General features: G+C 38.1%; 6 protein-coding genes and 1 long non-coding RNA gene across 14 annotated transcripts; 1 reads left to right on the top strand and 6 right to left on the bottom strand.

Moving 5' to 3' along the window:
• Positions 1–3492: 3492 nt before the first annotated feature.
• LOC112201627 lies at positions 3493–5117 on the bottom strand. The gene is made up of 6 exons (XM_024342530.2): positions 5050–5117; positions 4643–4967; positions 4450–4562; positions 4225–4325; positions 3933–4101; positions 3493–3852 (listed from the first exon to the last, which is right to left on the bottom strand). Exons 2-6 carry the CDS (start codon positions 4718–4720, stop codon positions 3561–3563), a joined length of 753 nt encoding a protein of 250 aa, XP_024198298.2. The 5' UTR covers positions 4721–4967; positions 5050–5117; the 3' UTR covers positions 3493–3560.
• Positions 5118–8904: 3787 nt separating this feature from the next.
• Positions 8905–10532, top strand: LOC121049100. Its single transcript, XM_040505595.1, has 3 exons — positions 8905–9043; positions 9144–9251; positions 9877–10532. Exons 1-3 carry the CDS (start codon positions 8905–8907, stop codon positions 10359–10361), a joined length of 732 nt encoding a protein of 243 aa, XP_040361529.1. The 3' UTR covers positions 10362–10532.
• A 3680-nt stretch (positions 10533–14212) lies between these two features.
• Positions 14213–15836, bottom strand: LOC112201618 (quinone oxidoreductase PIG3). Its single transcript, XM_040505594.1, has 4 exons — positions 15587–15836; positions 15487–15513; positions 15185–15349; positions 14213–14677 (listed from the first exon to the last, which is right to left on the bottom strand). The coding sequence occupies exons 1-4, from the start codon at positions 15624–15626 to the stop codon at positions 14481–14483; spliced, it is 429 nt and encodes a 142-aa protein (XP_040361528.1). The 5' UTR covers positions 15627–15836; the 3' UTR covers positions 14213–14480.
• A 28138-nt stretch (positions 15837–43974) lies between these two features.
• On the bottom strand, positions 43975–46131 carry LOC112201588 (protein REPRESSOR OF SILENCING 3-like). The gene is made up of 2 exons (XM_024342495.2): positions 46117–46131; positions 43975–45999 (listed from the first exon to the last, which is right to left on the bottom strand). The coding sequence occupies exons 1-2, from the start codon at positions 46129–46131 to the stop codon at positions 44059–44061; spliced, it is 1956 nt and encodes a 651-aa protein (XP_024198263.1). The 3' UTR covers positions 43975–44058.
• A 3347-nt stretch (positions 46132–49478) lies between these two features.
• On the bottom strand, positions 49479–58082 carry LOC121049600. Of its 6 annotated transcripts, none has more exons than XM_040507389.1 (11): positions 57519–58082; positions 57104–57187; positions 56934–57017; positions 56419–56499; positions 56103–56339; positions 55915–56003; positions 51178–51274; positions 51039–51076; positions 50877–50952; positions 49819–50111; positions 49479–49701 (listed from the first exon to the last, which is right to left on the bottom strand). In XM_040507389.1, exons 4-9 carry the CDS (start codon positions 56481–56483, stop codon positions 50900–50902), a joined length of 579 nt encoding a protein of 192 aa, XP_040363323.1. In that variant the 5' UTR covers positions 56484–56499; positions 56934–57017; positions 57104–57187; positions 57519–58082; the 3' UTR covers positions 49479–49701; positions 49819–50111; positions 50877–50899. The 6 variants fall into 6 exon arrangements, with proteins under 6 accessions (XP_040363323.1, XP_040363326.1, XP_040363325.1 ...); XM_040507392.1 differs by lacking the exon at positions 50877–50952 and adding an exon at positions 50223–50322; XM_040507391.1 differs by lacking the exon at positions 50877–50952.
• Positions 58083–62882: 4800 nt separating this feature from the next.
• Positions 62883–64934, bottom strand: LOC112167562. The gene is made up of 4 exons (XR_005800613.1): positions 64786–64934; positions 63939–64023; positions 63646–63765; positions 62883–63482 (listed from the first exon to the last, which is right to left on the bottom strand). It is a non-coding gene; the product is annotated as an uncharacterized LOC112167562 (long non-coding RNA).
• A 332-nt stretch (positions 64935–65266) lies between these two features.
• On the bottom strand, positions 65267–67741 carry LOC112166583 (dynamin-related protein 5A). 3 transcript variants are annotated; one of them, XM_040506879.1, is made up of 6 exons: positions 67216–67741; positions 66843–67057; positions 66020–66070; positions 65790–65851; positions 65558–65648; positions 65267–65456 (listed from the first exon to the last, which is right to left on the bottom strand). In XM_040506879.1, exons 2-6 carry the CDS (start codon positions 66979–66981, stop codon positions 65362–65364), a joined length of 438 nt encoding a protein of 145 aa, XP_040362813.1. In that variant the 5' UTR covers positions 66982–67057; positions 67216–67741; the 3' UTR covers positions 65267–65361. The 3 variants fall into 3 exon arrangements, with proteins under 3 accessions (XP_040362813.1, XP_040362815.1, XP_040362814.1); XM_040506881.1 differs by having other exon boundaries at positions 66843–67049; XM_040506880.1 differs by having other exon boundaries at positions 66843–67046.
• Positions 67742–70563: the final 2822 nt, after the last annotated feature.

Genomic DNA, 70563 nt, shown 5'->3' with positions numbered 1-70563 from the left:
TCGGAGCAAATTTGCTTCTGAACAGTTCTCACTCTGATTGGTGTACAGGTCTCAAAACGACTCCAATATGGCTGAAATTTGGAGTTCAGATAGAAGAGACAGAGATGAACAACTTTGATGAAGAAAGTATTTTTATCAGAGGTTCCCAACAGGACGTTTCGGTGCTTGAAAGCAGACTGATCTGCACAGAAACGAGCGTGCTGCTGTGTTGCAGGGGCAGCAGGCGTGCGGCAATGCTGCAGGGGCACTAGGCAGCACACAGGTGCGCAAGGGCTGCAGGAGCAGCATAGGGCATGGCTAACAAGGGCTAGGAGCTTGCGGCAGTTTTGGTGAGAAGAGTTTTCGGGTTTTTTGTTTTTAGGGCTAGGGTTAGGCCTCGTGTTGATAACGTGTTGTAGAGAAACTGAATTTGAGAGGAATTTGCTGTGTATTCTCATTGATAATAGGGGCCTATTTATATAGAGGATTACAATGCATAGAATCTCAATCATACAAGGAAAGTAATCATACATTGAATAGGAATCTAAATCCTTCTAATTTAACCCTATTACCACTAGAGCAAGTAACATAGAGTTTGGGCCAAACACAAACTAGGATTTTACTTGAACATACCCACATTTTGCATTTTTATTTTTTATTTTTTCTCATGTTACATTTGTATCCTTTGACCTGATAAGTAAAAGGAAAAAAAAATCAAGAATTTAGATAAGAACTTCATAGCAGAGACTGAGGGCGGTCCTGTCATTGTCTTCTAAAAACTTATCACGGTGAGAGTGATGGAGGCATGCAGTATCATTCTGACTAGATCGGGGTCTGTTAATCTCAAGTTTTGCTACTTGGTCGGAAGTTCAGCTTCGACGTGGTCAGAAGGGGGCTTGCTAGTTCTTGGGTTATTGGGTTGGAAGGATGGTGGCGTGATCAAGCTCAATTAGGATGGTCAACGTCTGACACGGCTTAGGCTAGGAGAAGGTTGCTGCGGCTTGTTTGTTCTGCACTGAGTTGTGGTCAGACCTTGCTTTGGTAACGTTGGCGGTGGTGGGATGGTCGTCGAAGGCGCGACAGATGGTGTGGGCATGATGGCGGCTGGTCTGTGGTCTAGGGTTTTTCCTAGGTTCATGGGCTTGTGCCCTATGCAATTGGGCTTAGGTCCATCAGTTTGGGCTCGGGATCTAGTTTTTATTTTCATGTCTTTTATTTTATAGGAATTCCTCTTTCTATGTGGGTGGAATCCATAGGTTCTCTCTGAGATTTGTAGCCATAAATACTTAGAATGTCTCGGCCCTTGATTTTCTAAGACATTTTAGGTTTGATTTCGGCTGAGTTTCATGATCCTTTAAAAAGTTGAATTATTTAGCTAGTGACTCTTTTGACAGCCTTACCAAGGTAGGATCATTGCAATAAATTAACTTCTTTAAAAACAAAAAAAAATTGTTTAAGAAGTTTGTTTTTGTTTTATTTTTTCTTTATCCCGAGCAATAAGAGGATGGTAAAAAAAAAATACCGCGGCCTTTTCTCTCTCGTCCTTTGATTAGGGTTATTTTTGAGAAACTCGTTAAGTGGCGCTCATCGGATGGCTGTCTCCCTTACTTCTATGACATCTCGACTTGCGACCAAATTGTCGCTCAAGGATGGTGAAGAATCGGTGGATCTCGGCAACCTTCGCTGCCCTGATAAAGGGTTTCTTGCTCACTAATTCTTCTTGGTTGGATGGCTGAACAGTGCTCGGGCTGTGATTATGGACTCATTCTTGAGTGCAGTCCGCTTGATGTGTCGGCTCTCTGTGCTGGTGGAGGTGCAGGTTCCTGGAGATAGATTTTCATTCACGTTTGCAAACTAACGTGATCTTGGCCCATGTGAAGAAAGGACGGCCTTAGAGTTTTCAGAGAGCGATGATGTTTCTCAACGACTATGATTGTTTTTCCAATATCGCTGCTATCCCTTTAGATTTTGTATGGATCAGGGTGGAAGTTCTGGGTCTGCCGTCGGGGTTAATGATTGCTCCGATAGTGAAGTTGATTGGAGAAACCATTGGTCCTCTGCTGCAGGTTGATACTCCTGGAATCCGATGAGGTATAGCCAAGGTTCGTGTTTCTCTTCCTCTGAATGATCCAGTGAGATTGGAGGGGCGGGTTGGTGTCTCTTCGGCGGACGTGTTTACCTTACAATTTCTCTATGAGAGATTGTCGGGTCGTTGCAAGGATTGCTCTATGATTAATTATTATGGTGCTCGATGTCCCCATGAGCTAGAGGAGGAAGCAGTGCCTGCACATGGTGGCCTGGAATCACAAGGACCGGCGGCTCCTACCCTAGTCTTTAAGGCCAATGCGTTGCCATCTCTACCACCGACCCTCATACCTAAGTTTCCTCTCCCTAATCTGCTGCACAGGGAGAGAAAAGGGATCACCATCTGTGCCCTACCTGATGGCTCTATGGACCTAATTAGGGTTTCGGGTACCCGCTATCAACGGGAGGACGAAGACGATGCAGATGGAAAGCAGGCCCGGCACAGCCTGGCTTTGGTTCCGACCGCTCTTCAACAAGAGAATATGGGCTTCACAGTGACATCAGAGGGCCTCTTTGAGGTCACTATCTCCTCGGAGAGGAAAGGCACGAAGAAGAGAGGGAGGCCTCGTGGGAGCCGGAATGTATCCAAGTCAGCAGCGACAAGTCAAAGGATGGTGATTCGATGGCAACAACCTCGGTGGTTTCTGATCTTGGTGTGATTATTGATGAAGATGGTGTGCAGGCTGGACTCTCCCAATAGACCTAGTAAAGTATGGTTTACATCATTTCTGTTTTGTTAGGTGGAGAGGTACAACATGAGGGTCACTAGGCCTCAAGCCTTTCATTCCTACTTGCTTTGATTCAGGGTGATGTATTAGCAGTAGTTTTAGATTTCCTTTGGTTTCTTTGGATTTAGTCTTTGCATTTTCTTTCCTAGGAGGTAGTAATGAATAAATTGAGTCGTGGATGTAATTGAATGATCCCGGACCCTTCTTGCTTGACCTAGTACGGTCGTTATGATTTTTATCAATGGAATTATTTCCGTTTCCCTAAAAAAAAAAAACAAAAGAAAAGAGGATTGTTAAATCTTAGAGAAAGCTCACCATTGACTGAGGGGCGGATTCATTAGGTTTGAGGTTGGGCAGCTATCCTACATTCCTACCTAAAATTTTTTGCCAAGTTATGAAAACTTTTGTGTTTGAAGATTTTGCAGAAATTTTCATGAAGAGGGAAAGAGGTTCAGACCAAGAATGAAAAATTGAAAAATTGCGCAAGAGGTTGAAGATGGCTCGTCTTAAAACAAAAACCTAAATGAGAAGGGAAAGAAGAGAAAAAGGGATAGAACAAGAAGTTAGTTTCAAATTAAGATGTTGTAAAGAAGTGATCCTCTACACATAGCTCAAAACAAAAAATATGAATACTATAAACACATCACATAGCTCAAAGGCTTTCATGTCTGAATCAGTGAATCCTATATATGTCTTTGCCAAAAAAAATAAAAAATAAAAATAATAAGAATCCCTACTATGTAGGCATGACCACAACCTTCCAGCTAATTAACTATCAACCATCTTATATAATAACTGACATTCATCGTGTAAAAATTCCAGCAAACCCCTTGAGCTCCAATTCACATAAACTGTAACACTTGGATTCTTATTATCCAAGACCACTTGATCTGGAAACCGTTCTAGGTACGAGGGAGTAGTTCGAACATGAGGAGTTGTAGTTTCATATGCCCTTTTTGCTTCATCTTCAAACTCGAACACAAGGCGGTGGAAGTAGAAGCAATCACCTCCAAATTTACAGAGGGCTACACGATGGGATGCGAGTAAATTTGCATGTGGCCTGTCAAAATTAAAAATAAAACCCAAATTTTATATACATATTCCTATACAAAAGAAAAAAAAAATATGTTGAGTAGTTACTGGAAGTGTTCTATAAGGTCGTTTGCGGAAATAGGTTGGATCCCGGCATCCACAACCAAGAAAAGCGTTTTCCGTTCAAAGCGACTGTGAAGGTCGTAATATCTTGTGTAAGCTTCCAAAGCATTCATGACAGGGAGCTGCTTCCATCCAGATTCATTAATGTGATAAACTAGATAAACACAAAAATAAATAAAAGTAAGAATGTTAACCAAAGAAAAGAGTGGTGATTTTGTGTGTGTGTGTGTAAATATATATATTTATCATTAAAATTAAACAGAAGATAGGTAATTACCTTTCAGTTCTCCACCACTATGCTTATCATAGTAGGTTGCATTAAATAAAGTTTTAAACGCCAAATCAGCAGCATCATCAGTGGACATATTGTAGTCGATACTATAGTATAAACAGTTCAGGTTAGTACAAAGATACTCAATAGTACGCAAGTGTTATTAATTGGTATTTACAGAGAAAATAACAAAACTTGAGCAAACACGATTGAAAAAGCACATATATATACCTTTGAAGCATACGAAGAGCATGACCTTGACCACTTCCTAGCGCTAAAGGCATAGAACCTCTTTGTTTCACAACCTTTTTGTTTTTTATAAAAACGCGATGAAATTCAGGACCCTATAACCAAGAAAATAGTTAGAAGCTAAATCACCATAAACCAATAAAGGAAAAGTCTTAAGTGAAAGGATTTTCATTACCGAATTAGCATCCCATCCAACGATGATAGCTCCACATACTATATCCTTGTCATCCAGACTATTCAGATACTCATACATCGTTTCTACTACACATGAAACTCTAGGTGTATTGCCACGATATTCATCCTGTCAAACAACTGGTTAGTCTATTTCTTTATCCAAATTCAAGTAAAACTGAGAGCGTGGTACGTAATAGGTGCCCTTACCATGTCCGGAAACTTTCTACTTATATACAAGTTCAATTGTGTACAATGAGCCTCTACCCCTTGATATACGTAAATTATGTTGGAAGATATTTCGGCCATTTTGGTTCTGTTGTCTATAACTGAGAGATGGAAAGATATTCAAAGTGAGTATAAAAAATAAAATTAAAAAATAACAAATGAAACGATCAAACTCAATTTTACTTCTAAGCGGATGTAGAAGCTTTTCATATTCATTAGAAGCCCTAGATTCAGCTCCAACCATGATGCCGTCACGGTAAACAAAACCAATCATTGTCGTCCCCTTGAGTTTCTATTTTGAAGCTCCACAACCCATGCTTCGATCTGTCAGAAGTATAAATTTCTTTAACATTAGTGAAGTACTCGAGCTAGATGCATGTAAGTTCCATGCAAAAGCAACGATTGCATAAATTTTAAAACTAAATAGAACTTGCGATGTTTTTTTTTTTTTTTTTTTGAAAGGAATTTGCGACGTATTTTAAATGCAGAAAATCAGGAACAAGGAGAAAACGGAGGGTGAGAGATTGACCTTCTACAAACACCAGAGTATTAGAGAGAATTGTACGGTTTTAGGTGGTGCTACTACTTAGTTTTTTTTGGAAAGGTGGTGCTCACTGCTTAGTTATATAGAGCACTTAATATAGAGAATTGGGAAGGAAAATAAATACATTCCTTGTAGTCTAAGAAAGGAAAGCAAAATAAAGAAAAATATAATCCTAAACCCCTCAAAACTGATACGAGGGGAAAAACCAAAAGAGGAAATTAAACACAAAAGATTTGTCAACAATTGACAACTGCCTGATCGATTATACTTCTATATTATTATTATTATTATTATTATGATCATCATCATCACGATCATCATGATCATCATCATCATCATCATCTTCTATACTTCTATACTATTTTGTTAGCCAAAACAGATGTGAAGAGCTAATAAAATCCTTAGACCTTATATTAATTTTAAATAAATTTTAAAAATTGAGTGGCAGTATGATAAATAACAAATTTAAAAAAAATTTAAAAAGAAAATGTTAAAGGAAAAACATATTGTGTGCCTTCGTTAAAACAACTGACGGAGAGGGAATCAAGGAATCAGTGATTACCATCAATCAGCGCAATTACGGATCAATCAACATTTAGTATCATTAATGTAATCGATATTTCCGTTGTAATTCTATCTCTATATAAAGGGACTATGAAATGAAATGAGTAGACCAATTCTATCTCAATTTTACTTTAACAGAAAATAAATAATTTTTCAAACACTTGACTACCTATGTCTGCAATAACCACCCATAACTCAGTTAAGCTCCCACTTTCTTTTTTCTCAATAAATAACTTTTTTTTTTCTCAATATAATAAATAATAAAAGTTTTACGGATGCACAGAAGAGCATGTGAGCAGTAGATTAGTTATATATATATATATATATATATATATTTAGAAACAAGACTAGCTAGTTGTATTTAAAAGAAGAGTTTTTGTTAGCCAAAACATATGTGAAAAGGCAATAAAATTCTTAGACCTTATATTAATTTTAAATAACTTTTAATAATTGAGTGACAGTATGGTAAATAACAAAATAAAAAAATTATTTAAAAAAGAAAATAAATAATTTTTCAAACACTTAACTACCCATGTCTGCAATAAGGAAAATGCTTGAGATCCCAAAAAATTATACCAAAACTCATTACCAAATGATGTGGCACCTGCTATGTCATCAATTTTGGTTCTAAGATGGTGATGATATGGAAATAATACAATTTCATGCTTCTCCTTAAAAAAAAAAAACTATATAAAAAAAACAAGATAAGGTTAAACCTAGACCATTAATTATCTTCTTCCTTATACATTTGAGTATCCACTCATGCTTCGCTGTTCTTGCATCCACTCTTGCTTCACCCTTCCTAACCAGAGCATGAAAAAGTGCTAGAAATTTTGCCTTTGTTGTCAGATGAATTAATGAATTAATTAAAAGTCATCCAAACTTACCAAAGTTCATTTCTCCTTCTTTTACTCCCTCTCTTTTCATGATTTTCTCGAGACATTTGAACTTTAAAAATTTGAATTAAAGAATCAATTAGAGATTGGGCTATATTCAATGCCAACAATTGGGGATCGTGTTATGTCTGCAGTTAATTGTGACTTATTGGCTATTGGCCTGACCATATTTGTTGATGGAAGATCCTTGTTGCTTTGTCATCTAGAATCTGGGGGTACCCAAGGAGTGTTGATTAATAGGCCCCAATAGTCTTATTGGAAGAAAAAGGTCCCCCAAAAATATCATGCAAGACAGGTGAATAAGGTGAGTGAAATGAGTGAAACATTGAAAATGGAGAAAAAAGCCTCACCCAACCAACTAGATCTACATCTGATGGTAGATGATCTCCTCTCGATGAGGATGGCGGCCATATATGGGACTTTGCAATGGTTTTAGGTTTTCTTGATTTTTAATTTTTTGATAAAGAAAAAATTAGTAGAGAAAGTCTATGTTAGCAATTTCTTTGATGAGTTGGCACCTGCCACATCATTCGGTATATGAATTTGGTATAAATATTTGGTGTCTCTAGCACTACTCCTGCAATAAACACCCATAACTCAGTTTTTTTTTTCACCCATAACTCAGTTAACCTCCCACTTTCTTTGTTCTCAACTAACTTTATTTTTTTCACAATATAATAAATAATAAAAGTTTTACACATGCAAAGCATGTGAGCAGAAGACTAGTTATTATTATTATCTATCTTTGAGAAGAGGATTTGTTAGCCAAAATCAAAAATTTTAACAGAAATGACCTTAAGAGATTAAAATACTTTGAGAATTAATTAAATCACAAGGGCTATTACGACAATTACAAATTATATTTTTATTAATTAAAAAAACAAAATAAATCCCACAACCCACTAACTTCTCTCTGCAATAACCGTTTTCTTCCGTTATCTTTTCTTTTTTATTTTCTGAAAAAAAAAAAAAATTTACTTGCACATGCAGAGCATGTGTGGAGCAAGGCTAGTACTATTATTAAGAGAAGAGGCTTTGTTAGCCAGAGTGGACGTGAAAAGACGACTAAATCCTTAAACCATGGAGTATCTAAAAATATCTTTTAATAAATAGAGGACATAATCGTAATAAGCAAAATAACAAAATAAAATTTAAATTTATTTTCCCCTAAAATCTCTATCTATAACTAACTGCCTAATTCCACAGCAAAAAAGGTAAAAAAAAAAATTCCAAAACTCCCCACATCTTCTCTAATGATTATTTTTTTATTTTTTATTTTTCAAAATTAAACTCACACACAGAGTGTGTGTTTTGGTCTAGTTATTATTAAAGGAAAGCAAAATATAACGAGAAATCTTAAATAATTTACTCTCAACATACGAGGAGAGGAAAGAACAATTCTCAGGTTCACCCTTATGCATTCACCCTCTTTTGTGGTTAACGCATAATAACATTATAATTTTCTAATCCAGCCATTCATGTTGTATAATGTAATACAAAGATTACCTCTGTAAAAAATCAATCAAATTGAAGACCTTTTATTTATTCATTTTTATGAAATACATGGACGGTTCATCATAATAACAGTAAGTGTTGTTAGAACCGTCCATTTGTTTGATTCAATTAGATAATTAAATGATTTCCGATTCAATTGATTTTTTACGAAGATGATCTTTAAAGGCTAATTTAAGATATGGACTATTGGATTATAAATTTATTAAGTAAAATTGAGTTAATCGACAATGGGGGTGAATATGCTTGTTCACCCCTAAGAATTGTTCGAGAGGAAAACCAGTATAATTTCTTAAACACGAAAGATTGATACTATGATAATTCCCTGATTCCCTGATTCCTAGTCTCATTAAATTGATAGAATACTGTCTAAAAGGGGAAAATAATAAACAAGAAATTTGTAGTGTGGTTCAGTTTCCATCTCCTAATTGGATAGTCTTTTTCTAGCAAATATATCTAAGAACCTACCTCTCCAATACAGCGTAAATTCAGACTCTTTCTTTCACACAAACACCAAGAGCCATGAGTAGTTTCTGCGAGATTATCCGCAACCTCCGGAACCCCAAGGCTCCCAGTAAACTTTCGACTTTTATTTCAGGGTTCGTGAGGAAGATTATCTCCAAATTCCATGGGGCTCTCCTTGTGTTCAGACGAAGCAAAGGTTTTATTTCTTTATTTTTTTATTTTTAATTTACGCTCTCCTTCTCAACAATAAGCCCAAGTTCTAACCTAAAACCCCATGATTCTCTTTTTCCACACAGCCACGGTTCCCATGAGTACCAATCCAGTTGACGAGGACCTGAACCTTGGACTCCTCCATGAAGCTGACCACAAGGAAGAACAGTATGAAGCATCTACATCTCCTATTCGTATGTTTTCATCCAAAAACTCTTTTTTTGCTTGTTTCTTGAAGCATAGATCTTATGTCTCGTGTTATATTTTTTCTTTTTGCGTTTTGAACCAATAAGAAGTGAATTTCTGTTCATCCAAGTTTTGGAAAAATATATTTTCCTTTTAGTCTATTTAATGGACTGGATACTTGAGTAAAGGAAAAATATGTTTTATTGTTTGAATGTAGGGAAAAAAAAGTCAAAAAACTGAAATTTATTATTGGACAATTGCCATCCATGTGTATGGTCGTAATATGAGCCTAATTATGTGAGCTATTTGTTGCCCTGATATGTCATTCGTCCCACATAAACATAAGTGAAATTCATAGAACAACCCAGAAAATCTGTGTGCTTCATTGTAAGTGAAATCCTTGATGAGATTTGGAGTTGAAGATGATTTTCATGTGTCTATTTGGATCGTGGAGATTTAATGAAGACATGCTAAAAAAAATTAGTGATATATAAAAGGTTTTTATTTGATAATTTATAATTGGAAGTTTTTTATTTGGATTGGAATATAAATATATATATATATATAATATTTTATTAATTAAATGGGCAGATATTGACATGAATGGTGATTTTCTTTTTCTTTTGTATTCAGCAATGAAGCAGCAAAAAGGTACCAAGGCAGAAGTAACTCCAATCTGCCCTAATACACAAGCACTTGTGGTAGAACAAGTCAAAAAAGATGACTATTGTCAGCATTGTTCTAAGATCGGTGACCATAAAACTGCAATGTGCCCCAATAAACCGAAGAGAGGTTTAATGTTTTGTACCGTTTGCCGCCACATCTATCCCAAATTCTGTAAAAAACCGGAAGAGCACGGCAACAAAGCAGAGGACTATATTTTCTGTCGACATTGTTATACAATTGGTGACCATGAAACTGCAATGTGCCCCAATAAACCGAAGAAACGTGTAATGGTTTGCAGCGTTTGCAGCGACCTCTATCCGTGTAAAAATCAGGAAGAGCATGGCAACAAAGGAGTTGAAGTAAACAATTTTTGTTCTCAATGTAGTAAGAAGGGCCACTTGCCTCAAGAGTGCACAGAGGAGTATGATCCAACTTTAACCTTGAACGACTGAATAATGCAGTTGTAACTTTGATGCACATGAACTCCTTGGCTCATAGGCCATCAGAGTCAACACTACACCTCGATTGTTTTGGATTTCATAGTTAGTTCGTATGGAACTTCCCAGTGTAGTTTTCTTTAATTTCAAGTCTGCAATTTATTTTTGGTTTTCTAGTTTGTTAAGTTGTTCGACTACTTTTTTTTATAATGAAAATTGAGTTGTTTGTGTTGAATAGACATGCATAAATATACTAAATGGTGATTTAATCATTAAATCACTACATCGATGGAGTTTCTGGACTGTTACTTTGCTAGCTAGCTAGCTGCTTAAAGATGACACTATAGACAAATATAAATTCGACAATGATTTGTAGTAATAGATCCACTCATGCATTTCAAACTTTCCAATAGAGAGATTCCGGTAGATAGTTCCACGATGATTATTTCAAAATTTACAGAAACAGGTCTTTGGGAAGTAAATTGAGAGGTTCAAGAATACTGGAACAGAACTTGCTAGATAGCGCAAACTTGGTATGCAAAGCCATTCACACATTCCTTTAGAAAATAAAAAGCCATTCCACATTGAAATTAAAATTCCGGGACAACGTACTGTGCAGCTGCAATTCGATATCTGAATTCTGTTTTTGATCATAATTCCGGAGCACGTTGATCGATCCCGGTCCAGGCAATCTCGACACCAGTGAGGCAGTGGGTGATAGCACAACAGTTACATGACATGAAAGCATGGTCTTGCCCAGTAGCCATTAATATCCACGCCCATTGCACAAGAAAAAGTTTGGTAAAGGACAAGGCCGGCCCACCACGTGGCATTGCACTATTACAACCGACCATGGAAACATCATATACCCCGTCTTTTATGGATCTCACTATATCTACGTTCTCTCAACGCCGAAACGAAAAACCTAAACCCAACTTGTCCAGTCTCGATCTGTAACTGAAAAACTTCTCAGAGAAAGAGACTGCTTTTACATACAAATCGAATCAGCTATAAGTATCTGGATGATCTGCAAAGAGGTGTACCATAAGGCTCCTGGTATGCTTTTTGTTTCAGGGTTCCTGAAGAAAATTATTCACCACTTTCTTGGACTGCTCCGAGTGTTTCGAGGAGAACAAGGTTTGTTTTCTGTTTTCTTATTTATTTAAGTTCTCGTCTGAATGCCAAGTACTAAGTTTTAACCTAAATCCAACTCTCTCTCTTTCACAGATACAGCCGCCAGCGCAAGTGGTCAGCACCAGAAGCAGGCTCAGCCGGCGAAGCTTCATGATCCTCGACCGGGAGAACTCGAGGAGATTCTCATCGCTACTGGTATGCTTTGATTTATTTTCCTTTTTTTTTTCTTCAGGATTTTGTTTTTCAATTGAATGAGAATGGTTGGAATTTTATTGGCTTCCCAAAAAATAAAAATCTGCTTTGCTTCTTTTTGTGAATATAATTTATTTTTATCAATGTTGTGTCTGTAGGTTTTCACTTTTCAATATTTGAAAATACTAAAAGACTGCGAGATTACTATCTTATATTAATTAGTGTATTTCGACCACCAGATGTTTTCCTATAAAAATTAGTTTTCGAGAGTTTAATGTTGGTAGAGCATACAGCTTGTTCTCACCTGTCCTTTCTTGGAGTAAATATTATACCAAATTTTTTTGGATCAATTTCTTCTTAGTCCCCATCTTGGTTTGTGCATCATGCATGTGGGATGTTATGCTGTCACAGTAGTACTGAGTTTTTGGTTTTATCCTGATCAAACAATGGAAGTGCAAACAGGTAGCAAGGTAGAAGAACGAGACCCTTCTGATGACAGGCATTGTAGGATTTGCGATACAAGTGGTGATCATAGTACTGAAACGTGCCCCAAAAGATCCAAGGCATATGTAGTGCTTTGTGGGATTTGTGATGATGGCCCATGCCAAAATGAGGCTGACCACAAGGAAGAACATTACGAAGAACTCCTTTTTTGTTATATTTGTAACAAGGTTGGTGAGCACTGGACTGAAAATTGCCCTGACAACGATTGCGACTTTGATCCTCCCAATGGCTGGGACCTTACAGAGAATAAACGGATAGATTTGTTCCCTCCGTTATAGGCCAAAAGTGCCAATATCATCCTCAAATATTTTTAAATTTACCATATTAGATAGATTGACCTAATTTCGAAAGGCTTTTACAGACCATCTATACACTGCATTGGATCATCAAGGAATCACAACTTTCAGGGATGATCCTGAACTTCACAAAGGGGAAGCTATTTCTCCAGCACTTTTTGCTGCAATTGAAGAATCAAGATTTGCTCTCATTGTTCTCTCACAAAATTATGCATCGTCAACATGGTGCTTGGATGAATTTGTAAGAATTCTTGAATGCATGAAAGCAAGAGAAACAGTGCTGCCAATTTTCTATGAAGTTGATCCTTCTAATTGATGTACGAAAGCAAACAGGGAGTTTTGGAGAAGCCTTTGCTAATCATGAAGAAAGGTTTAGGGATGACAAAGAGAAAGTGCGAAGGTGGAGATATGCTTTAACTGAAGTGGCAACTTTCCCTGGGTGGAATTCAAAGGAATGGTATACATTTACTCTTTTCTTTTTTGTCTCTTTCCATTGCATTAATTTACGAATAATTAATTTTTGCGTGAAAAAAATTGTTAGTTAGTATTATTTTGTTCTAGTTCATGTGACTCATGTTTGATTCTATGTCATAGTAGTTGATGAAGGGAGAAAATAGAGGAGGAAAAAAAAAAGTAAAAAGAAATTAGAAGGCATGGGGTTGATGGTGTGCTAGATGGTCTCAACAATATTTTTTTTAAAAAAGGCTGGTTGGTACTTAGGGTCAACTTCTCTTTCTGAAACCTAGTTTATTATTAGTGTGCGCGGCCTCCCTTTTGATGAGTCTTTTTTTTTTTCATGTTGTTTAATAAGGAGCACCAACTAATTAGAATCTATCCAAATTATAAAGAAACCTGGGGGATAACTCAAGGATTCCTTTTTGATTGAAGGGTAAGAAAAAAAGTGGAATTTTGAGCTTACGATCTCTTTATCGGTAGTACTGAATTTATGTATGCCATGATCATTAGGGTTTGCTAGATCTGATTATTTTGGTTTTGCAATGTAGTTAATTGTGAAGATCTTTCTTTCCATTGTGTTCAATTATTGGCTTGCTTTTTTTTTTTTTTTTTTTCAGATTTATTCTTCGGCCCTACGGGCGGGCGGGCTTAGGGCCGAAGGGCTAAATGACGAGGCCTAAGTTGGTCTATCCTCTGTATCACTGTGGCTTCTCCACGAATTCTTGTCTGGCCATTGTTATGTGTCAGCGGATTGGTATGTAATGACATTCTTAGCATGAGATATTATTATCAATAGAATTCCATTATTTCAAAAAAAAAAAAAATATATAGATTCCACAATGATTATTTCAAACTATGCAGAAACACGTCTTTGAAAAGTTAGAGAGGTTCCAGTATATATATACAGAACTAGCTAGATAGCGAATGGATGAGGTGTGCAGATGTAGTGAGGTATGGAGGTCTTGATAGAGAATTACTCGGTTATAAAAGTTTGTCACAATCAGCATATGGTATAACGTACTCAAAAACGATATATTTATATCGATACTATACTATAAAAGCCAATCGCTAATGTAATGCCATGGGTTTCACCAAAATATAAACTGATGTAAAAGCTTTTTATACTTCAAAAATTAAGAGCCAATTTGGTGTCACAAGCGTCACCGAGATATAAATTATCTAAAAATACGCCTTTCGTCTAGAAGAAGCACGTAATTATGAATTAGAAGGAAAAAAAATCAAAAAATTTGTTGACTACTGAAGGGCCTTCACTAATCAAGGCTAGTGTCTATGAAGAGATGCGCAATTATATATAAGCACTGACATGTAACTCCTAACCACAACGCTTTAATCAAAGCACCAGTAAGTGACCTTAATTACTATTTAAGAAAACATCATTTCATGCATACAGAAACCATGTCCAATTCCTATTCCCATGTTATCAGATCATATCTTGACATAGCTAGTCAACAGGACTGTATTTAAAGAATCCTCGTTAATACTACTAAACTAACAGCTGGATAACAAAATCTTTGAAGAGTTTCTTGGTCCATCAAGGGTGAAGCAATATCTTTCCGATATGATTGCCACTTTTCTTGAGTTTGTGTGCCTCAGCTGCTTCTTCGAATGTAAAAACCTTGTGAATCACAAGTTTCACGTCGCCATTCTCAATTGCAGGCATCACTTTCCCCTGAACCTCCTCAACAATGGAGGTCTTCATCTCTGGAGTTCTGTATACCAAGGCAGCCACTGCATGCACAAACACCACATCAACAACTCTTTGTAAACTGACAGTACTGGTAGGATACAAAAGACACAAGTTGATAATTTTAACAGAAGACATATATATATATATACATATATATATATACACACGCGCGCGCGCGCGCACACACACACACACACATATATATATATATATATATATATATATATATATATGCAGCAATACAATTCTATAGTCTATATTTACTTCTGATGATCTGAAAAACAGATAAATGGAAAGACAACATCTGAAAATGCATGGTAGGAACAGTCGAAGCGTACTGGTGAAATTCCTTAAATTATGGATCACTTTCAGATTGGGTTTGTGCATATCCAATTGCATGATAAAGTAACCAATATAATCCACAACTTGTATAAGAGAAAAAGAGAAGAAGAAAAAGAAATAATATGATGGGAAATCTTGAATGAGAAACCAAGTTCACCAAATCATAAACATGTGATACTATAGAATATTTCCAGTTTACTACTTACCATCAATGCATTTGAAATTTGAAAAGAGCTTTTGTACTTTTCCATAAGAATCGTATTGTGTCATCCAGCAGCCACCTATTTGAACAAGTCTCCCACCTTCCTTCAGGCATTCAAGATTTCTCTGAAAATACTTAAACCCAACGCAATCCAAGATAACATCAACGCCTGCCATGGCACAATATATAATTATATATATATATATATATATATATTTCATCTACAACAATGACTAAAATTAATGGTACAATGTAAAATGATCATTCTTAAGTTATATTGGTAGGTGATGCTACAAGAGAACAAACCTTGGCCTTTAGTGCTGTCCCTTATCACTTCAACAAAGTCATTTTTGTTATAGTTGATGCATAGGTCAGCTCCAAGACGTTTACATTCAGCTATCTTTACCTGCTGTTGCAAATACAATGGCTCCCTGGTGCTTAGCCATCTGAATCGCAAATATGCCAATTCCACTGCAGCCTCCATGAATCTGAATTTAAACAATCAGGAGATGTATGAAAGCTATGCATCAGTGCAAAAGAAAAACAAAAGAAGTAATTGACTTTAAGCAATTTATTTAATACCTAGAGACTGTTCTATCAGCAAAAGTTTAATAAAACAATTCCTAATTAAACGTTTATAGTATTAGTCAAAATGAAGTCCAACCCGAATCCACTGCCACTGCACCCAACATCAAAGAGAAAGGGAAAGGCCAATGCTTCAAGCACTTCCAATAGCTTCTGATAGCTTTTCAGATTATCCTCATCGTACAAACTAGCCTTGACTGTAAACTTAGGCTCAATACATTGGAGCTGTTAAACTCCTTGGGGTACTCAAGTACTAGCTTTGCCCAAGTATTTCCAAAAGACCCATTTGTGCTTGAGAGTAGTGATGCACGAAATTGTGGTTGTTTTTTTTAGAATTCATGGTTTCAGTGAAGAGGATATAGTTTTACTAATCTCGACTATGATCGAAGCTTCCTACATTGGTGATAAACCATGCATAGAAGATATTCAAGCAAAAAAGGACTGTTTTCAAATCAGTAGGATTTTCAGAACTTCAAATTGCAAGGGTTTTACCCAGTGAGCCTTAGGGTCTAAGAAGGACCCATGAAAACTAAAACATTTGGAGTGTTACAATAATATAATTATCGAATATGTATTCAACCAGCATTTAAATTGCAACCAATGTTTATGATTAATTACTTCGGTGAAGAAGCTCCAGAAAATGATGAATTTCCTAGGGACTGAAAATGATGAATTTCCTAGGGACTAAATTAATTTGAAGCGCTCTACTATTTCAGAATCCCAATCTTGGAGTAGACAATTATTCCTAGGTGTCAGTATGTTCTCCTACTTCTGTTATCACAGGGCTGATAAAAGTAGATATATATTAAACTAGTTTATGTGCTGAAAATGACTAAGAAGACAGAACAAGTATTATTTCCAATGTCAAGTCATACAACGGTGTCCAAGTTCTAAAGGCCTTAAGATCAATTCAGTTTAGGACTAGATATTTAAACAAAAGTTGTTTTGGATGAACAGCTAGTGACTTTCAGCTCTTAGTACTCTTACTCTGATCTTTCTCATTGCTCTTACTCTCTTTCCCTCTCTTGGAAGACTGGGATTTCCCACCACCTCCGAGCTTCTTGAGCATTTTTACACTCGATCACCTCGATCTGTAGGTTCGATCTGTGAGATCTTAATAATATGAAAAGTTTAATGTGGTGTGAGAGCTGGAAGAGGAAGGAGATGTTTGGGAGTTGAAAAAGATAGGGGTGGGCGTCCGGACCCGAAAAACCGAGAACCCGACCCGAACCGAGGGAAAAAGCCCGATTCGGTTCGGTTTTAGAATTGAAATTTTCGGTTCGGTCTAAAGCCCGACCCGAATTCATGTAATCGGTTCGGTCTCGGGTTTCATATTTTTAGGGCCCGAAAGCCCGAACCGACCCGATACTGTAGCAGATGCCACATGTCAGTCCATGATTGGGTGTTATAATAATAAGTTAAATATTAAAAAAAAAAATTAAACAACCCTAAAGGAGTAAAGGGACTAAAGGCTACACTCCTCCAGTCGACTAACTCGACCTCAGCCGCCCTCTCTTTGCTTGTCGATACTCGATACTTCGATAGTATCGAACTATCGATACCATCTCACTATCTCCGAGCCCTCCACCACCTTCTGAACTTAGAATGATTAATCAAAGGCGTTGCTTCAAGGGGCTCTCTGGGACGAATTCTATATCTGGTACTTCTTCCTAATCCTCCGATCTCCACTCCGCTTTCAACATCCGCGAAGCCGAACTCCGAGCCTTCTTCGTTGAATTCTCCAGCTCCGGCGCCGACCCCCTTGGGGTTCTCCGAGCCCTCCACCACCTCAACCAGGTTCGAAGTTGGATCCTCGCCTTTGGGGTTTACCCTATGCCTTCAAGGTTGTCTGTCGAAACAAGAACACGATCCGTGCGCTGTTACAGCTCCCGATTTCGCCGTCGCCGACTTGGCGCAAGTCCGAGCCGCTCCAAGATCCGATAGGCCTTTGCTTCGTCTTCAATAATCCGATCAACTCTTCCGATCAGGTAAGCATATAATGCACAGAAGATGTTTGATTTATTGTCTCTGAGAGTTCTGAACTATTATGACATGTCTGATCTGTAGCTATTTATTGATGTAAGACTCTATGAGTCAATGGGAACCAAAGTAATATCAGAGTTTAGGCTTGGACGAACTGAATTTGTTGAGAGTTGAAGGACAATATTTTACTGTGAATCTGTTGAGAATCAAAGTAATATCAGAGTTTGGGCTATGATAAACTGAATTTGTTAAGGATTGAAGAACAATATTTTATTTTGATTGAGCTGATGTAGAGTTAAGTAACTTATGTAGAACATTGAGGTGCCTTGTTGAGCCGCGTGGGATTGCAGGATCTGGATTAGCTCTTCGAAACTCAATCGGAGGGGGTTGGGTCACATCTACACTGGATGACCACCGTCATTTGCTAGCAACTGTCTCTCAGTTCATTTTCTTATGTATGTTTGATTCAGAAACAATTACTTGCTATAAATTTATAAAAGGGCTAGTACTTCTTCAACAGTTGACAGCATTATAATTTGATATGCATTCCAGTCTTCCAGGTACCAAAACTGACAAAATGGGCAAAACAGGTAAAACAGACATTTTAGGCCCGAAAACCGAACCGGCCCGAATGGGTTCGGGTTCTGTCGGTTTTCAGTTTACAAAAAGCCCGAACCGAAAGTTTCGGGTTCGGTCTCGGTCTCACTGATTTTCGGGCCCGGCCCGACCCGAGCCCAGCCCTAGAAAAAGATGTAGATCTGGGTTGGGTTAGGTTATGTCACAGTTAATGAGGAGTACGGAGATGTTAGCTGTGGTTGTTGTGCGCATTAATGCTGGTTAATCAGCTAGTAATTAGCTTATTCGGTTTTTTCATTCACCCTCAACGCCTCTGATGAGCACCTGTATTAAGGGAGACCTGGATGCTGTATGCTGTTGTGCGACTGGTCAATCTTGCACGTGTTATTGTTATATATCTCCCCGCTTAGAGCATCTCCAACAAGAGATGTCAACAATTTTTGTCAAATTTAAATTTGACAGCTGACTTGGCAAAAAACAGTTTGTGGACTTCTTCTCCAACCCATCTGCCAAATCCAACCCAACCCAACCCCTTCTTGTTTTTTTAATTTCCCCTACTTGCTGTAGCTTTTTGCATCAAACAAAAGCCAATAATTGAGTCAATCTCTCCTTCTCACTTCAGCAACCTGCCGCAACTAAAATCAAGCTCTTCTTCATTTATCTGCCAACAACTCCTCTTCATCTTTTCCATCTTCACTTTCCCTGTTTCATATTCAGATCATGAACAAGTTTTTTAGTTTGAGTTTTTGGGAAATAGATTGAGATTAGACAGATCGGCATGGTTGGTGAGTTCTTGTTCATTTATTTTCCAACAATTCTTTTCCATCTTCTCTTCCTTATCTATCTCAATTATCTGCAGTTTAATGTTTCTTTGAGATCGACATATAACATCGATGTCGAGAAGAGAGGGAATTTCAAATACATATCAACATGTGGGATTTTAGATCGACATCGAGAGAGAGAATTTCAGATCGAAATCGAGAGAAAGCTCTGGATCTTGTCATGATAATAACGAATCTGGCCATCTGGGATTTCAAATCAAGATCGTGAAGAAGTTTTCGGGTTTGGATTTTTGGGAACAGACCAATTTCTTTGTGATTCTGGCAAAAAAGCAATCTTTGAAGACGATGAAGATGAGCTATTGAGGCATTTGACAGTTTTGAGAGATCTGTCAAATTTGACAGATTGGGTTCATATGTCAAATACACGTAGGATTTGACAGATTTGTTGGAGTTGATTTCACAGGCCTTATGTTACCGTTGGAGCTCCACGGTGGATTTTGACACCACCGTTGGAGATGGTCTTAATTATGCAATGGGTGTACGTACTTGTGCGCCATAAACACTGCACATCCTCGATAAGAAAAATAACAGTAACAATAAAAAAGACTTCCATGCATGTCACTTGTCAAATTGCCACTGGTCACATGCATATACCACTCGTAACACTCATAAGCTATGTATTTTGAAGAGGTTTAATGCCCCTTGTAGGCAGCGGATCGAAGACTCCTTGCATCATTGAAGTTAATTGGCATTCTCCGCTATTTGATTGGATCAAGACAAACATAGATGGAGCACGGAAAAGTGATTTGGGGAAAGCAGGTTATGGTGGCTTGTTTCGGGACTGTATATAAAGGTGTTGTTTGGGTGTTTTTTGCTCCAATTTGGATATGCCTAGTTTTGTTGCAGCGGAGGTCATGACAATTATTAAAACAATAGAATTAGCATGGGTCCGATATTGGAAATTCACATGGTTGGAAGTGGACTCTACACTTGTTCTCAATTTTCTTCAATCTCCTCATCTTGTACCTTGGCAACTTCATGTGGAATGGGGTAATTGTTTACTCGTATTGCTCAAATGCAATTTCATTCTACTCATATATTTTGTGAATGGAATCAAGCCGCAGACACACTAACAAATTTTAGAACTACTTCCTCAGGTTTAGTTTGGTGGGATTTGGCTCCGCCTATCATTCATAGTTTTTGTAATCGGGACCGAATGAGTCTTCCTAATTTCTGTTGATGTTATCGAGAGATTTGATATAATTTCCCCTCTATGTATTTATTTTTTGGGCAAAATACTAGTTAGTACCCTGTAGTTTAGAACCAAAATCAATTCAGTCCCTGGACTTCTAATTTCATCAAAAACACCCCTGCACTTTCAATTTTGATCTAATAGGTCCAATTCGTTAATATTCTGTTATGGGTTCAAGTTATAGTTGGATTATTTGTTGAAAAACTATTTATTTTTAATAGTAGAACTCACTCCTAAATTGACTATGCAGACCACCTCAACACCACATCATAAAACATAGGCCATATATGAGCCACATTAACAAGTTAAATAACTCAATTGTCAGAAAACTAACAAATTGGACCTATTAGATCAAAATTCAAAGTGTATGGGGGGTTTTTGATGAAATTAGAAGTTCAGGGACTGAATTGATTTTGGACCTAAACCACAGGGTAGTAATTTGTATTTAGCCCTTATTTTTTATTCAATAAATTATCCTCATTTCGTCGAGGTTCATCAGAAAGAAATAAAGAAAGAAAGAAGAAAAACAAACTTCTTCCATGCATGTGATACTTCATTTATACCATTATTAAAGCATTAACCCTGATCCCATATCATACTTCATCCAAACCCTAAGTTACTGCAGCAGTACGTCATAGCTTGAGGAAGCTAACATCTTATTATCATAGATCGAAGAGTGCTGCATATAATTAAACCTCAACTCCAATGTATCAAAACAAAAAGAACATGAGGAGTTTTGGTTAAGCTCGAGGAGAAAATCAAGTGGCTGACTGTTTAGCTAATTATGGAATGGATCATGAGGGGTATTATTGGTGGGACCCTTGCTCTTGTTGTGCTTCGACTGCCTTTGTTCACAATCTGCAAGATTTATAGAATTTCTGTATTAGCTAATTCTGATATGCTTGAAATTAAAGGTGGCTTGAGTTATGGTGGTTTCTACTGTATGGTAGTTGATGCACTATATGTGGTTGTTGCGTGGTCTATTTGTTGGGGACATCATTGAGTAGAAAAATATGTGCAAAAATGATATCTCCTACTCCCAAGTATAGGAGGTCAAGTTTTAGTAAAGGGGAAAAGTAAGAATATCGTACCCAAGGGATTGAGTAACTCTACCCTAACTAGATCACCGTGAAAAGAAACCTAGAAAAACACATGTGAGTCTACCTTTTTACAAATTAATAGTCTCGGCCCTTTGGAAGCCAAAACTATCAATAATGATATTTACAATGGTAAAGTGGTGAATCGGCTTTGTTGATTTTAATTTCTATAAAGTAAAATAAGTTGCAAAAAAAAATAAACTAAGCTAATAAAAATAAAATAAAATAGAGAGTTTGATCAATGAGATAAATAAGAGCATAGGTTTTTGCACCTGGCCTCCCTCATGCATATAATGTAACCCATTTTCTAATAACAACATGCTTTGATAAATTTCCCCTCGGTTTTCGCTAGAGAAACCAAGATACCAACTAATCATGCAACCTAACCATGTCGCTAGAGCAAAGCTAGATCACACAACCTTAGTCCTATTTACATTCACTAAAACATAAAAGGGCTTTGGTGTCGTAAAGCCTAAGGCCTCTCGACTCTTAAACTCATGGCACCAAGCATTAATTTTAAGGTAAGGACCCAAGCAATCTAGTTCTTCTTGTAAGAATAAGCTAGACCACCACCCTATTAGCTACACATGCTTCTCGGTTACAACAGATTTTCAAGCTTAAGTTTCCGATTTCATTAATTCCTACAACATGCTTCTAGGTGACAAATCCAAAAACATATGTAAGAAAGCATTAAGGTAAAGTAGCTAAAGGATTCAAAACATGCATATTCATCAAAAGTATGGCATCGCACTATTTTATACATGAGTTTGGCTAGGGCTAAGGCCTAGTCCCAAATTTATTCTACTCACAACACATGTTATTACAAATACAAGCCATGAACATCAAATTAAAGAGAGAAGGAAGAGAAAAGAGAAGAACTACCCAACCTCCCACCTAGCTCTCAAAGATGTCAAATGATGAGAGAATTGCTTCAAGGTATGGGATTTTCGGTTTTACAACCCAAAACATCATACACATCCACAAAACTCAAGAACAAGGGCTTGAATATGTGAAAACAAGTGTTGTGATTGATTTAGAGTGTGTAGTAACTTTGGTTTTGGTGAAACCCAAGTGCCTACACACCTATTTCTCACACAAACTCAAAGAACTATGTACAAGGTATGAAAAACTAACCTAAATCTAAAGAAAAGAGAGATTTTGATGCTCCAAAATGAGGGAGCCAAGGGGATGCACGGTTGTGGAAAAGAGAAGAGAGTATTTAAAGGCCAAGGCAATCCAAATCAATGGTGGAGATCAAAAGGAATGAAGGGCTAGATGTGGTTGACAAATGTGTAAGCACAAAATGTGGATCTAGTTTTTGACTCCACATAAAAATGACCTAGAAAGCCCATAGATATTTTGGTGGAGGAGAAAAAGTAAGGGTATAATGGTCATTATGTAGGGGAACAAGGTAATAAATGGGAGACAAAGGTGTAAGGTGTAAGAATTAGATCACTTGTCATCTTTCAACTTTTGAATTTCAAAATAACCTATACCTAAAGTCTCTAACCCTAATCAGCTCTTTCCTGTCCTCCACACATGTTCTTGGCCGGCCAACTCAGCCGAAAAAGTCCGGAATCCGACGTTGACCACCGTTGACCTATTTCTTTGTCCGTTTGTGCATTTTCTTCTCATTTCTTCCTTCAATTGAATCTCTACCGAGAGTTCCGAATTGGCCTTTGACTTCTTCATAACAAATGTTCCTCTATGAGTATAGATCATCCAGATAAAATTTTAGAGCTTAGTTCACCGTGGTTTGGCCGGAAATGCTGCCGGAATCCTTATAGCTCCTGTTTTGCAGTTTTCATCTTTTAGTCAGAAATTTGTGCCTATCGTTTGAAGGTCTTCCACTCCTAACTAGCTCTTGAACTCTTCATACGAAATGATCCTTAGGATGTCTATAATGGATCTGGAAAGTTTCAACTCATTTGAAGTTCATTTGGTCAGTCTGCCGCTCCTCTTTCCTTGCCTAGCTCGGTTTCTCCTAGCCGGAGTAGGAAAATGTGCTAAAGTTGACTTTTTAGTGCATTTCCAAGCTTCTCCATCATTTCCTAGCATGATAAGGAAAACATAATAAATATATATAAATAAACACAAAGGTTAAGCAAAAGTGTAAGAGTAGGGGAATAATTAGTAGGTAATTATGGACCTAACACTATTCATCAATTTGTAACTATTTTAGCTTAGTGCTCACTTTGAGTATTTTACTGAGGTTTTAGCTTAGTGCTCACTTTGAGTATTTGTAACTATTTTAGCTTAGTGCTCGCTTTTTGTACTTTCTTTTCTTTTGTTAATAAAATAAAATAGAGGAACATGCGGTGGGTTCCCAGTTGCGATGAATCATTTTCTTTTGACAATGTGGTTGGGTGCTAGTCACCCCAAATCAAACGGTGGCAAAGGAAATACCTCTATTTAAATTATTTTTTTTTAAGATAGAGAAACAGCTTAATAGAGAAAATCATCAAATCTTTTCTTTAATAACTCTCAAATATTAAATAACAACGTACTTTAGAGCTAAAATGAAAATGTTACTGCTTTGGGACAAAAATGGCCCAACATAATAAAACAATTAATAAAAATAAATACAAAACTACCTCTAACTATCAAAGGCCTAAGCCTATCAAAAAAAGAAATGCTCTCAAAGGCCGAGTGCTCCGGTCATTTGTGTCATCTCTGTTGACAAATATCCATCAAATTGGGTGCGTATGAACTCGAGCAAATCTTTTGAGCTCCGATTCAAATAGAGTTCAACACTTGGCTCCACAGTTTTCAACAACAATTTTCTTTGAAACGCAGTTTTCAGCAATAATTGATTTGGAAACTTTTCTACAAGTTGAGAATCAGTTTCACCATGAGCAGCTGTGAGTGCATATGCATTTGAAGCCTCAACTCCATAGTTGAATATAAGGCGGTGGAAGGATAACCGCTGCTTCTTCAATACACCATTGGCTACACAATGCTGCTCCAATACACGATGGGCTACACAATGGGCTGCTGTTACCGTAATACCTTTCTGCCTATAAACATTTAAACAAAAATAAAAATTATACAACATGACAAATATTTTACTCCCTTTTATATGTTTTCCTATTTTAAAAAAAATATAATAAAGAAATATGCTCTTCAAACGGAAAAATGTTGATTTATACCTGAAGTGTCGTATAAGCTTATGGGCAGGGATAGGGGGGATTTTTGAAGGAGAAGAAACAACTAAGAAAAGCGTTTTCTCTTCTTCATAATGTTCGTAATATATCGAGTAGGCTTTTAAAGGATCTTGGACAATTTCGGGGCGCCATCCAAATTTATCCACGTGAAAAACTGGATAAAAAAACAGAAGATAAAAGTGAGAAGGACAAAAGTACACGTAATGTTGTGTATTGTATTAATTTAAAGAGATTACCTCTCAAAAGTCCACCACTGAACCTATCATGGACGGTTGCATTAAATAAAGCTTCTAGGGCCAACTTAGTACCATCGTCGGTGGACATGTCATAGTTGGAAGTTGGAACTAGCAAAAGCACCTCAGATTAGTAGTACGAAACCATCAAATGCAAATGTTATTGTTGTATAAACAGTAAATGAGAAATTAGAGCGTGTACGTAGAAGTACATACCACCGGTTGTCACTTTTAAGACTAGTAGCAGCATATACAGCCCCAGATCCTAGTACTCCGAATGATGGGGAAGTTACTTTTCGTCTCACAACAACATCATCTCTAATAAAGAGACAATAAATTTGATCGTGACCCTGCAATAACCAAAAGTTAGAAGCTAAATGAGTAAAAGAAAAATTAACGACAATTTTCAAGTGACGAAGTGTATTTTCATTACCTCTGCATCCCATCCCGCGATGAGGATTCCAAACCTTTTATTCTCGCCACGAAGACCATTTAGATACTTATAAATTGTTTCTGCTACATCTGGAACTCTAGGTTCATTGCCAGCATATTCATCCTTCTCGTGATATGTCAAGCAAGTGGTTAAGCTATATATATTTTTCCAAATTCAAATCAAACTTTAGATCATTGTTATATATAGGTGCCTTACCCAGCACGGAAACTTCTTTAGTATATGAATGCGCAACAGTCGACAGTCACTACGTCGCCCCACAAATAAGGAAATTATTTTAGGAGATATTCGAGACATCTTGACTTCGTCGTCTACAACTGAAAATATCAATCATTAGGAATAAAAATTAAATTAATTACAAACTCATTGGGCGAATCTAAACTCAAGAAAGATTACTCTCAATCTCTTTTTCAAGCTCATCCTCTTCGTTCGAAGCCCTGGAGTCAACTGCAACTACAATGCCCTCTTTGTGGAAAAAAGCAAGAGCGGTTGTCCCCTTGAGCGACAAGTTCGAAGAATGTTTTGAAACCTTGCAACCCATGTTTCTGTCAAAAGATAAAGTTTATCTACCGTCAAAGTTTGCGAGATAAAGCATAAAAAATAAGCAAGTAGTCTCTTGTAAATTTTTGTCATCTTTGTAAATTTTTGTGAGTGAAATTTACGATTTAAGAAAACTTTTTCTCTTTGTTTTTGTTGTTTCTAGTACAATCGAATCCATTTTGTTTACGTATACATATATACTGTTTAACTTATGACTACAACATAGTAAGAAAAACAACTGATGCTGATATTTTTTGATCAAGATGGAACAAAAAAAGAAAAAAAAAAAAGGAAGAAAAGAAAATACTTTTCAAAATAATGCAGATAAGGTAGGAAAAATTGTTGAAGACAAAACTCGGAGAATGTTATTTAGAATAAAACAGTTGATAAGCTAGCAGAGGTCCCAACTCCCAAGCAACACTACAAAGTATAAGAATATTCTTAGCTACTACGTGCTTTGCGCACAGAAATAAAGGATGCCTGAGAGAATGAACTATCAAACTTAGAGTCCACCAAAGTATATATGAGAGATACACGAAAGCCTACTGAATTATACAAGAGATAATTACCCCTGAAGTATACAAAGGGATAATTCTCGAACGTACTGATTATTGAGAGAACGTTATGATTTAAGGTGGTGCCTAGTTTATATAGAGCAGTAAACTCCAATGTAATGGGAATAGGAATAATATTCCTAGAGAAAGAAAATAAAAACGAATATTTGTAGTCTGAGACAAGAAAGCATAAAAATTAAATAGGGAAATCAAAACAGGAAATTAAAAAGACTTGTCAATTTTGTTAAGGTGAATCGTCAAGATTTTCTTCTGATTCCTAGTGTACGTACTACTAATCGATTAGATAAAAAAATATTTCAAAAGAAAAAAGGAATCCAAGTTTGATTAGGTTTCCTACTAATTTGATTAGTTATTATTATTAATTGGCTTACAAGAACAAGCGATGACAAACACCTATATATAACAAACCTAACGCTCTCATCCCAACGCTCAAACCCTAACTGTTGCCTTTCAGACGTTCAGACACACAGCCATGAGTACTATCAGGAATATTATCCGCAACCTCATGCGCCATGAGGGTCTTGGTAAGCTTTCGATTTTCGTTTCAGGGTTCGTGAGAAAGATTATCAGCAATTTTCTGGGGCTGATCCGTTTGTTCCGAAGGAAAAAAGGTTTGTTTTCATTTTGTTAGAATTATTGTTAGGATTGTTTACGCTTTCTTCAATGTCATGCCCTAAGTACTAACCTAAAGTCCTTTCTTTCTTTCACACAGAAACGATCACGGTGTGTGCTTGTTCGATTGATCAGGATCTGAACCTAGGGCTCCTTAGTGAGGCTGACCACAAGAAAGAACATTATGAAGCATCTAGCTCCTTTATTCGTATGTCTCATCCAATCCAAAATCAATTTTGTCATGTTTCTTACACACAGACACACACACACACACACATAATAACCGATCTTAATTTCATCATTCTTTTTCCCTGAATTTAGCTATGGAACTGCAAAGAGGTACTAAGGCAGAAGAACCGGAAGCTGCTGGAAACCCTTTGATTCAACCTGTAGTCAAAAGAGAACACATTTTCTGTCGATACTGTTTGAGCGTTGGAGATCATAAAACTTCAGTTTGCCCGAAGAAACATTACATATGTACAGACTGTGGTACCCTATTTCCCTGCGAGAAGAAGGACGCCCATGGCGAAGAACATAAAGTATTAAATTATTGCCTTGGTTGTAACAAATGGGGCCACTTGTTAGAAATGTGCCCTGACCTTGATGATTCGGATGTAAACTATGACCCTCCGGACTGGCCGTGACATGATACGTTTCCGGCGATTCATGGAGCCTTAATTTCTGATACATATTCAATCCTCGAATGTTTTGAATTTTACAGTTAGAACATACTATATACGTTTCCAAACTATTAATTCTGATCAACTGTAGTTTTTCTTCATTTTAAAATTTGCAATTAATTTGTGTTTTTTTTGTTCGTCTTGAATGCAAATGAAGAGTCCTCAAGCCCTTTGCACTTTCATGGCGTGAAAGAATGGGTTTAATTAAGCGGCAAACAAACATACGATGGGCATTCTCCAAGAACTATTATTACTTTTGAGTTTTGAGATGCCAAATGAAAGGCTTTAAGGCTCTACAAGCGTACAATACTATCACCACCATAGCTCCTCCCCTACGTCATAACGCTATAGAAGATTATTTCCAAGACAATTTTAAACGTTCTGGCAGCCAAACGAAAAGCCTGTTTATTTTGGATGGAGCTCATAGAACTTGATGCAACGCATCTGTAACATGAAGCATGCTAGTACTAGGCTTTGCTCATGTTTGCTGCCTGATTTGCGTCCTACTCCTGACCCTCGATTAGGAGATTTAAGACTATATCCTACTAGGGAGTACAAAAGGATGTATGCTATTATGAGAAAAGCTAGCTCCACTTGGTTTTTGATCGTTTAAATTTAAAAAATCGGCTTGATAAAATTCAAGTTCATACTTTACTAGCTATTACAATTTCAGATCGGACATAACTCTGATTGGCAAGAAAAAATAAATGTTAATGACATTGTGTGTTCCTCTTACAAAAGACATGTTTATGTTTGAACACACAGTGCGTCATGACTAAAATAAGCTCTTTTTTTTTGTTTTTTGTTAGAATACTATAAGAAGAGTGAAATTCACATTCTCCATTTTACAATCCACATTCCATGTTTCCGTTTTTAGTATATTAAGTTTTGTCTTTTTATTGTGTAGATTGTAAAACATGAGATGTTAAAAAATGAAACATGGAGTGTGGATTTCATTATCAAATGAGCTGAATGACATATAGAAGTATAGAACACAATAATCCTTTAGATAGAAACAAGAAATGAATTACTTTACGAAATAGCAAAGATGAAAGGGAAACAGAACAAGTAAACATGTTTCTATCAACTATTCTACCTTACCACTTTACCAGTCGATCGAAAACAGAAGTAACTCAGCAAACTTAGGACCCTTGAGGGCAGCTCCTTTATGATCCTTGTTTTTCTGTTTGGCAAATTCTTGTCCTTCTTTGCTTTGTTTCCATCCCTGCTCTTAATCCTTCACTTCTGTTCTCAACGTGCGTAAAATTTTGATATTGAGACGACAGATTTCGTTGGCAACAAGGTTAATTACTGTGAGCATTGGGTGAGACTAGGCTGTCTACATAGCCGATATAAGCAGGATAATATGTTCTAACTTCATCATCAGTTGCAAAATACCTTACCGACTTTTTGTTTGGATTCTAGGAAGCCGGTTTCCCACGTACATTCAATAAAATTTCCCATTTTCCACCAACCATGTCATTGGTTTTAACCTAAAAATAAAAATTCTGCCCAACATTTATACATGGGATTTTAACCGTTTTCGTCCAAGATTCTGGCACCCCATATACGATCGTCTTCGCCAGTAAGCAAGCATAAGCACCCTCTTGAAGCCCCCACTTCTTGCAATTCAGAAGTCCCAAAATCAGGTAGTGGCACTTCGCCACCCTTGACCACGATCAACTAGGGTTATAGAAAATTTAGTGATGGATGTTACTATTGTCAATTAGTTGAGTGTACTTATTCAAAAACAATATCAACTTTTTTTGTTTTACTTTGTTTATTAATGGTACAATTTTCTGAGACTTGTAATTAACTAATCACAAGCAAACAAATAAAGGCGGTGCATATGCTTCACTGTTCTACACTTCTACATGTCGAGCAAGGTAACCAAAATATATAAAAGATGGATAGGGATAGAGCTTATTTTGTAATGAAAAACAAAGGAATATGTCCCCAAATTCTAAACTCATGTATGCAAACTTGTTGCTTTCAGTGTCCGATTGATTGTAGGTTTGTTCTACAAATCACAATTTTCATCAAATATAAAACAAAACAACAGTGAACGTCGGAGGTCTAACCGATGGTGTCACTTATGCAACACAATGACAGCGGCAATTCGGGCAATTCATCAATTTTTATTGGGCCGGGCTTTTGTGTTTTCTCGGCCCGAAACCAGATGCTTTGTAGTACGCCTACAATGAAATGGGTTTAGGTCATGTTATGGGCCAGCACGTGGCCCTATATCGCAAGCTCTATGTTGAAGAAAAATATCAGATTCGAATTTCAGCTTTGATCTTTGGAGTTTGAACCGTGCTGTGGAGGCCCACAATATCAGATGCTGCACGGCTGCACCTAACTTAGTCATAGATTATAATCTTTTAATAATTTTCACAGAAATCGACAACATATAGAAAACTGTAATATCAACACTTGGATTCTTGGACCCATGAAAATACTGAATAGCCTATGTTTTCACCCCAGTTTGTCAACTGCTTTCCAACTCTCCTTCCAAGCTTTGTATTACCGAATAATTTTAAAGTTGGTGTGAGAGAGGAAAGAAGGTAAATTTAGATCATACAAATCAGTTATCCAACTCATGCAATGTATTAATCAAGATTTATAGTGTTAGGGATTATTCGATAGGCTAATGTCTGATTTTTACAACTCGTCTCACGAACCACGATCATCTTATGATCCTAATAATTAAACTCTACATGTTTTTTTTTTAAAGTAAATTATTATCTTTAAAATAAAAAAAATGTAGTTATTCAAATGATTTAATTACTCTAAAAATTTTAATTACATGTCCATTTTTTAATCAGATAACATTATTCTCTTATCCAATAAAAAAAACCAAACACGAAGAATTGAGTAAGGACTTACAAAGGTATGCGTGTACAACCCAGTTGATTTTCAAAGCAAAGTTGCTCCATTAGTCGGTAAAATGAATGATTGTATTATATATGTTTAAAGAATAGCTAGCCATTCTGGTTAACATTTTATTATTCGATTGTGTTTGTGTGCATCCTTTTAAAGGATTCATCACTTTGTTCTTATGGTGAATGTTTTCAAATTTGTTGCAATAATGCTAACAGGTTGAAGCTTGGATTGTTGTTCTTACGATTCTGTGAATGGTCAAAGAGAACTATACTACATTAGGTATGAACAACCATTGTACTGCATTTCGAATGACTATATTTAATTTGAGAAGCCATGTATTCATATAGATCACTAAAATAAGGTAAGAGTAAGACTCAAGCGAGATAAAGAACTTAGAATGTGGAACCGTACTTTGAAGTTTCTGACTTTGAGCTTGCTGACGTTACAATTTAATTATGATCGCAGGAGATTCAGTAAAAGATGACATGTTTGATAAAGTAATATGGGGTTCACATCCAAAACCAATTGGCAATGGATGGAGTGACCCAAACCCTTATAAACCCACTAGCAAGGTCCAATTTTTCCCATGTGGAATATATATATACGTACTCTCAACACGCTCCCGCACGTGTGGCGAATTTTCAAGCCATACACGTGGACAACTTTGGGTGACGTACGTGGAGCTCGTGTGGCCGTGAGGCATGCACACTTAGAATAACCTGGCTCTGATTTATTCGCATCCAAAACCAATTGGCAATGGATAGAGTGACCCAAACCCTTATAAACCCACTAGCAAGGTCTCATTTTTCCCATGTGGGATGTATATATACTCTCAACAATGTTAATCATGGTAGGAGTCCGTGATGAGGTCAACAGCTCACAATTTAGAGGTCAAATATGCAATAGCCAAGCTTCTATTGGATGAATTGGGGCTCGAGGTTCTTCCAACAGGACCTAAAGTTGCAGTTGATACTACAATATAATCCAGTATAGATTCAGATCAAAATTTGGAAGAAAAGCCAGTAAGGAATGAATTGCAGCCAGAGTTGATTTATTCCACTAGAAGACCCATGGTTCTGGAAAGGCCATAGGTATCCAGGAAATCATTGCAACAATGGCTGCGAAAAAGAAGTTCCCTTAGGAGTTGATCAATTTAGATGTAAGAAAGCAGAAATTCGTACATGCTATTCACAGAACAAATCAACGATAGCTATTCATCCCAAAAAAGAAACGAAAAAGTGAGAACAATAATTACCTATCCTCATAGATTTAATTTATAAACGAGGAGTGAGTAATGGACCACTAGACCAGAACTTGCCTTGTGTGCAACCCATCATGCCTGTTGTGTTGATCCATATCAGATGTAGAGTATGTATGACGGCAAATGTAATTTGTAAAAGCAAAGAAGCAGATTCTTTTAGTTTCGGATCATGTTTTTAGAAACTCGCTAAACCGGAAAACCAGCATTGGGTCTTGTCTAACCACTAGTTCTTCCAATTATTGCAGTTTATTGCAGTAAATTTTAGTATCTATGGCATGATAGCAATCACATAAAGAAGTTAATTTTGAAACATATTTGCTTTCCTGCGGATGAGGTAAAAACAAGTCAATACTATGATATCATAAAATTGGATTGCTGATGGAATAATTGTTGTAGGAGAATTGTAATTGTGTATATTATTAATAATAGGAGCCCTTTAAATAAGGAGTTACAAGGTATACAAAAGGTAATAGAATCCGAATACAATTGAATACCTAGAACACTTTCCTATTACAACTATAAACCCTAGTCTGTAGAGGCACACATTATGTCATCATCCTTTGACACTCCCCCTTGTGCCGCTCAAATTTGGCGATGACGCTTTGATTGTTGCCTCGTTAAAAACCTTGCCAGGTAAAAAAAACCCTGTGGGACAAAAATAACCCTGGTCGAAGGACAAAAAGAGCACAACATGTCCTTCACTCTTCGAGATCTAACATGTAGACATCATACCACCCCCTGATGTCCATATCTCCCCCTGATTGCTACAATCATGGGAGTTCGGATAACTTCCTTAATCTGATGCTCTTCATATGTTTCTCGAAGATGGATTTTGGTAACGACTTAGTAAATAAGTCCGCTACATTATTCTCAGATCGGATTTGGTTCACTTCAATATTTAGAAGTGCCTGTTGTTGCTGATTGAAAAAGAACTTGGGCGATATATGCTTGGTGTTGTCGCCCTTGATGAAACCTAATTTCATTTGTTCAATACAAGCTGCATTATCCTCATAAATGCATGTAGGTTCATCTGTAGTAGACTTCAAACCACAAGTTCCTCGAATATGTCTAACTATAGACCTTAGCCATATGCATTCTCGTACAGCTTCATGTAGAGCAATAATCTCTGCATGATTTGAGGAAGTAGCAACAATGGTCTGTTTAGTAGACCTCCAAGATATCACAGTGCTTCCCATGGTAAAGACATTGTAATGCCCCGTACCTACTAGTTACTTTTTACCGTGGTTGACCGAGGAGTGACTTTTTCTTTAGTCCGATAAATTAGGAAATTTCTTTGAGAATGTCGTAGAATACGTAAAATCGAGTTTGTGGACACGAAGTTTGTTTTAATAGGAGTTTCTACGGAAAAATTATGATCAAAAAACAGAAATTTACTATTCATAGCTTGGTTATTTTAAAAGGGTGAGTATTATTTGTGGAAAAGAGAGGTTAAAAACAGATGGGAAGAGAGAGAAAGTAGAGAATAAAAAAAAAACGGGACAAGCCCGAGTTTTTTTCTCTCCCCCCCCCTCTCCTCCGTTGCCGCTGCACTTCCTCCAACGATTTCGTCGCCGTTCGGCCACCCCAGGACGAACCATTTGGCACGGCATGATCCTCTCTTCCTTCTCCTTCTAGCTATGTAAGTTTTTCACCTTGGGTAGCCTTGGTTTTGGAGATTTGAAGAGAATTGCAAAAAGGGGAAAAATCGGGGTTTGGCTCCGATTTGGGTTTTCCAACGATTTTCGCCGGATTTCTTTGGAGTTTTGGGTTGCTGGGGTGATGTTGATGATCATATCTAACTTTTGCAGCTTGTGTTGGCCGGTGGAGGAAGAATTGAGGGTGTTTGGAGACGTGAACAGTGCTGCTGAGTTCTTGATATTTTTGGGTTTAAATTCGGCTATTTCTGCTTGTTTTTGGTGGCTGCTGCAGTATAGAAATGGTTGTGTGGGTTATGAAGTTGATTTTGGAATAGATAGGTTGATTGGAATTGAATTTAATCTTTGAGTTTTGTGTTAAACTTGAGATTTGTTGGATATTGAGTTTTCTTTGGATTTTGATGTTGAGCATGGTTGTTTGAATTGTCATGTTTGTAGTGTTTGGGTGAAATCTCTTAGTGAAGGGCTATTGTTGAATTATTTGTTAGGAAGTAGAGAGAATTTGAGATTGTTGGAGTTGAAATTGTGAATTTGAAAAGGAGAAAAATTAAGAAAGAATGTGGAAATTTTGGAAAATGATTTATATTATAATTTGGTGGTAAATTGTGATGAAGGAAGTGAATTAAAAATTTGTTAAGTTATCGAACGGTCCTTGTGAAGGTTTAGATTAAGCGAGGTCATTGAATGGTTGAGGAATCGAATTAAAAATCGGTTGAGTTGTTATGAGTTGGAGGGCATTGAGATTGTAAGAAATTATAGAATTTAATCCCGATTTGAAGTGTGGGAGTTTTATAACAATTTATGATTAACGGATGCTTATTCCGAGGGGAATGAGTTGAGTTTGAAAGTATTTCCTTATTATGGTTAATTATATCCTATGCAATTGTGACAGGACGTACTGAGCCCTCGAGTGAGGAGGACACAGGCAGGCAGCAGGAGTAGCTGCGGGACTTACTTGTGAGTGGACTTTTATTTTGTTTAAATAATACATGCAGCATGGTATTTAGTTTTCAGTTGGAATATTATTTGAGTAAATGTGACTTTGTGGAAAATAAAGGATTTAAAAAGAAAGCAGTTGACAAGGAGGCCAGTTTTGGCGCATGCGTATCTTACCTAGTTGGTAGTCCCTTCTAGGTAATAGTCTGGTTGGTAGTCCCTTCCAGACTACAGCTCTGTTGGCAGTCCCTTCCGATGCGTCATCTGGTTGGCAGTCTCTTCCAGATGACTTGAGGTAGTTAGTCGGCAGTCCCGTCTACTACCTGTGGCTAGTTGGCAGTCCCAACTAATCACCGCCTCCTATTCCGGTTGGCAGTCCCTTCCGATGCATCATCGGGTGGCAGTCCCTCCCCGATGGCATGAGATGCCTAGGAAGCAGTCCTTCCTAGTCATCAAATGAGTTTCTTGGAAAAAGATTGAGTTGGAAATTTTTATGAAGTCTCGCTGCATGTTTGTTTTGTTGAAAAGAGAAATTGGGAAGCATACCATAAATTGTTTTGATTCTCGTTTCGGTTTTGTCCACTCACTCTAATGGATATTATATGTTTTCCCCTGGGCCCTTCGTTTTCAAATGCCCAGATTTCAGATTAGCCGAGATCGCGTCCAGGCTCAAAGGACTTTGGAAATCAGCGCTTCCGTTTTTGTCCGTAGGTTATTACTTAACCTATCTTGTATGATATCGGCTTAGTTTTAGTGTTGCTCTGATAACCCTTTTCTTATAAGTTTGATGGATGTTGTTGCTTACAGAGGTTATGTTGGGATTTGAACTTTTCGGATGTAATATATGTGCTTGGGTTGTAAATATGATATTGTAGGTTGAGTAGAAGTTAAAGTTGTAATCATGTCCAGGTTTGTGAAATTTTGGGTAGCCCATATTTAGGGGAGGTTCTGCCGAATTTTCGGTAGGATTTCGCTTAACGTGGGCCCCGCAGGCTCATATCCAGGTAATTGGGGTGATTCCTGGGTCGGGTCCTATCAGACATAACCCGTTTGGGAGCAACCTTTGTGGGGGTCAGAGAGATACCTTGCATCAGCAAAGCCCATCAAGACATCGTTGTCATTTTGATGGAGGGGAGGAGGAGCACAGAATGTGGGGTTTTGCCTTGTGGAGTCCGATCCCACACTTCCGTTATTTCTTTTCTCTCTGTAGGGATAAAACAAACTCATATCAATTGTACCTCTCAAGTATCGAAAGATTGTCTTTACATCAATCCAATGGCGGCGTGTTGGTGCAAAACTGTGTCGAGCTAACAAGTTCACTGCAAATGAGATATCCGGTCTTGTGCATTGAGCTAAGTACAATAATGCACCTATTGGACTTAGATAGGGCATTTCAGCCTCTAATAAGTCTTCATCCTCATCCCTTGGATGAAATGGATCTTTTTCGGGCTCAAGACTACGGCCGATCATGGGAGTACTCACAGGCTTTGCTTTATCTTCATTAAAGCGCCTTAGTAATTTTTGAGTATATGCTGACTGATGGATCATAATCCCTTCACTATGGTGCTCGAGCTCTAGTCTGAGACAAAACCGTGTTTTCCCAAGATCTTTCATCTCAAATTCAGATTTCAAGTATTTAGCAGTTTCCTTTAACTCATCTAGAGTTCCAATTAGGTTCATGTCATCGACATAAACTGCTACAATTGCAAATCCGGAACTTGTCCTTTTTATAAACACGCATGGACATATTTCATTGTTGACATATCCATTCTCAATCAAGTAGTCACTTAGACGGTTATACCACATCCGTCCGGATTGTTTCAATCCATATAGTGAGCGTCTCAATCTTATTGAAAATGCGCTCCGTGGTTTAGAGCCACTTGACTTGGGTAATTGAAATCCATCTGGAACCTTCATATATATTTCTGAATTTAGATCCCCATAGAGATATGTTGTAACCACATCCATAAGCTGCATGTCAAGTTTTTCGGAAACTACCAAACTGACAAGGTAGCGGAACGTTATAACGTCTATTACGGGAGAATATGTCTCCTCGTAGTAGATTCCAGGGCGTTGTGAGAAACTTTGCGCCACAAGGTGGGCTTTGTATCTAACAACCTCATCTTTCTCATTACGCTTTCTAACAAAGACCCATTTATGGCCAACAGGCTTTATATTTGAGAGTGTTAGCGTTATAAGCCCAAATACCTGTCTCTTTGTTAGTGAATCCAATTCAACCTAGATCGCATCTTTCCATTTAGGCCAATCTGCTCTTCGTTGACATTCTTCAACGGAGCGAGGTTCGATATCATCGTGTTCTATAATTCCTTGAGCAATAGAATATAAAAATACATCATCAAGGATAATAGAATCTCGATTCAACGTCTCATGTACACTAGTGTAATTCATGGAGATCTCCCTATTCCTTGGAATTGGTTCTAACATTGGAGCGTCCCCTAATGATGTCTCTTGGACATAACCATAATCCGGAATATCTTCATGAGACGGGTTATTTATGTCGATGATTAATGGATCTCTTTGTGCCAAACTCGCTTTCTTTCTTGGGCGAGAATCCATCGAACATTTGGGCTTCCCACGTTTCCTTGCTAAGAACCCGGCCTGGGCCACATTTCCATCACCATTAGTGGTGGCAGCGCCATGCCCAATACCTCTAGGGGTGGCACCATGTCCATGATTTTTAGGGACATCAATCCTTGCAGGCACGTTTGCAGCAGGTATATGTGATTTTGTCACTTTAGCGATATCAGAAAACGCATCAGGCATAGAGTCTGCTACGTTCTGAAGATCGAGAATTCTCCGCACTTCAATTTTAGACTGTGCGGTTCGGGGATCAAGATGAGACAAAGTGAGGACAGACCACGACAATTCCTATTGTTCCTGTTGAACATTATTGTTCTTATCTCTCCCTAACGACGGGAAGACTGTCTCATCAAAGTGACAATCCGCAAATCTAGTGGTAAATAGATCGCCTGTCAAGGGTTCTAAGTAGCGGATAATAGTTGGAGAGTCATATCCAACATAAATGCCTAATCGTCTTTGAGGACCCATTTTGGTGCGCTGTGTGGCGGCGCAATTGGCACATAAACTACACACCCAAATATGCGTTAAGTGTGAGACGTCAGGCTCATATCCAGTAACCAACTGGGACGCAGAAAAGGGTTGAGTGGCAGCAAGCCTCAGACGAATAAGCACAGCTGCATGCAATACTGCATATCCCCAAGCAGAAACAGGGAGATTGGTACGCATAATCAATGCTCTAGCAACAATTTGAAGTCTTTTAATGGCAGCTTCTGCTAGACTATTTTGGGTGTGAACATGAGGAACAGGGTGTTGAACCTCAATCCCAATGGACATGCAATAGTCATCAAAAGTTTTTGATGTAAACTCTCCAGCATTGTCAAGACGAATTGACTTAATGGGATGATCTGGGTGTGAGCCCTTAACTTAATGATTTGTGCTAGGAGTTTAGCAAATGCAGCATTTCGTGTGGACAAAAGCATGACATGTGACCAGCGTGTCGATGCATCAACCAACACCATAAAATATCTAAATGGTCCGCAAGTTGGTTGGATAGGTCCACAAATATCACCTTGGATTCTTTGTAAGAATGATATATTTTCTTTGGTGTCCTTTGCATAGGATGGTTTAGATCCTAACTTTGCTAATGAGCAGGCTTTGCAAAATGAATGATGGGCTTTGGAAGCAACCAAGGAAGAATTTGGTTGTACCACGAAGTCACAATTGACTTTAGAAGTAGAAAAAGGAACTAAGGAGGCATTAGTGGTGTCAATGCCACTTCTGGGCCGCAGGGGGTAGGCTGCTTTGGCTCTACCTTGGACCAAATTTTGGTTTTGACTTCTTTTCGTTTTGAAAAATGGATGTCCGTGTGAAGTCTTTAGTATACAGATCATCATATCACGACCTGGGTGTCCCAGACGATCGTGCCAAAGCCTATATGTGTCAGAATCCCATAAGTCATCTCTCATGACATGGTTTGATTCAACGACTCGAATAGTGGTTGCATACAACCCACTAGAGCGACACATAAGTTTCTCTAATACTCGTTTATGTCCGTAGTCATTAGAGGTGATGCAAAAGAACTCTTGTCCATTCTCACAATGTGTTTCCACATGAAAACCATTGGCTTTTATATCTTTAAAACTCAATAGGGTTCTTCCAGCCCTAGGAGCATATAGAGCTTCGGTGACATTAATACTTGTGCCATTTGGCAACATAAATTGAGCTGGCCCTCGACCATGGATCAATTGTGATGGTCCAGCCATCGTAGTCATAGAAGATCGACTAGGAGTCATCCATAGAAATAGTTGCATATGTCGCAATATAGTATGTGTGGTGCCACTATCAACAAGGCATTCCAACTCTCCAAGAAACATACTGAAAAATAATAAAGTTCGGAATTAAAACATGTCCATGACATTGAATAATAATACGATACTTTATTAATAAAAATAGCCAATGATTATATCAAAGGTTCCAAAAAATCTAATCCAAAATAAAGAAAATCAAACTAAGACACATTGTAGTCACTCTATCCGTTTGGAAACTCCAATCAAATATGACCAGGAAAGTAGAGAGAGATGTTGGTGGAGCGAGGCTCGCTTAAGTACCAATTATCTTAATGACTTTCCTAGATATCATATTTTATTGGGTGCGCCACATAAGAAAGAGTTGATACAATATTGTCATTTATTGACTAAGGCTTATTTGCCATTACAAAAATTCTTGGAAAATAAAAGGACTATTCTAATCAAAGTCTGCAGCATCCTTGTGCACTTCATCTTCAGCTTTAAAGCCCTCTATGGTGAGGTTGACATCTCCACCATCTTCTTCTCCTTCTTTTGCAAGGTGCACTTCTTGCTCCCTCAGGTCCCTATATGTCCTGTATCTTGCAGCTAGTTGCTCGCTTGCCTTGCATTGCTTGAACCAATGCTCACTTGACCCACATCGATGACACATGTCATTGTGGTTACCTCCCCTCAATTGAGGTGCAAGTTGTGGTCGTTCCCTAGGAGGGTTGGCGCCACCACCACGGGCTATGGCTCTACCACCACGGCTAGGGTTGCCACGACCCCCTCTCACACGTGGTGTCCACGTGTGGCATTGCCACCACGTGTATCCGCTCCAAACTTGCGGTTTCCTTCCTGAATAGGGCGGTTATATGGACCCATACGTCCTTCATATCCCTTATTCTAGGGTTCCGCTCCTTGCGCCCTCCTTTGGGTACATTATAATTCGCCTCATGAACGCTCTTAGTTCCAATGGGCCTTGAATTATAATTCCTCACGAGTATGTTATCATGTTTCTCAGCTACAAATATAATATTGATAAGCTGATGAAACCTCGTGATCCATCCAGCATTGACTTCAGTACGGTATTGCTTTGATATCACAATGGCTGAAACGGGGAAGGTGGAGAGAGTCTTCTCAATTAGCTCTTGCTCTGTGATAGGTTTTCCACAAAATCTCAACATGGATTGTATGCGAAGAGCTTCTGAATTATATTCTGCAATGGACTTGAAGTCAGCAAAGCGCAGATTGTTCCATTGAACCTTCAAGTCAGGGAGGAAGGAATCTTGGACATTGCCAAAGCGCTCTTCTAGCGCTACCCATCTATTGAATGTTGGTGCTTGTAACTTAATCTCAATTAATTACGTTTGCTTGTAACTTAATCTCAATTAATTATGTTTGCTTGTAACTTAATCTCAATTAATTATGTAGGAAAAATATAGACAAATGTTGTGAACCATGCCGCCCAAATTAAATCAATTCTCCAATCATCTTAAACTCGAAATATATGATCTCAATACAGCTTATTTAGTTCACTTCAATACATTACAAGTGTAAAATAACAAAAAATGTTAAATACTAAGCATAGCAAGAACATTAAATCCTCTAGCTTGAACCACCACCAGTGTCTTCCATCACCTCAAAGCACCTTCTAATAATGCCTAAATAAAAGTGGCTTGTTTAAACACTGTTTTAAATTCCTTAACCTCACGAACTTTGTCAAGAAACCTTCTACCGACGCTATTTTCCGTCGGACAAAGTTGTCCTTACATTTTTTTTTTTTTTAATATATTTTTTTCTGGTTAAAACTAGGAAGAGTGATCACAGAAGGCACTAAAACGCAACGCTTTGAAAGGCTCAACATCATCTTCATCGACCCCCCATTCCCTCCGAGCGACGAACTGAACACACACCGGGTCGGATTATCGGGTGCACAATTTTTCGGGTCCTCGTCCTTACCCATCTAAACCTAACCCACCCCACACCATCGTTCTCTTAACATTTTGGGTCCTGGAATTACAATCTGAACCGCCCAAGTCCAGGTTTCTCACCTGAATTCAACACATGGCGTCGTAATCTGAAACAGGTGCGGCCTTCGCTGTAATCAACATAATCCTCTATGATTTGTCACATAAAGTTTTGATCTTTGCTCAATTTGATAAAGTCTTAGTCTTTTTGGGAATGTGGTTAATCTAGGTTGAAGAATTTAAGTGAATAGTTACTGCATTGAGATGAGTTTTTGAGAATTTGAGATACCCATTTGGCCAATTGTTTGTATGAATTGACTGTGGATCACTGATAGATGTATTGTTTGTTATGTTCTGTTATGGTTCAGGTGGAAATTAGGGCTTTTTGATTGTCAATGTTGGTGGTTTTTGGGCATTGTATGAGTTTTGGATTCAGTTGAATAGTTGAGGATCCTATGTTAAGGATCCACTGCATGATAGGCTAGTTATATCGAAAATGTCTTTGTGTTCGAATGAGCAGTCAATCGGAGTTGGGTGTATTAGTGGTCAGAAGGTTGCTGTGGATAGGGAGAACTTGAATGGACATGATGAGAGTGTTTTGAGATGCGAGGAGGAAGAGGATGAGGATGAGGATGAGGAGGAAGATGTGGATTTCAATCCTTTTCTTAAAGGAGCTGTTTCGCCAGAGGCTTCTTCGAGTCTGAGCTCCGAAGTGGAGGGTATAGATGGTGAAGTTGATGACGTCGGTGGAAACGATGGCGTTGACTCGTTGAATGTAGGTTGTGAGGGGGAGACGCGTGCTGCTGAAGATTCTGAGCATGGGGAGCAAGAAATGGTGATGCAAACTGCTGCTGCTTCTTCTGAAGATGTGTCGGAAAATGAATTAGGGAACTTTGATTCCGGAATTGAACATGTGGAAGAAAAGGATGATGGCTCAAGTTTGGGACCTGATGTTAATCATGTTACTGAAGGTCAGTTGAGTAACAAACAAAGCAGACACCAGGACGTCCACAATAGATCTAGATGATGAGGCTGAAGATGCTATCTGTAAACGCACGCGGGCCCGCTATTCCTTAGCAAGTTTCACTCTTGATGAACTTGAAACTTTTCTTCAAGAAACAGACGATGATGACAACCTCCAAAATGTTGATGATGAAGAAGAGTACAGGAAATTTCTCACCGCTGTTTTACATGGTGGAGAAGGTGATAACTGATAACCAGTTGACTAAAGAAAATGAAAATGCTGCTGATGATGAAGATGAGGAGAATGATGCAGACTTTGAATTAGGACTAGAAGAGCTTCTTGATAGTGATGTGGATGAAAATACAAGGGGTAAAAGTATAGTGTATGAGGGAGCTGGAAGGCGACCAAAGACTTGACAGAATAGAAAGTTCCCTGCTGGGTCTAAGAAGAGTTTAGGACAGACAAAGAGGTCATTGCGTCCCCTTTTACCAGTTTTGCCACATGGACCAATTTCCACTTTTTATACTCATGACACGAGAACTTTAATACCTGGGATTGCTTCAAGCTGTATGTCTTCTACAATGGATGATCGTTCTAAAAGTGGATTCACTGCTCACCAGATAGGCCAGTTGTACCATTTGGTCCATGAACGTGTGCAGCTGCTTATTCAAGTATTTTCTCTGTGTACTTGATAACTCCAGGCAACATGTTGCCTCTCAGGTTCGGAGATTGATCTGTGAGATGCTCCACAAACGTGATGAAGTACTGGCATGGAAAAATGTACCATATCCAAATATTTGCTTTTGCCCATCAATGCCAACTGAAACACCTCAATCCTACCCGATACAAAGCACTTTAGTGTCATCCCACACATCTGATGCGCATGCAGCGTCTTCTCCTTCCAATAAGCAGATGTTAGTTTCCCCAAATGTCTCTCCTTTCTGGGTGCCTTCTGTAAATGGCCCTGTGCTATCTGTCCTGGATGTAGCTCCACTTAGCTTGATTGGGAGATACATGGATGATATTGATACTGGTATGTTAAAGAATGTCTCTGGTTTTTTTTTAAAAAATTTTTTCCCTCCATGCTTTTGCTGTTTATCCTTATAATATCTACCATCAATTTGTTTTGACAGCTGTCCAGGGGAATCGATGGCGTTTCAAGGAAACTATTTCTGATATTTGCCTTGAAAAAGAGCCTTTGTTTCCCCTTCCTAACTTCCCATCATGTGCTCAAGCCTGTGAAGTTGTAAGTGGGATGGGTTCCTCAGCTGTCAATGTGGTTCCATCTTCACCTAGTCAACCACCAAAGAAGTCACTGGCTACAGCAATTGTTGAAAGTACCAAGAAGCAATCAAGTGCTTTAGTCCCAAGGGAAATCGCAAACTTGGCCCAGAGATTTTATCCTCTGTTCAATCCAGCATTATATCCCCATAAGCCACCCCGCGCCCCCCTGCAGCTGTCACATCGGGTGCTTTACACTGATGCAGAAGATGAGTGAGTTGCATGCTTTCTTCCTTATTGAGTTGGGGGCTTACGCTGAGTTGTTTTATGTGTGTGAATTGAGTTTATCTGTTGGGGTGCATTACAGTTTAAAGTTGTATAAGAAGACAACTTGAATTTGAATCTTGAAATCAAAGTTAAATAGTTCAGTCTAGATACTAGTAATTCTTAAAGCTTTGAATCAGATCATATGCTATTTGAATAAGGATCATTTGAAGTATATTTTACAAAGGGTTGTGTTGGTCATTTATGTAGTCTGGATGGTTTTTGCATTCGTATCTGTGACTGCATTTTGCTTCTTATCATATGAGTTACAATTGCGATTAATACTCAACAACAATCTACAGTCTTTATTTATTTTTGTTTACGGGGCACCTTTATGATGATTCATTTTTTTATTTGGAAATACAATGCAGGTTATTAGCATTGGGGTTAATGGAATATAATACTGATTGGAAGGCAATCCAACAACGTTTTCTTCCTTGCAAATCTAAGCACCAGGTAATCTTTTTCTACACTCTTAGTGGACACAATATTTTCTGGTAACTTTTAAGCTGCTGATGCTTCATTACTTCCTCTGCTAATGAACAGTTGAACCACATGTTTTGGTAAAGAAAACGCTATAGTCAAAGCATTTACACTATCCTTTGCATTCTTATTTTTTTGAAAACAATAACTCATATGTGGCTACCTAGGTCATTAAACTTTCAATAGAATTACATACAACTCTGCCAATCCGGAGCAAGTGCCCAACTAAAAAGCAAATAAGTCCAAAATCTTAGGCTGTTCCTATGTGAACTTGGATTGGAGAGAGTGTCATGCCACAGAGAATCAATTTTGTGTGCTCAAAACATCTACGTATTGCTGTTCTTTCTTTTTCGTGACCCAGTCAGGGCAGCCTTAGCTTTCGCCCATTCATTTAATGAAGCAGGACTTCTCACAAATAAGCAGGTTTTACCTTTGTTAACAGTGCCTGTAGATGCTTGCTTTGGTGTCAAATCACATATTTTCCCCAGATCTGGAGCATTGTCATTGCCAGCAATAATCTGTTGATTCTCTTTAGGAGTACTCCGTGGTAAACCATCCCCCTCCTTTCCATTTATCCCCAAAGAAGAGGATTCACCTCTAGTAAGTTTATTCTTATCTTGCTTTACTGTTTCCTTGCGCTTGCTGCCAAAAGAGCTCATGACATCTACACCTCTGGGCTTTTGGAACCCTTGTTGCTTGAAAGAGATACCAGCTGGTAGAACTTGTGTTATGCTGAAAGAGCTTCCAGTATTGTCATTAATCAATTGTGTCCAGGATGATTTCTGGCGCCATGAAGCTCCTCTACCTGACTTAGTTGAGTTTGATAGTGCATTTTGAGGTTGATGATCCGCATTCTCCTCCACCGGTTCCATCTCACAGAGCTGGCCTTCCAAGTTTCCATCCCTTGCCAAGTCCTGGTTTTTGCTGTCAGAATGGGGCACTTCAAAAGCACCAGAACCAGAGTTTGGCTGGGTCTGTTCAGTTACACTCCCAGTATTCTCATCAGTCAATTGTGTCGGAGATAATTCCTGATGCCATGAAGGAACTCTACCCGACTCATATGAGTCAGATACCGACTTGGTAGGTTTATGCTCTGATCTTCCCTTAAGTGGTTCCATCTCAAACAGCAGTTCTTCTGAGTTTCCGTCACTTGCCAGGTCCTCAGACTGGTGCACATCGGAACTGCCAGATTTGGGCTCGATTTGGTCACTAGAAGAAGATCTGCCTGTCAGTATATGTGAGACACTGAACCCACTGTTGTCCCTATGACCGACAAGTTTTCTCCATGAACATTTCTGAGACCATGAAACCGGGGCAGTGGATTGTTGGACACCCAGCTCTGGTTTATCTGGTTGAGATTTAGAATCGGTCTTTGAGCCAGGGATATCAGGCTCCAATTCTATTTCATTGTAATTCTTGTTGAGAAGGGATTTCCTCTTTTTGTTAGGAGGTCCATTAATCTTACTGCACACCTGTGTTCCGCTGGATCTCAATTCCTCCAAGGCCGATACTATGTTTTCTTCATGTTTACTTGACACAATATTAATTATGAGGTCGTCTTCCTCAGCTTCCGCTTCAGTAGGAAGATGAAGCTCACGATGTTGTTGACTAGGCAGAGGGGAGGCGGTAGTATTGTGATCAGCATCATCAGAAACATGTTCCAATTCCTTTTGTAAGAGCTTGTCCATTACTTTATTCATTATGCTAAGCTCTTTGTCATTGATAACATGGTCAGGTAATTGGTTTTGTTGATCAGGAGAAGGGTCAGAAACAGCATGCTCTTCACAGTCACAGAAATGAAGGGGGAGAGAAGGAACTTGAACACGTTGGAAACTGTATTTGTGCTTGCCAGTTCCACTAAAGGGCAAAGCTTTCACGGTTCTTAGAGCAGGAAAGAATAAGCGAAGCTGCTTGGTGCTGTGTTGTGAAGCAGTTTTAGCTTCTTGGGTGGTGTGCTGCTTAATTTCAGCAGCAAGTTGAGCATTTTCTTGTTCAGCCCATTCTCGTCTCAAACGAACAAGATAATGTTCTTTAGCCTTGTGGAGCTTCAGCTTCATGCCCTTCCAAACGCACCCATTATACGTGGCGAAGAGCTTGGAGAGGGACTTGTCTGAGCAAGGCAGAAAGTCGACGTAAGTAAAGCTATGGCCTTTGGTTCTGATTATATCGATTCCGTCGACGCTTCCTCCAACTCCGGTGAACAGGCTTTGCAGATCGTCTTCCGTCACGCTCTCTCCCAAACCCCCCAACGAATAGTCGCTCTCTTCCTTGTTGTTTCACTTCCATTTCAACAGATTCTTTCTCACGAGTCACTTCTCTCCTCTCTTGCATTCTTATTACCACATGCTAAGTTCCTAACTATTCAAGATGCAGAAGTATTATACATTGTAGCCTTCCATTCCGCAGGTTTCTAGGCTATGTGATGCAAGTCAGAACTGCAGCTTGTTCTTGCTGTTTGTCTCTGCATTGCTCATTCTTGTTTTTGCTAACACATAGAGAAGCCACATATTTTTGCCAAAATGAAGTTAAAATACTGGAGTTTATTATGTTTAACCGTAAAATGCTGGAGTACTTAGTAGTAGTTACTTCGTTGTTGTGAATTGGATTATCTGCTTGTTTGTTTATTATCATGAATGTTTGTGAATTTATGTGTAGGACATGGCTCAATTTGGAATTTTTTCGTTGTTTACATTACTCTAGCTGATGGAGTTTTCATGTGGTCAATGTGATTACAACTCACGATTATTTAGCATCCATTGCTCTTTTTTGTGGTTCTGTCTTATTTCTATTTGTATATGGTGGCATGAATCGTGCTATGGTTTGGCATCAGTGTGGTGGTTCAGCAAGAATGACCTATTGTATCTGACATGAAAGGTGCTTCTGTTACAGATTTTTGTCAGGCAGAAAAATCGTTGCTCATCAAGGACACCAGAAACCTTTATATGAAGGATTTATTATTTTTCTTTCCGTTGGTGATTCATATTAGGTAGATGGTTATCATATCTGGAATGAATAAATATGTTCTCACCTTCCACATGTTTCTCTAAACATTTAGAATGGAGAATTTATTATTTTTCTTTCCGTTGTGAGCACATGGCAGCCTAAAGCTCTTCTTAGCTCCTGGCCGGAATGTCTTCTTAAGGACTTCCATCGAACACATGGCCGGTGAACTACTTACATGTACATGCAATTCAAGTTCATATCGGAAGAGGCTAGGCCTATAAGACATTGTTTCTTGGACAACAATGATCGTTCTCCTCCTTGGTCCAAGCTCAGAAGTGGAGTCCCGTATAGCTTTGATATGATATCTAGTTTGTCTATAACTCGATCTGTATAATGTCATATTTCTTCCACAGTACATAGTGTTCGACAAAGGAGGGTAGGTTTGGTTGAACTATTATATAATATAACAAAAGCATAATGGTTACACTGATACCGTCCCAGTCCTCTAAGATGATATGTAAGTCTGTAAGAACTTAAAGCACAATAGAACAACCAGAAAGTTCATGGAGCTGCATGCACAGCTTGCAATATCACAGTTTCTACTTGCAGATGGTGCCATCCAAGTCAAGGAATCATTCAAGTCGGAAATATCTTCTGCCTTTGTTGGAGGATTTGACAATAGGATCATCATGAGCTCTCTGATCTTACACAATGGTGACGAGAAGGTCTCTCTTAAACTTTGGGGACAAATTAGAACCTTAGAATCATGAACATAGAGAGTTATATTGTCGGAGCCATCAAATGCTTTAAAGAATCTCTCAATGTTAGAAAATGTGATTCTCCATAAAAAAAGGTCCCAAAGTAAGTGACGGTTGTCCTTAATTATGGACATTTCAAAGACACTTTGGATTTTAGAAAACCATGAAACTTCAAATGAAGAAGATATAGATAGTGGCCTTCAGACTCTCATGGCATCCATGCAAGTTTTTCGAGGTGCTGAGCATGGATGTTGATATATTTCAAGTTGAAGCATTCATTCAAAATCATACTCTTGAGCTGGAATTTTGACGAAAATGTAAAGTATTCAAGATACACAGCTTCGTCCACCTTAATAAGATGAGCATTGCAATTCGTAGCTTTCAAAGATTGGAGACTAGAACTTGAAAAATGAAATGCCAAGTCTTCAAAGTAACATGAAGTTAATGACAGACATTCGATGGAAGGGCACTCCCAAATTAAGCCCAGAAGAGCCCGGTAGTTGAAGTATACATTTTTCAGGGACATGTTTCTCAAAGAAGGAAGAACTCTTGTATCTGTAAGCTCAGGACTGTACATGTTTTGTATTCTCACAAACTCCAAATTCAAAGTAGTTATGGATTTTGCATTAAGAAAACTATTTGCGATATGCAATAGTAAAATTCCAACCGTTTATGCCAAGCAATTTCAAGGCTAAGATCTACCTCCTTGACGCTTCTCTCAAATGCAAAACTCAACCACTTATCTACGATAGAAGAATCTCTAAATAAGTATCTCCTCATGTGAAGTTTGAACTTATCCAAAACTGGTCCTGTCTTTCTCACGGAATTCCAAATACGTTTGCAAAATGTGGATGAAGTTTTTGGGTTGAACTAGTTGATGAAAAATCACGTCGTCGTCATCGGTCTTTCCAGACCCATCGAAATCTATTTCAGGGCTCAAGGACCATACACCTTCCCATTGCTTGGAAAGAAAGCTCATTCGGACAGCGGCTTTAGTGGGAAGCAATTCGAGTATTCAATGAATAACAAGGTGAGGCAAAGAAGGCCTCATTGTGTTGACGTCAAAGACGGCCTTTATTTCGTCTTGCTTTGAGGAGCTCTTCATCCGTTTCCGGCTTGTTTCTCCTTGTGACATGACCACGTTAAACATGTTTGTTAAACTTTTATGTCAATGTTAATTATTTGAAGGCTTGGCAGGAGTCGTATTTATATAGATCAACTGTACTCACAGTTCTTTAAGGACTAGAAAACCTCAACTCACTGAGATTTGTGCCATGCTCCTCTTCTTGTTCGTTTAGGGTTTATCATCTCCCCTCTTAATTTGGAGGACAATTCCTCCACATTCACCCTTTCTCCAATTTGTCAAACATTAATGACACGAGTATTACTAAAAAAAAAAAAAACGCTTAGCTTTAGTTTTGGAAGTTAACTTACCTCATCCACCATTATTCTCATCCGTTCTACCAGACCTACAATTCTTCACCCAACCTTGTAACTTCTCAAATATGAGCTCTCGGTAGGCCGCACAATGGGTAATTCTAACGACAGAGCTTGGAGTAGACGTAATTTTCTCAAATCCTATGATCATTGTCTACTTTGGCTTACGATTAAAATTTTGCATTCGTTGGCAACTGGGATGAATGTCATGGTTGTAAACGGATAAACATCAAAGCACAAGGAATTGGAATTGATTGAAACTTTGCATTCACTTGGAACTGGGAAAATGCTAAGGCCAACATCTAGAGTAGTGGATAAAGGAAGCGAAAGATTTGGGTCAGAGGAAATGCAATTGGATTGTTGGTGCAGAGAAGAAAGGGTTGGAGACTTGGAGCAAATAGGAGGATATCGATCTCTCATCAGACCTAATATCAAATGGGAATCATGAGACAGGTGGATGACGTCAGTTGGGTACTCATCAATATGAGAATTTCCATTGAAATTTTTTTTTTTTTTTTTTTTTGAAGGGACGACCAAAAGTTGGTCAATTTGCTAATGTTGACCAATGGAAATTATCTTATTTGCTTTGGGTTATTCAATAGTAGAGAGAATTTGAGCAAAAAAAAAAAAACAATAGTAGAGGCAATGAAATGTGTGACCCAGGTACAGATGGACCGCAAGGCATGCATAGCAAGTTCACCGTTAATACCCGTATGTGAACTTGTGATTTTTGTCATGCTCGCACTATTTGGAAGCCAGAATCGTGTAATACTTGTTAAACAGTTTCTCCTCCAAACAGCACTCCACAAGAACTTGCATTGTTTCTCTGTCCTGTACATGGAACACAGACAGATAAGTTTTGCAAGACAAGAGACAATGCCAGGAAAGAGAGAAAGAAAGAAAGAAAGAAAGAAAAGCTACATCATAATGAAATTAGGTGGCATCTACCTGCTTTCCATGTAAATCCAATCCCAAAAGCTTCTCAAATGCATCAATGTAATCCTCCCCGCTCATAATTATACAAAACATTGCCTTTCTAGCATCTGTGTTCATTCTCTGTGCAGCAGCGAGTTGCAAAAGTTTTCTGGGCTTCAAGAACTTCTTTGTCCATGTGTTGGCAACCTCTTCGACATTGTCTACTGTTGAAGCAATATCCCCAGATAACCACACTGGCCCTTCTTATTAGGATCAAGAAGTTTGCTCCAATTGAGTCCTCTTATTAAAATGTCTTCTACCCGTAACTGAAAATAAATCATCAAGAAACATACAGTCTATGAAAACCTGACAACAGACTATAAGACTAAAGGTTTGATGCTTGTTTTTAAAAATGGATTGGTTGTGAAAAATGGTACTGTATCTGTTCTTGCTTAGTATTCTGAAGCATCTCCTTTCCTGATGACTAAGATGGAACAGAGAGATACTATGCAGCCTCTCAACTTGCAGAGTATAAATCTACAATCAGCATGCGCTTACATTAGTACTTCTAACTAATTGAAACGACCTATTTCCTAATGAAGCTATGTGGCAGATTGCTGCAATATTAGACTGTCAGACAGGAAATACTCTAATGTGTTGGTGCCCTTTCTATCATCTGTCTAAGAGTAAGTTCTGGACTAAACCCCATTAGATAAAAGCTAATTTGCTCGTATATTGTTGTAACATCAACTTTATGTTGGTGAGCATTCTCAGCAGATATTCCGATATGCTAACATAATCAATGGACGGAGAGTTTGTTCCTCTTTAATCAGACCTCATGAAACCAACACTTAAATTGCAAGTATTTTAGAACCACAAATCCTGTCAAGCAGACAAACCCAAATTTTCAAAACAATATAGTACCATTGAACACAAATCAAGTTTGGCTAGAATTAAGCTGTTTCCAATGTCAAACACATCAAATTTAGAAATCATAAACGGTATTTCAGCTCAAATTTTCATTAATCAAAATATGTAGACCTGTCAATTTAATAGGATCAAGGAAAAGATGGATAGAAAAAGAAAGAGACATGTCAACATTAATGCCTGGGCATCACAATGCCTGCATAAACAACAGTGAAGCCAAATATTGAATCCGACAGCCCCCTGATTACAGTCATGAAGTGAATATCAGTTGATTGATTAAATTCTGACCCAAATGCAGGTGCAAACAAAGGAGAATTGGTGCATACCTTTCAAGGCCAAGCGTTGTTGCAGTGGCCACCATTGCCTACATACAGAGAAAAACAGCAACAAAAGCAATTATCGGCATGAGGGTATGACCAATCATTTACATAATTGGATTGGATTACAAAATTAAGAATAGCTTACAGAGGAATGCGAAGGGTTGACTTGAATTCAAACTCTTTGCCATACAGAATTACATTAGTGGAAGGCTTGGAACACCAGGTGCAGCTGCAACCAAAACCTTCATAAAAACAAACAGATGCCCAAGATTTGTTTCAGTTACCATATATACCATCAATACAAGCCTAACAACAATGGAATTTTTTTTTTTTTTTTTTTGACTGGAGAAATTCATTAAGGGACAAGCCCAAAGATCCCAAGAAACAAGGCCCAAAGTACAAACTAACATAACAAAGGGTAGTAGTTCGACACTGAACCAGGAAACAGAGAGAGCAACAGACAAAAGCTTAAATAGAAACCCAGCAGAGCTAGGAGGAAGCTGTGACGGTGGGCAAGGGAGGCCATCAGTCTTCAGAACTCGAAGCAAGGATGGTGGTACGGGATGTGAACAAAAGTTCGATATTTTAACCAAGTATGCCGTACGCATTGAACAGAAAGTGGTCTTCTCAATTTTCATGTAACCTTCCGATTCCATCCAAATTTTTTCTGTTTGAAATATGCGACAACAATCATGGAACTGAATTTGGATCGAAACCGTATATTTACTCCGCACTATATTAGATTTATTGCTTGATTGGTCTGCATGTTGGTTTTTACTGTAAATCAAACTACCCCTGATTGTTCTGCATCACTATAACCGGGCTGTTCTGCATTTTCAGCTAAAAGCCGACTCTTGCCATGAGGAGTCTCTTAAACTTCGTTGCACTAGGTGCATGGTTTTCAAGATGTAGATAGACGCATGTATGTATAACTTTGAGCAATACAAGATCTGCTATTTCTATCAAGTTAAAACAACTGTCTTTTATGATCTTCACTAAGCCAAACTACTGTTTCATACTATCCCAAATATATATAGAGCAAATCCAGGTTAAGATGAAGTGGTCATCGAGTTCCCTCTGTAATTTCTGCAGATAAACTATGCAAATAATTTGGTTGTGAATTTTCAGTTTCTGTCTGCCTCACTTTCTTTTTTTGAATGATTTGTTTTGCAGTGGTACATGCTACTCATTAATAAATAAATAAAATTGAGGTCTGTGATAATTGACCAGCTCAAACGGTCTGTGATGATAGGTTAAGTTTGATAAACCACAAACGGTTGGAACTGAACTGTCGTTATTATTTTGATTTTGTATTCTTAGGTTGTTTACTTTAGTATCATCATATTTGTTTGCTGTAGTTTATTTTCCCCATTTCTCAGCCATCAGATTTCAAAAATCCTATGAGTACTTTCCAGGCCTGAAAAATCCTTGCTGAGATCCTATTTTTGTTTCATATCATTATCTAATTCAATGGTTATAGGAAATGAATTCCAATCTCGCATCTTTAATTACTGATAAAACTAGATTGCCTAAAATTTTTGCTTCTATATTCATCAGATCCCTACAATCTTTCTCACCATTTCATCTTTTCCACAAATTTTCCTATATGAATGATATAATTTGCTTTGCATTTATTTTGTATTTGGAGCAATCACACCTTTATAGCTTATGACTTCATAATAAATTATATGGCATTTTCAGGTTATTTATAGCCTTATTCCAGGTCTTCAGAATGCCTTCTTAATTGTACTGGTAACAGCTCTTGGCTGCCTATTGTATCTGTATAAGCACATATTCTAATCGCATGTGTGTGTTTGTGTCTGTATGTATATGTTCTGCTTTTTTTTACTTGACAGAGATGTTCCTATCCTTTGGTTTTGAATCATGTCTGTATCATATCTACTCAGTTAAGATTGTGAGTTACTAACTATTTTTGTATCAATGTCCTAGCTTCTGGAGAGACATCTTGCACAAAGAACCAGTGCGATTTTCTTTTTGATAGTGAATCTACAAGACTCTGCTCATTTTGATACCAGTTGTCACACTAATTGAGTCTTATTACTTTGTTTCAGGTGCAGTAGCAGGAAATGGAGAAGTTTCTGGTAATGATGATTTATCAGTTTTTGGTACGTAAGAAACTTTCTTGGTAACAGCTCTGATCCATGGTAGTGCATGTAAAATGATTGCAGATAGATACAAACCTTGCATTCGCCCGGATGAACATGATGTGCGTGTATTCACACTCGATTGAACATTTGATAAGGATTCTTCACAAACCTTGCATTTGGGAAGACTAAAATATGATACCTTTTCGTTTGAGCATTCATTATGTATTCTTTTTCTGAGTCATGTTTGTCCTATGTATAAGTTTATTGAAATTTTATATGAAGCTGTGTGAACACTTTCATGAGTCACAATATTTGTTCAAATTTGTCCTATTTATAAGTTTACTGAGATCTTATCAAGTTACACAAAGATAATGTATGAATAAGAGCATCATTTGATGTTATAATGTTATAGTTCTAAGATATTAGAGAAAATTAAATGATTGATGAGGAATCCTCACAAATCTTGCATTTGAGAACCTTCTCGTTTTTTTTTTCCACAAAATGTACCTCCTCGTTTGAGCATTCATTGTGTATTTTTTCATGAGTCATATTTGTTCTGTTTATAACTTTATTGAAATTTTAGATGAAGTTGATCGAACCTACACATTAGATGGAAAAACAATCATCATTGAAACTCGACGTATTTGCTCATACACAAACTGAAAAAACTGTTCATCTTCCCTAAAACGGTAAAACCTCCTCACTTCTCTAAAAGAAGCAAAAACAAATCCTCCATGCTTTGTTGTCCTGAGCCCTAAACCCGAACCCTCAAGTAACATAAATTGAAATCTTATTTTCCTCGCAGGTTAGTAATATTCCTTCTTCTTATTTACATTGTTCTGAAAATTGGTACTGTAAAATTGGGGAAAGAATGGTTCTTGATTTGGTTGAGCTTTAGTTTCTTAGTTCATTCATATCCTGCTTTATCTATAATCTCATTGTGTATCAAATTTTGTGTCGAATTTGTTGAGCTGACTGCCCTCTTATGTCGGTGACTGATGCCCTAGTACAAGTCAATTTTCTGTGTAGACATGGTGGTGTGCATATGAATATATAAGAGTTTTGATTGGCATTGGGATCAATTGTTAGTTGCTAAGCGGTTTTTTCAATCTAAAATGCTTAATGCCTGGGGAATGCTAAATCAAATGATTGATATGAAAATTGAAGAGGAGAAAAATTGTAGGCACCTTTTGTTTCTCTAGACATGGACTTGTTTGTAACTTTCACTGATCAAAAGGCTGTAATTTAAGTGGAACGCACAAAGTTGCGAGTGGTCTTTTGACACCTTTTGAAGGGTTGTGTTTTCTCGGAATTAGGTGTATAGGTTCATACACTCGTTTTGTAAATGGAATTAGGTGTCGAATTTGTTATAGCAATTAGCCAATTTTATGACTAGCTCTTGTCTTTATCATGAAATTCATTTTCCATGAATGAACATGTGCCAAAATTATATTGTTAACATCTTCCAAATGTTTAAAAACTCCAGCACTTTACCTCCTTGCAACAATTTCCTTGTCTACACATAAATGAAACTGCTTGTATTTAAAAGTTTCATTGTTGTTTTTAGATGGTGCGCAAAGGGACAACCAATTTTGGTTTTATATATGAGTGAGGTGTAGTACTAGGAGGGGATTCCAGAATCAGCGTTTATCATACAGGTAACAACGTTGTATACGATTACGCCGGTAAGAGAATTATCAGGAGTTTATGATTTTTTGTTTTGTTTAATTTGATTGAGTTTATGATCTTATATGTTATTAACTGTATATACAGATCGAGATGACTTCAACAAAATCAGAAGGATTAGAGGTAACTTTCAAGGAAGGATTTACTGTACGCTCTCCAGTTCAGTTGACCCATGGCTTGGTTTGTACCACCACTTGAATCAAACGGTAAAAAGCAAACTATATGTATATCATGTATATATGTTGATTAATTTAGTCTCACATAAAAATCTATTTAGAAAACAAATGTGACCTCAATTAAAGATGTGTTGGACCAATGCATGAGGATGAATAGAGGGCAATTAGAATACATGAAGAACGTCTTGCAAACGGAGGAAGCATTCGGAATGTTGATTAAATTTTGTTTAGAAAACAAATGTGACTTCAATTAAAGATGTGTTGGACAAAGCTTTCGCTTTTCTACACCAATGCATGAGGATGAATAGAGGGCAATTAGAATATATGAAGAACGTCTTGCAAACGGAGGAAGCATTCAGAATGTTGATTAAATTCTGTTTAGAAAACAAATGTGACCTCAATTAAAAATGTGTTGGACAAAGCTTTCGCTTTTCTACACCAATGCATGAGGATGAATAGAGGGCAATTAGAATACATGAAGAAAGTCTTGCAAACGGAGGAAGCATTCGGAATGTTGGTCGGGGGCTATACACAAACTGAGGTATTCTTGAAACATATGTATTTCTTCTTTTGACAAGCGTTAACAGGCCCGGCCCTGGGAGTAGCTGGACTAGGACTAAACCTAGGGCCCCCAATCTCTATGGGTCCCGAAAGAAAAGCTAATGTTATATATAGTCCACACAAAAAATGTAAGGAAAGATAAAAAAAAATTAAAAAAAATAGATAGATGGGCCTCTTTATAAATATGTTTCTATTAATTAATCTTGTATGGGCTTGTTCCTTTGGTGGTTTTGGATATTTTTTTAATTAAATCTCACTTAGTTTATTTTTGATGTATTATAGTATGTATTTGTTGACGTTGTTTAGCTTTTCATCTTCATCAATTTATTTGTTATCAAGTTGTTAGAATACCTGGGCTTCTCTCTAGGCTAACATGGCAAGAACGTGGCACCGCCTCTTCAGCCCTGCGAAATTGCACGCCCAGAACATTGAACTTCTCTCTAAAAATTAAGAGAGAAAAACGGTCAGTAATAAACAAACAAAACTAAAACTTCCTTTCGTGTGTGGATTGTGGATTTCTGGGTGGAATGATCGATTACCTTTCGAAGTGGGCTTTCACATCGTTGACTATGAAGGGGTAAGGAATAGCTGAATCGAAGTTCAGAAAGAGATTCTCAGGGATTCCCAGTTGAATTGAGTTGCCGTTCTCATCCCCTAGAGTATACTCCATCTTGCTTTTCCCAAACATTAGATTTGCAATAGCAAAATCACTTTGAAACAAAACATAACCCAGACCGGGCTCGATTGAAGTCATGTGCTCGATTCGAAATCCTGACCTGCATACAAAGACTCAATTATATTTACAGACCCACAGTTCTAATTCTCAACAAAACCATGCAATAAATTTTCTCATACCTTGTAAAAACCTTCTGCACTAGCTTAATCATTATTTCGGTGCCCAGCCACCTAGTAGTGAGCATCCTCTCCACGGCCGGCCTGTAACAGTCGAGCCAGAGAGTGATAGTATACGGACAGATAATACCAGTTTGCTCGTACACCAAAGAAGAGACGGGGACAAAATACATGGCAAACTGGATCGAAGAATCATGGTTAAGCATTATTATTGGCTTCTGCAGATTGATGGCTGCACTGCAGTCTGGAAAGTCGAGCAAAGCCACTCCAAGGAAATCAACATGTGAAGTTTGGTTGGGATATAGCAGGTAACGAGGCAATAGGTCAGATGTAGAAGCCCCCTTAAATTCTAGTGGCACTACTAAGTGGGTTCAGATTCACAATAGATTAGATACATTGAAGTCCTCGACATCGTCAGAGTGGTCCGACTTCTCAGCTGGTTCTTCAAACAAAACTCTCAAAACCTTTGCTAGAAATCCAAAAGAAAAACTAAGTGAACAAAATAAGCGAGCACTTACTTGAAGTGTTTTGAGAAACTGCTTCGCCGGCCGATGAACTCTGTGACTTGACGTCGTCGGAGTGGTCCGACTTCTCAACTGGGTCTTCAGAAAAAATTAAACAAAACGCTCAAAACCTTCGCTAGAAATCCAAAAGAAAAACTAAGTGAACAAAATAAGCGAGCACTTACCTGAAGTCTTTTGAGAAACTGCTTCGCCGGCCGGTGAACTCTGTGACTTGACGTCATCGGAGTGGTCCGACTTCTTAGCTGGTTCTTCAAAAAAAATTAAACAAAATGCTCAAAACCTTCGATAGAAATCCAAAAGAAAAACTAAGTGAATCAAGTTACACAAACATAATGTATGAATTTGTTTCGACAAGAGCATCATTTGATGTTATAATGTTATAGTTCTAAGATATTAAAAAAAATTAAATGATTGAAGAGGAACCCTCACAAATCTTGCATCTAAGAAGAATAAAGTTCTTCTCGTTTGAGCATTCACATTCATTATGTATTTTTTTCATGGATCATGTTTGTTGATATAATCCTATTGCGTGCAAAAAATTTTTCTCATGGTGAAATAAAAACGTATAAACAAACTAACATTATTTGTTTTTGTTTTTGTTTTTGTGATGACCGCACCGCCGTCTGAAAAATCGAACAAAGGCACTCCAAGGGTAGTCAGCAAGCGAGATTTGGCTAGGATATAGCAGGTAACGAGGCTGTAACTCCTTAAATTCCAGTGGTAGTAGCTCAGATACATTGACATCTTCGGCGTGGTCCGAGTTGTCAGCTGATTCTTAAACATAGTTAAACAAAACATCAAAACGTTCAATAGAAATCTAAAAGAAAAACTAAGTGAACAAAATAAGCGAGCAGCATTTGCTGGAAGTGTTTTGACAAATGGATAGGCTAGCCAGTGAACTCTAGGACGCCATGAGAGCAAGAGCGATAGAGAGAGAGAGAGAGGGAAGAAGCCAAAAAATGTGAGGGAATATGAATGATAACGACGTTGTCTCCTCTCATTGACACCGCTCACTGGCACTGCTATGGCTTGATGAGAATGCACATTTTCGCAGCACCCACGTAAAACCGTCTTAGAGATTTTTCTCTAGGCTCGCATAGCAACACTGTGGCACCGCCTCTTCACCCTTGGGGAATTGCATGCGAGAACATTGAACTTCTCTCTGAAAAGGCGAAAATTAAGAGAGAAAAACCGAAGGTGAGTAATAAACAAAACTAAAAATAAATAAACAATTTTCTTTCTTGTGTGGATTTTTGGGTGGAATGATTACCTTTTAAAGTGGTCTTTCACATCATTGACTGTGACTGGGTAAGGATTAGTTGAGTCAAAGGTCAGAAAAAGATTTTCCGGGATTTCGTGTTGAATTGAGCTACCGATCTGATCCCCGAGAGTATACTCCATCTCATTCTTACCAAACATTAGATTTGTAACCACAAAATCACTCTGAAATAAGGTTCTAAAAAACGCTAGGCGCTAGTCTAGCGGAAGGCCGGGGACTAGCGGCTAGGCTCCTAGGCAGTTTTTTTATTTTTTATTTTTTTATTTTTATAACATATAATTATATAAATAAAAATATAAAAGGTATTATAATGTTTGAAAATAGTAAAAATACTCAAAATATAGATAAAATGTTAAACAACAATGAGATAATGAGTTCTTAGAAATAAAAAAAAAATTACAAATTTGATTCTTCCAAGCCTAATCCTCAAATTCTTCTTCTCCATATCCCTATAGTACTCCCTCCTCATCGGACTCAAACTCAAAAGTCATCTCATCTTCTTCCTCTTCATCCGATACAAAATCCTCCTCATGAAGTTCTCTAATTTCTTGAATTCTACTACTTCTCCTAGGCTCTAAGCTACTGTCCACTCCCAATCCCGATCCCTCTCCAACTACTTCACTAGTAAGATCGGAATCTACATCTTCATCACCACCATCCACAATCCATCCTTGGGTCATAGTAGCTTCACATGCTAGTAATACATCTACATTCTTCTCTTTCATTCTTCTCTTGTTGTTGATAATTTTGGCATTGAATTGGACATAGACTAAATTGTTTAATCTCGTTGTATCTAGTCTATTCCTTTTCTTTGTATGGATCTACATAAAGAAAAAAAAAATAGTATATTATGAGTTTCTAAATAATTAGTAAACTACATTACTACTTGCTTATAAACTTACAAAAATGCATAACTAAATAAGTACTTGCCCCCTCAAAAGGGCTCCAATTTCTCTCACATCCGGATGAGCTAGAGAGCTGGCCGGAGACTCGGAGAGAGACTGAGAGTCTGACGGATGAGGGAGCGGCGTTCAGCAGCGGCTTTCAGATTTCGTCGAGACTCGAGAGTTCGAGTTCAGGTTTTGACTTTTGAGTCGAGAGTTGAGTCTGAGAGATTTTAACAAATTAACAGATTTTTAAGAAAAGAAGAAGAAGAAAAAATTACAAAACGTGCCTAGTAGGGCTGGGCTTCCGGACCCGAAAAACCGAAGACCCGACCCGAACCAAGCAAAAAAGCCCATCCGGTTCGGTTTTGATATAAAAATTCTCGGTTCGGTTTAGAGCCCGACCCGAATATATTTTTTCGGTTCGGTCTCGGGCTTCACATATTTGGAGACCGAAAGCCCGATTCCTCTCCATTTTGACGATCTCAGCCTCTGTCTCTCTCAACAACTTCTCAGCCAGTCAACCCGTTCTTGGTTTCATCTGCAAATCCAGCATTGCATCCCCTTCTTTAAGCATCTTCTCTGTTCTCTCTTATCTAATCTTATCCTCTCTAGCTTCTGCCTCATCAGTTATCGCACTCAGCTCCTCAGCCAAAGAAGTGTCCATCACCGCAGTTTCGAAACCATCTCAGCCAGTCAGCCCTTGTTCTTCCCCAATTTTTGAAAACCCAGCCCCATTATCAACGATTCAACCCCATACCTGTTAGCAATTTTGGCTGAAAGCCTGAAACTCCAGACTTGTTAGCAACTCCAACTTTAGATCTAGAGATCTGGGCACCTCTTCACCCAAGTCCTCGGGTCAACCCAGCCCAATCCTCGCTCCTCCTAACCGAACCCCTCTTCACTCTCCCCTCCATCCAACGCACCACCGACGAACTGCATAATGGGGATTGAGGAGGAAGGAAAATTTTTTTAAAAAAAAAATAAAAAATTATATATATATATATATATATATATATATATGAATAGAACTGCAAAAGAAGAAGAAGAATAAGAAGTGTCGAAGAAGACTAGAAAAGAAAGAGGGAGGAAGAAAAAAAAGCAGAAGAATATATGAATTAATGAATAGAAGTATAGAACTACAGAAGAAGAAGAAGAAAGTGTCGAAGAAGACCAGAAAAGAAAGAAAGAGTAGAAAGTAAAAGAGGGCAGAGCCTTTTGTCTTGTTTTGTTTTATTTCTACCGCTTAGGACAAATAAATATAAACGTCGAACAAAAAATTCCCAAAGCGTCTCATACTCCAGTGGTTGGGAGCAAGGATTTGGTGCAAGAGGTCAGGAGTTCGAACCTTGCCTGTTACCAGATTGTTGTGTATTTTGCATATTGGGCCCGAAAAGCCCGAAGCCCGAACCTATTGTTTCGGGCTCGGGCTTGGTTTTACCAAATTTCGGGCCAGACTCGACCCGAGCCCAGGCCTAGTGCCTAGGCGCCGACTGCCCAGCGCCGCCTACGCGACTTTACTCCCAGCGTCCAGCTCTCTCGACTAAGGGAGGATCGGGATGGAAATGCTGCGCCTAGGCCGCCGCCTAGGCCAATTTTTAAAACCTTGCTCTGAAATAGAATATAACACAAACCGAGCTATATCTGAGTCATGTGCTCTATATATTAAAACTCAATTATATTAATAGACGCGCAGTTTTAATTCCCAAGAAACCATGCATATTAAGTTTTCTCATACCTTAAAAAAACTTTTTTGCACTTGCTCAATTATTATGTTCGTGCCCAGCCACCGAGAAGTGAGGATCCTCTCCATGGTTGGCATACGACGGCCGAGCCGGAGCGTGATAGTGTAGGGATAGAGAATTCCATCTTGCTCGTACACGAGAGAAGAGACCAGTACAAAGTACAAGGCCTGGGTGAGTGAACGCTATTGGTGGGGAGGACATAGTGTGATGACACTTCCATCTATGTTGCTTGAGGTGTCATAGAAATTTACCTGATGGAAAGCTTTACCGCATATATTCTCCATGGGATAACCAAGGTTGAGCGTTATTATTGGCTTCTGGAGATTGATGACTGCACCGCCGTCTAGAAAATCGAGCAAAGGCACTCCAAGGTAGTCAGCAGGTGAGATTTGGCTAGGATATAGTAGCTAACGAGGCTGTGACTCCTTAAATTTTAGTGGTCCTATAAATGACCAAAGTGTTGAACATATAAAAGTTTAGTAATCATTTGTGATAATATTCTCCCACAAAATTAATTAGTGATGATTACCCACAAAATTAATTAGTGATGATTACAAAAATACTAGAATGATGATCAAGTTACAAACTCGACCATAATTGATGATTCATTCATGGTGCTCTCCAAACTAACTATATGTCTATCTCACGCGGCACACCTCTTCTCTGCCGTCTCTTTTAATCTCTACGTATTGAGCCAATCAACCTCGTCAATCACTCGCATGAACTTTTTGTAACCATGTCACTCACTTACAAGGAAAGCACACGTACGCAAAAGCAATCATCTTATTTCTGATTAACTTGTTACTTGTAAATAATGGATTAATTATTCTCTAAACTTCTGTTTCTCGAGAAAACTTCCCAGAGTTCTAGTTGCACTAGCTATGATAATTAGTTACAAAATGCATTTCGTCCAGAATCTATGGAAACCAAAACATGCACGAAGTTGTGCGTTAATTTTAAACGTTTTTCTTTGCATAGGTCGTGTAAAAGAAATATCTATCCGATTCTTTTATGAACTAAGCATTTACTATATATTGTCCTTCTTTAAACTGATAAACTAATTAAGCAATTTTCTTTGCAAGAATAAGCACGGGGTATGATGTTACTCGAGTGTGTAAACTGTAAACTCATTTGCGCACTGCACTTGGAATGATCATCAAATGGAAAAATTCAAGTGCCTCATCATGGCATTCATTCCTGACCAATTAAAGAAGAGACATTTTCAAGGTAATGCATCCCCCTAGAACATTTCATCGAACAGTAATATATTGTGATTATGCTTCTTTTCAATAGATTTACTAACCACATTTTTCATCTATGTAGTTTCAGTTTGATGCATTTGCATAGATTACCGAATCCACATTTTCCACATTCATCATGAAGTACTATACTCTTCATGATTTAATATCGGCGGCATGGTTCACAGCATTTGTCCTTATATTTCCTACATATTTAATTGAGATTAAGTTACAAGTAGGGAGCTGAAATTTGCACTCCTCTTGTACTGCTTTTATCAAATCACCCCTCTACTTATTTTTTTCTAATCCTCTCTCTTCCACAGCCTAACTAAAACTCTCTCTCCTATCCAAATCCCAGACTCATCGTAGTTCTTACTGAATGGCACATCTTTTGCAGGTGGAGCCAGACCACATCGCTGTCGGTGTCGGCGAAGAGGAGGAGTGCCGAGACGGAGGTCGACGAAGTACTGGCCGGAGCCAGTGGAGGCGCTGGAGACAACATGGGAGGTGGCGGCGATTGTGGAGGAGAGAGAGAGGCGGTGGGTGTCCAAAGAGAGAGCTTGGGAGCTAGGGTGTAGAGAAGGGGTCTGAATTATATAAGCCCAGTTGGTGTTTGATTATGTGTTTGTCCATCTAGGTTTCAATGATATGAAGATATAATCGCTAATTTCAATAATTGTACTATAAACAAATCACTAAATCAGTATATTGGTTTATACAATCTTATTTGACCACTTCTCTTAGCCCAGGTTCACCAAAGATACACTACACCAAAATTGGTCTTTTACGGCCCACCATGTGCGCCGTAAAAGCCTATTTACGGCGCACAAAAACACGCTGTAAAAGCTCGCGCCGTAAAAGACATATGTCTTTTACGGCGTGCAAAAATGCGTCATAAAAGAACAATTAACACGCCATAAAAGTGGTTCCACAAATGTCATTTTGGTCATTTACGGCCCACATTGCACGCCGTAAAAGACCTCATATTAAAGGCATACACAGCATGCCGTAAAAGAGTGGCTAAACTCCTAGTTAAGGTGCACACTGCGCGCCGTAAATGAGGTATGTTCAAATAAAAAAAAAATTTCTTTTTGCTCAAATGTCATACTCATATTACCCTCATTATGATTAATTTCATTTACAGAATAACAATTGGAAATGTTTTTGTAGAAATCATTACATCAATTAAGTAATGCAGCAGTTCAGGAGGAGTTACTGTGAAGATTGAAGTCCAGGGGGTTGATGGTAGAGGTGGCTGCACAGGAAACAATGGCTGTTGTGAATAACCCAATCCGGAAGGCGGAGGACCAGAGACTGCCGGAGGCTGTGGATACCAAGGCTGGGGACGGGGTGCAACTTGCCAACTGTTATGAGGCATTGGGACCGATGAATTGTATCTGATGCAAACGAAGAACATAAGCATGTAGATAAGTTGTTTACAAATCTATGATATGATAATCATGTATTCTACTGCAGGAGGATATAATTGCTGACCTACTTTTGCCAAACATTGAGACATATAAAGCAATAAAATAACCTCACAGAAAAGTAAAAACATACATTGGCCGCATTTCAAAACGTGGTTAGGGAGGATATATCCCCAGTGAACCTGGCACCACACCACCAAAAAGCTGAGTTGATGGGATTTCCATTTAGCCATTTTTGACGGGGCGTCGTATTCTGCAAATGGCCATGATTTTTCAGAAATTATTCCAAGAGTAAACAAGCAAATGAACTTAACAAAATTATAGGGTCTATGAACTTTGTTTGGTATAATTGGACTTTAACTCTAATGAAAAACACTTGCAAAGAGATTTCAAAGTCAAGAAAAACCACTGGTAAGGATCCTTTACCTTCCTCTCCATAATGTGCAGCCAAGACATCAGGTGGGATTCCTTGCATCCCATATATTTCAATATCTGTCGAATCCCTCCTATCCTTTGTAAAATACAGTTTTTGCCAAAAAGAGTATCAGTAAAGTGAAACAAAAGAAATAAAAAGACCAAAATCAATGATAAGGAACGATTTTGAGGCAAAGAGTTACATATGATTTTAAGTTTTTAACAATCTTCAACCACAACACACTCTACAATAGACTACTGAAAAAGATCCACTGCAAATGGTTCAAACATAAATAGTGTGACAACAAACTGTAAGTGGCCTACCCATATTACTGGAAATTGACTGTATAACAATTAGCTACCCTACAAAAGAATACATTTTCCTCAGTTCATGTCTTTTTTCGTTATGCTGCTTCAAAACTGAGCCATTAGGATATCTTCCAAAAAAAAACATCATATACAAAAGATTTATTTCAAGCATTATTACCAGTTTATCATCACAGTGACATCAAGTACATAAAATAATCCCCCTTGTGCATGAAGGTTCTCTTGCAGATAAGCAGAACCAAGGGAGCAAATATATAAGCATATAATATAGAAATTCCCTTTAGCAATAGATTATCTTCCTGAAGTTTCAGGATGCTTTCTCATTAGTGATTATAACACATTCCCGTTTCAAAAAGATCAATAAACCAATACAGGCTCATTACTCATTTTCTCAAGCAGACAAGTTGACAACACTAATAAGAAATTATAAACTACACATGTAAAAGGCAGTAGATGGCTTAACCCAAAATGGGGCCAAACAGAAGCTAAACACTAGGACCCAGAAAATACAAAGATAAAAGAGATTGTCTACCTTTGGAGGCCTCGACCATGTAGCAGCTTCCTGGTTGGGTCTTCATTTCAAGCATGGGCAACACCATGTGTTTATACCTACACTAGCAAGCTCGTTCTCTACATCACCAAGCATAATTAACACCCTCTTTGGGACATCCACAAGCCATGGTGAGGCCCAACCGAGACTTGCATCTTGTAGCCCTATGTTCAAGCTACGCTACGGTATCCGGAAGTCACAAATCCGACACCGGGAAGCCACCTTTCCGACCTTGCCAAGTTGCCCTCACAAATAGGCTTTCTAGACTAGAATAGTGATTTTAGTCATCCCACATCTAAGAAAATGTAAAGGAGATGGCTTCCTTCACCTATAAAAGGAATGCCTCCTCCCACAATTCAACACACTCCATTACACACTTTGTAATGCACTTGGGCCGCAAGGCTCGACACACTAGTATAAGCTTTCAAGTGGACGTAGTCTCCCGCTAAAGCGGGAGGTGAACCACTATACTTCGCTTGTGTCATTCTCTCTCTCTCTCTCTCTTTCTCTAAAGCTAACTAGAGATCCCGCTCAATCTCTAACGTTAACACCATGATCTCAGGGATCTAGGATTGGCCATGGGAAGCAGAGACGCACTAAAACTTTTTTAACCTCCACTCCCAGCATCAGTTTCTTGGAACCGCAATAATAGCCTGTGAAACACCATGATCTCAGGGATTTTAGAAGTACCAGATGAATTTTTTTTGGAAAGCATGAACAAATAAGAAAATTGGATGTGAATTTTTGGACTCACCTATTGGATCCACTTCACAAGGGATTTTAATTGCATCAGATGTAGCAAGATCTTGATTAGCAGGTGAAATTGCTGAAATTATACTGTTGGGCTGCATAAAATGTTGAACAGATAAGATGATTAAACATAGTAACAACTTCAGGGGAAAAAAGAGAATTATAAAAAATAAAGAATAAAAAAAATAAAAACAAAGAAGAAGAAGAAAGCATATCAAAATTTCAATGGACTTTACCTTCTCAATGTAGGAGCGAACCATATTTTCAATGTCCTGCATAATACTATCGAGCTGACCCTCTACATTTACCAAGACAGATTGTTAAGAGTCATATTACAATACTGGATATGTATTTATGTTCTACCATTCCTTTTTCCATCCATAGCCCTTGAACTTCTTTACACTTTTCCACAGGCAGATACAACGATAAAGAAATACATGTAAACAATGAGAGCCTTGATACTTACCAACAAAAACTTTTGTAAGCCCAGGAAGATCAACAAGTGTCAAGTTGACAACTGCCAGGAATTAAACATAAATTTGTTATGTCAGTAGGAGAGAAGAAGAAAATGTGGTAATCACAATATGCTACTAATCTCACAATCTGTGACTAGGATGCCAACTTTTCAGAAAGATTGGCAGACATAAACCAAGGCACTCCACAACAACCCATGTTAGATATGTCACAGACTCACAGTTCCCAACTTCTCAATTGACCAGAAAATCTCTCATTTGTAAACTAACAATATCAACCACTAACAAGCAAAGGTTAAGATAATTAGAATTCCTCAATGGGCTTCACTCAAGCTGAAACAAGTTACAATTAAGTAATTGACCAAGTAGCATTATTCATTAATCATTATATCTAACCAAATTTAAAGTAGAATCAAGACTGCATCACAACAAACTTAGAAGTAGAAGCAGCAAAATAAATGAAATTAAATTTCCATATTCAACGAATACCAATTACCAAGTAGCATTATTCATTAGAATACGAAGCCCAGTTTAAATCTAACCAGATTAAACGAAGCATTATTCATTAACAATCTGCATATTCATTATATCTAACTAGATTAAACGAATACGAAGCCCATATTATACAACTTTCTTCTCTTCAATAGAATCGATACGAAACCCTGATTATACAAGTTTCTTTTCTTCAATAGAATCAATACGAAGCCCAGATTATCAATATGAGTGTAGAGGACAATACCAATTCGAATTCCAAATTTCCAATTCATTTCAATTTTCAAATTCAAATTTCCCAGATTGAGAAGAACAAGTACTTACAGTGAGAGACTGAGGGAGATCCCATCAAGGAGGGAGGGAGAGAGGGAGAGAGAGAGAGAGAGAGAGAGAGAGAGAGAGGTGTGGCGCGGTTGCGTGGTACAGAGAGAGCGATGAAGGAGAGGCGGAGAGTGACTATCATGATTGCCCAACCGCCCAGCGCCTACCGCAGAGTTTCGATCTCCCAATCGAAAACTTAGACCTGAGCTGCTAAAAAACTAGCAGAAAATTATGAATATCAAAAGCCCAAAAAGAGAATTGGAATAGCAAAGCGATGCATGTTCATCTCCAATCTAAAAGGAACCCTACAAAATTAAAATCTGATGCCCCAATTTGGTATGCAGATGAGGGAGAGATGACAGAGAAATTTACCCACTGCAATTGCTGGAGGATAGGCTTTTGCTTCCACATCAACTGGTGTTTTCGGCCATGTGGGTAAAGATCAAGAGGGAGATTTCATGAGAGAGATGGCGAGCTGTAAGCATTGGCCGTTTGAGAGGAGAGAGGTTTTGTTTTCAATGGAACCTTTATGTCCTTTAAAAGAAAAAGTGGGAAGTTTAAGTTTCGGCAAAAAAAATGAGCGGGCAAACACAGTTTGAGGTGTATATAGATCATCCCCATTTACGGCGCGCAACTAATGCACGCAGTAAATACGTCATCCTCATTTACGGCACGCAATTAAAGAATGCCGTAAATATCTCTACATAATACTACATTTACGGCGTGCTATCAACGCAAGCCGTAAATAACTCAAGACAGAAACTCATTTACGGCGCGCTTTTAAAGCACGCCATAAATAGCTCTATGTAATACTACATTTACGGCACGCTTTAAATGCACGCCGTAAATGACCAATTTTTACGGCACACATGTATGCACGCCGTAAATTTTAGGCGGTAAAAGCCCAGATTTCTTGTAGTGATACATTCTTCCGGTGACATACAGAGAGAGCTAGAGAGGATCAAAACGTACAGAGAGGGAGACTGGGAGGGCAAATATCAGTTTGCTTTCGATAGAGAAATTAAGGGTAATTTGGGAATGCAAATAAAAATTGGAGAAGAAATATTATAAAAAATAAAATAAAAAATTAAAGGGGAGTGTAGAATGTAAAAAGGGGAGTGAAATATTAGGGGAGTGCAAATTTCACTCCCCTACAAGTAATGTAACATTCAATAGCATTTCTTCATAGAAGTTTCAAAAAAAAAAATCCTAAATTGTTTCAATAAGAATGTTATTTGATGTTAATTCAAATAATAAGACATCATATAAACACTTCTAAGTGCACAAAATTTACGTTTGAGAAGACCATAACTTTATCATTTATACCTATTTGTGCAAAAATATTAACTTATTGAGTTAATTAAATTAAGCTGCAAGTAGAGTAAAATACAGTATATATAGTAGGAGTGCATATAGTTGAGTACTATACGATCTTACTATACGTTATTTCGACGGCGTAGATGAGTATCAAAGAATCTGCAGAATAAAGACCATATTTATGGAGAATGTGGACTCGTACGTGCTACTTGTCACTGCGAGCACATGGCTGGCAAGGCATGCCTAAAGCTCTTCTTAGCTCATGGCCGGAACGTCTTCTTAAAGGACTTTCATCGAACACGACTGGTGAACTACTTACATGTGCATGCAATTCAAGTTTTAATCAAAATAAGACGTACAGATGGTCCAGATGGATACTATGTTGGTTGCCTTTGAATATGGACATGCACGAGGTTTTTAGCATTAGTTGAACATTTGAACAAAAATATGGGACCATAAAATTGACTAGGGGAATCGCATTCAAAAGTACATCATCGATAAAGCTTCGATTCGTGTCGAATCAATTTCTTGGCTCGTAAGAAATGCCGAGTGTTATTGCACCGAAGAGGCTAGGCCTATAAGGTTTTTATGTATGGACAGAGAGGAGACATTGTGTCTTGGACAACAATGATCAATCTCCTCCTTTGTCCAAGCTCAGAAGTGGAGCCCCGTGTATAACTGTATAAGTATATATGTCCGTAGCTTAATTTCACATGATATCTAGTTTGTCTATAACTCGATCTATATAATGCATGTCATAAGTTAAACATGTTTGTTAAACTTTTATGTCAATGTTAATTATTTGAAGACTTAGCAGGAGTCGTATTTATATAGATCAACTGTACTCACAGATCTTTACGAACTAGAAAACCTCAACTCACTGAGATTCGTGCCATGCTCCTCTTCTTGTTCGTTTAGGGTTTATCATCTCCTCTCTTAATTTGGAGGACAATTCCTCCGTATTCACCCTTTCTCCAATTTGCTAAACATGTTATGACACGTGTATTACTTAAAAAAAAAAAAAAAAAACAGTCAGCTTAATTTAGCTTTTGAAGTTAACTTGCCCCATCCACTGTTCTTCTCGTCCGCTCTACCAGACCTACAATTCTCCACCCAATCTTGTAACTTCTCAAATATAATCTCTCAGCTTGGTGACCGCAGGCCGCACAATGGGTAACTCTAACGAGAGAGCTTGAAGTAGACGTAATTTGCTCAAATCTTATGATCATTGCTTACTTTGGCTTACGAAGTTATGATTCAAATTTTGCATTCGTTGGCGTACTGGGGTGAATGTCATGCTTGTAAACTTGTAATTGGATAAACATCAAAGCACAAGGAACTGGAATTGATTGAAACTTTGCATATTTGGAACCGGGAAAATGCCGAGGCCAACACCTAGAGTCGTGGATAAAGAAAGCGATGAATTTGGATAAGAGGAAATGCATTTGGTTTGTTGGTGCAGAGAAGAGGGGTTGGAGCAAATAGGAGGACATCGATCTCTCATCAGACCTGATATCAAATGGGAATCATGAGATTGAGGTGGATACCGTCAGTAAATGGCAAAATCAATTGAATTTTTCTTTTTTCTTTTTAATTCTAATACAAATGTCAGTGCATAATTAGCTAAGAATAAAAAGGGTTGAATATGGGGGTTCACTATAGGAACCCCAAGAATTATCCCAATAATTTGGATATGTCCCTGTCCAAGGCGGAACCTACTCACCAATAAGATAATTTCCATTGAAACCATTTTTTTTGTTTTTTGTTTGAAAAGACAACCAAAAGCTGGTCAATTTGCAAATGTTGACCAATGGAAATTATCTTATTTGTTTTGGGTTATTCAATTGTACAGGGAATGAAATGTGTGACCCAAGTACAGGTGGACCGCAAGGCTTGCATAGCAAACTTACCGTGATTGGATGGGCATCACGGTTGTTATTTTGTTACGACGTCGTTTTATGATCAGTGTTGGAGAATCGTTGGGTACGTAGGGGGTCTTTGCCATTTGGTAGCCCACCCAATCAGAAAGCTTCTTTTCAAAACTCGATACCAATAGTGCCCCTGACATTGAACCAGAAATACCCAAAACACCTTCAATACTTAAAAATTGAACAAGCGACTGTCCTCCGTTGGGAAGTTAAGCCGTACTGAAAATTTTTCTCGTCTTCTCACGTGACTTCACACTTCACACCCTCCTGACCTCCTCCCTACTCCGGTCAATGCGTACGTGTGCGAGTGTGCAATTCAAAAAAAATAAAATAATAAATAATAATAATAATAATAATGTTTTGAGGAGACAGTTATTTCTAAGTCGCTAAAAAATGCAATTATTGTACCCAATGCTAGGTGTCTAGGTGATACTTAGAAAACATGTAAAAATGTGTGTTACACACTGTAGATTTGGAAT

The sequence above is a fragment of the Rosa chinensis genome, chromosome 5 (assembly GCF_002994745.2).
Source record: "Rosa chinensis cultivar Old Blush chromosome 5, RchiOBHm-V2, whole genome shotgun sequence".
NCBI classification, from domain to species: domain Eukaryota; kingdom Viridiplantae; phylum Streptophyta; class Magnoliopsida; order Rosales; family Rosaceae; genus Rosa; species Rosa chinensis.
The sequence above is the reverse complement of the archived record's forward strand: the minus strand, read 5'-3'. Positions and strand labels throughout refer to the sequence as shown.

Bases quoted from the DNA above. Each gene is read 5' to 3' on its own strand.
- LOC112201627 (XM_024342530.2), bottom strand. From the start codon at position 4,720: ATGTATGAGTATCTGAATAGTCTGGATGACAAGGATATAGTATGTGGA. The intron at 4,563-4,642 runs GTAATGAAAATC...TCTTGGTTATAG, and splicing joins TTGGATGGGATGCTAATTCG to GGTCCTGAATTTCATCGCGT. The intron at 4,326-4,449 runs GTATATATATGT...TTTATACTATAG, and splicing joins GCTCTTCGTATGCTTCAAAG to TATCGACTACAATATGTCCA.
- LOC121049100 (XM_040505595.1), top strand. From the start codon at position 8,905: ATGAGTAGTTTCTGCGAGATTATCCGCAACCTCCGGAACCCCAAGGCT. The intron at 9,044-9,143 runs GTTTTATTTCTT...TTTTCCACACAG, and splicing joins TGTGTTCAGACGAAGCAAAG to CCACGGTTCCCATGAGTACC. The intron at 9,252-9,876 runs GTATGTTTTCAT...TTTTGTATTCAG, and splicing joins AGCATCTACATCTCCTATTC to CAATGAAGCAGCAAAAAGGT.
- LOC112201618 (XM_040505594.1), bottom strand. From the start codon at position 15,626: ATGGCTAAGCACCAGGGAGCCATTGTATTTGCAACAGCAG. The intron at 15,514-15,586 runs GTAAAGATAGCT...ACTTTGTTGAAG, and splicing joins CATTGTATTTGCAACAGCAG to TGATAAGGGACAGCACTAAA. The intron at 15,350-15,486 runs GTTTGTTCTCTT...GTGCCATGGCAG, and splicing joins GGACAGCACTAAAGGCCAAG to GCGTTGATGTTATCTTGGAT.
- LOC121049600 (XM_040507389.1), bottom strand. From the start codon at position 56,483: ATGCTCACTACTAGGTGGCTGGGCACCGAAATAATGATTAAGCTAGTG. The intron at 56,004-56,102 runs GTAATCGATCAT...CTTAATTTTTAG, and splicing joins GTGAAAGCCCACTTCGAAAG to AGAGAAGTTCAATGTTCTGG. The intron at 51,275-55,914 runs GTATTCTAACAA...GTTTTTATGAAG, and splicing joins TAGCCTAGAGAGAAGCCCAG to GTTTTGGTTGCAGCTGCACC.
- LOC112166583 (XM_040506879.1), bottom strand. From the start codon at position 66,981: ATGATAGTCACTCTCCGCCTCTCCTTCATCGCTCTCTCTGTACCACGC. The intron at 65,852-66,019 runs GTAAGTATCAAG...TGGTAAATGTAG, and splicing joins GCTTACAAAAGTTTTTGTTG to AGGGTCAGCTCGATAGTATT. The intron at 65,649-65,789 runs GTAAAGTCCATT...CATTTTATGCAG, and splicing joins TTCGCTCCTACATTGAGAAG to CCCAACAGTATAATTTCAGC.